Below are 72089 nucleotides of genomic sequence, written 5' to 3'. Positions count from 1 at the left end.
AATTAACCAATATTTGATAATTGATTATTTAGTAGGATGAATTGAGCATTCCATTTTTAATGTTTTTTTTGATTAAAAAAAATCTCCCTAGAACATGACACATTTTTTTTTTTTTATCATACTCTTAATGCTCTGCTAGCAATTACTCATTCTGATGGGAATATAATCACATAACAAAATATTCATTCTTTTTTTTCAGCCATGACCAAAGCATGCTATGATAGGCTCACTTTTTGCATACATGTTCAGAGAAAATTAACTAATAATATGCGATGGCTTCATTTTTGTATTATGTTTTTTCTGTCACAATTTGCTTTGAATAGCACGAACACAGAAAAGCTCATAAGGAACTTCAGTCAGGCCAGACTCTGCAGATGGGACTGAGGACACAAACCACTTAAATGACGGGGTACCCCACAAGAATCAATTCACTTGATTCACTTATCATCTGGCTTCATTATCTTGCATCAAATGATTAACCTCTGGATTTTAGGAGTTGGATCTATTAATGCCTAAAATGTATATTTAGACTAAAATTCTACATAAATATTAGATTTAGGAAAGGAAGCAATTAACTTATTCAAGGAAATGAAATGATGGCCAAGCTAGTCCAGTGCTACTTGGTAAAACCATTGTGTAACACATTCTGGGATCACAGATTTAGGGGAGAATGCATAATCCTTCATCAAAGAGTGGCAGCTTATCCACAAAGCTTCCTACTCCTGATGGGATATTCTTTTAAAAGTAATAACGAGGACTTAAAAACTATGTAACACTCTTCTACCAAAATTAGCCATTTATACCAATGCTTCTTAATCCTAAAAGAATCAGAACCTCACCCAGAAAGGCTTGAGAAACTTTCCTTTGGGGGAAAAAAATACATAATGTAGACTAATAATTGACCTCTATTCCCAAGTCAAATGTTTATGTTCTAGACTTAAAATTAAGTGATAATACCACAGAAGGTACATTTTTTTTGAAAAAAGGTAAAAGCAAGATAACAAAAAAATAAATAAATAAATGAAGCAGTCCCTCGAAGGCTTACACTGATAATTTCTAAGACTGAGAACTACTAGTAATTTGCCTTCAACATTTAAAAATTTTAATGTGAATTATAGTCTTTTCAAAGCTCAAATGGTAATTACACAACCAATTCATATACCTTGTATCACATTTAAATGAAATACGTGATACATTAATGATTTGTTTTAAGTAATTCAAAATTACCCTTTGCTGATAGCTTCATAAGAAATTCGCCAACTTGATATGTTAAAATCCCTATCTGAAGTATAATACAGTTTTAAAAGCTACTTTCATCAGATGATATGAGCAGAATTAACTGAGGGCATCTCTTAAAACAAGCACTCAGTCCTCTCCTTCAGATCTCTCCTTTGTCAAAATCTCAGAAACACCTGCACAGTGGGGATGAAGTATGTCATTGCAAAGTGCAGATTTTACATAAAACTTGAAGTAAAAGAGATTAGACTTTCGCCATGGCGATACTGACTGAGGGCTGACTCAACTTGCTAACATCATACTTACATGAAATGCAAGATACTATGGATTTTATTGAGATCACTTTAAACCAGAATACCAATAAATGATGTACCTTAAAATGTAACTTTCATTTTACAAATGCATTCCTGCTGTGTGACTTAAAGAAAATAATATCAATACATCATTCATCTTTCAGTTTTGTAATAAATAACTTTTTGGTGATCTGTGTGGATATTGCAAACATATATATTAATGAACAGTCTCCCAGTGTTTAGACAATGCAACATTGTCTAAATGTTCATTAAAGTGTTTCTATGATTTCTAGAACACCAGATTTACCTAATCATCTTAATTCCTATTGGGCTCTTTAAAAACTTATACTGGAAAAAAATTTATATTGGAGTTAGTGTATGTTTTGATTACCAATGTTTTTGGATTTCTTAATTGTGGACTATAGAGTACAATATCCATTTAAATAAAAATATGAAGTTCTGATTAGTGGAACCATGTAAAAGATAAAAGCGGTAACTACATAATTTAAATTACTGAGATCTAATTATTTACATCATCAGCAAAACAGTATTTGAATTTGAATATATAAAATGAAGATTTCCATTTGACACTGCATTTTTAACTATAATGCATTGTGCTTCAAATCCTATAGGAATAATTTTACATTTATTTTTTATATTATATCCTTATTACCCCACATTATTTTCCTTCAAAAGCATAACACTAAACATATACTATACCACCTAATATCATACAAATTAAAACATAAATTAAGAAATTATACCACGATCAAAACACAAGAGAGAAAACATTTAAAAAGTTTTCTTATCTGCCACACATGTAACATTTAAAATTAACAACAAAGAAAGAAATCTTTTTGGCAAATTAACTTAACATGCCAATATTGTTTGTAAAATTTTTTGTAATGCCAGGTTCTCATTCAGAGATTGTATACTCTAGGGCAAAAGTAACCGGGTAAGGGAGAATTTTGTTTCAGGTAATTTTCTAATCACAGGAAATGCAAAATAGGCTATCCTATTTCTCTTTGGCAAGAAGTTACAGGGCAGCATAAAAATTACTCTGAAAGTGAGGATTTAATCCTGGTTTGACAGCACAAATGAACTATGAGAAAGAACTTTAATTTTTGTTTAAATTGAAACTTATTTTAAATGTTAAATATGCTAGCAGCTTCATTAGAGAAAGACTGGTTGAAAATTAAGATCGAAATATCCACTTAGAAATATATTACAGATAGAAAAATCTGTTTCCTTTTAATTTGAATGATAACATTCTGGAAGAAGTTCTCCTCGACCTTCACCCCTTTCTGAACCCAAATCCATAGACAGCTTTGTAAGGCAACAAACATTTTTTGCTGGAACGTACGATTCTTTTCGAGAGCTTTCTAACTCTCTAGAAATGTTTCTTAAGAGCATGAAGAGGATTAATATTTTAGTTAATTTGATTGTGTCAAGTTATTCCCCAAACTAGTATTGAGGGTATCATAAAATCCAGCAATATTGCTATAGGAAGAAGGTCTCATTTTTGTGACAATCAAGAGACAAAATACGGTTGTTGTATGATAGCTCTTATTCCTTTTTGATATTATACTGAATCACTTTTCTATATTTATTTAAATTAGTTACGACTTGCAGTATTTTTGTCGACATTTGTTATCCTTATCACTACACAAAATTTAAGTGAAAAAGTTCACATTTTAAATATTTCATTTTTGGTTGTAAATATAGAAAAGGGTAATAACACTGTTTAAGATGCTTTTTTGTTGTTATTCTTCAGAGGAAAAAAGAAGTCAGATTTGCTCTTCAAGAACTATAGGTCTGACAGCTTTCTTTAGCTGGAAGTTATTATAAATTCTGAAAGAAATAAAATTTACAGCTGTCTTCTGGCTTTCATAATTATTTTAAAAGACAAGCCTGTGCCAGCTTTTTTTTTTTTTTTTGAAAAGAGCTATGCAAAAAAGGACCAGTCCCTTGCCAATTTTTTCCACCTACATGTTGACAAATTTCAAATTCTCTGATAAAGGTATTAGCATAGATGTCACATTTTAAAAGAGCATTTGGTAGACTGAGAATAAACAAGTACACTTCTCAGTAGGATCACTTTCATAATTACCGAAATAAACGTATCCCAATATTAATATATTTGCAAGTGCTTCACGCAAACTCGTTAATATACTTCATGCATGTCTCACTGTAAATTAGTTAATTCCGGTCCTGTCTCATCACTCTCTGCATAACATACCTTCCAACGTGCTGTCCCAGCATTTTAGCTCTCCTAAGGTACCTCTCTAGCACGGAAGCCAAATGCTGGCCACAACAGGGATGCTAGAGCTTCCTGGGGGACGGAAGGACCTCTCTTAGGAAACGCCCCTGTAATCAAAAAGACACCTCACTTCCTCACAATGATGGTGGGTCCACAATCCTAATCGTAAAATATTAGTTGAGCTTAACTGAACTTGAGATGAAATAATCCATTTTTATAAAACAATAGCTTTTCTTTTTTCCTTCTTTCTTTCTTTCTTTCCTTTTTTTTCCTGGAAATAGCAGGAACCATGAATTCATGTCATCCTACTATTCAGATGTGGTTCAGACTATGGCTGAAGGCAGATAGTCATTACCAAGCTGTTATTTCTTTCTAAATCATGGCAATGTGAAGAGGAATTATCACAAGACTCTGGCAAGTGTAACTAATAATCGAAGAAATGACAGAATGACTAAAATATATTGATTATGAGCTTTATCTTCAAAGATAAGTGACCTTGGGAGTCGCCTCATAAATGATCACTTAAAGTAATCGGAGTGTTTGTTTTTAAGTCTCTTTATAAATCTGAGAATTATAAAATTCTAATTTGGCGTTCAGTCCCATATGCAAAGAAAACATACTTATCAAATAAAACTGTTAACACATTTTCTTTTCTCTGTCAATATGAAGAACCATATAAAATATTTGGAATTTCTTGGATTAATTTTTAAAAAAACTAATGATGCTCATATTCTTGGATCTAAAACGCAAATACTTAAAAGTGAAAAAAATTCAGAAGTTAATTTTCTTCTGTACTTACCCAATTAACTTGCACTGACCAAATTTGCCCCTTATAGATCGCCTTTCCTGTCAAAAGCACTGCTACACACAGAAAATGCTCAAAGAACTATCACTCTTTATAAAGGATTTTCATATTCATATTCTCTCCTCTCCCTCTTCTTCACTTCTCCCTCTTCCCCTCTTTCTCTCTCTGTATCTCCCATTGGTTTTGAAGCAGAGACCCAGGAGACCCAGTTATAAAAGAGCCGCTTATTATTAAATAATATGACCCCGCCCCAGGGCAAACCAAATCACAGCAGCCCACTGCTCCCCAACTTCTGTAATTGAAGTAAGAAGTCTTCCACCACTTTCCACTGGAAATCACTTTGTCATCAAAGAGCATCTCACGGTAACTTTTATATAATTGACCATGAAAATACAAGTGTGGATATAGGCACTTGTTTTTCTCAAAACACTTCATTTTCAAAAGGGATAATCATTTTTTTTTTTTTTTTGGATGTGCCACAAGAAGCCAGAGAGGACTGCAGATGGGGGAAGACGATTTTTAAAACTGCCATCTCTCCATTAGTGATCATCCACTCCTTAACTCACAGGAAACACCACAGCCATAGTTTGGGGATGTGATGCACTACTCTACAGACGCTCCTGAAACATTAAAGCCATCTACTGATGTCTTGGAATTCAGTTAAGACTGCCACCTATCACAAACTTGTTTGAAAAGTCAAAGCCAGCTCTAGACTGCCAGGGTACCGGTGGAGTAGTAAAGACTCCTTTTTATTATTGCTATAATAATAATTGCTGTAATTATTATTATACGATATGGTTTCAATCATATATTCATATGGCTTGTGAGTACGTTCTAGGATACTGATGTTAATTTGCTCGGTGACTTATCGGAAATAGAAAGAAGCAGGTTTCAGTAGATTACTATCTTCTACAGGAATTCTACAGAGCTGTTCTAACTGCCCAGTCACCTGAGTTGTTTAATCGAAATCATAAAAACAAAACAAAACAAACCTACATTCCTTCCAGTGACGGAATCCTATTATGGTTTAGGTGTTTGAAACACCTATATATCTTTGAGCCTATTTCTGCATTTTGAAAGTTTATATTCTAACGGGTGGCTAAGATGATGCTTTGAAAATGGCATTTTTAAGTACATTATTTTGGCATTTCAAACTGTTTTAAATGAACGTTCTTAACTGGAACAGCACTAATTCGGTGTACATAATCTAACATTACAGTGAAGAAAATTAAAATATAATATATTTCCTACCAAGTCTTTCTCTCCCTGAAAGCAGAAAACAACGTCACTGTGGGAACTTCACATTCACTACAAAGCAGTTACATCTGTATTTAAAAATCCTATAGGCGGTGGCTATATTAGAAGACTTATCTATATTAATCTTATATTTTGTGCTTTTAATATTTTATTTTATTGAGACTATAAGCATACATCACAGTAAGCCATGCAATATGGGCCAAAGTCCAAGAAAATCTTCATGTGGTCTTTTGGAAGAGGACAAAATGATGATAAAGTTGAGACCAGACACAACTAAGGTACAAATGCAAACATCACCATAGGGATGATAATATTCACTATCTTTCCAGGTTTCCAAAGAGGATAAAGAATTACCTCCCTATGCATTACCTTTCATTGTCAAGATTATACCTACCACCTTCTAAAATAAAGTTATAACACATGCGTGAGATATAGATCTATAATTCTAAGAATTCCTTGAAAAACTCAACTAGAATATTGATATAAACAAAAAGGGAAATAACCTCGATGTATAATGTTTATCATTCATGACTCCAAAAGACCAGAAAGCCCTTTGATGAACAAGAAAATACACCTGAGGCATATTGTATTCGGAGGAAAAAAAGGCTATTGCGGTTGAATATGTATTAATGAATTGCTTCCTCGAGGTTTATAGAATTCTTAGAGAAAGTTCAAAATAAGTCCCCAAAAGGATGTTTTAATTATAAGAAACAATATTTTAAAACTCATACAAGCCATCACACTTGTTTGGAAACAAATGACTTCTCAAGATGTAGGAGTATTACTATCAATCACCAACAAGTTAATTCTACATAATAAGGCAGGTTAGGATGCAGACTGACCCACTGTGGAATGCTGTATCTAAAATTGATCACAACAGCACTCAAAATGAATGCAGCCCTCTAAACCACTTCTTTGCTCAGAAACATTAATCTCAATTAGAAGGAGAGCTTCATAATGGTAATGCTTCGTATAAAAAAGTATGAAATAAATCAGATTTTATAAGACACAACAATTAATCAGTTCTGAAACTTAGAAGTTTGGTTTTTTTTTTTAGTTAAAAATGTCCATCAGGATTCTTAAAACATCCAAATATAAGGGTTTGAATGTGTCCTAAAAGTAGCTTACATGACATAATTTTTAAGACTCAGTTATTAAAACTTTTAAATAGCATAACATTATTATGCTAGCTTCTCAGTACACTTCTTTATTTTGAATGGGTGTTAAATTCTTCTCCAGACTATCATTCCACTGTATAAAACAAATATGGACACTGGCTTTAACTGAAAATTCCAAAGAATATAAAATGAGAATGGATCAGAGTAAAAGTTTAATAGCAAATTACTGTATTCTTTACTCATATTCTCAATCGAAGTGATGAGAGTATGTTCTAAAGGTCAAAATAGACATTTGGCTATCAAATGAAACACTGGGTAGATAAACAATGTGTCAATGGACATGCCTAACAGGTTTCTACAACACATCTTCAGGAAAAGGGCAGACACTGGTGATTAACACCGTTGAATACATTGATTCACATAAGAATAATACCTTGATGACATTCCTCATTTGCCCAGAAATAAAATTTTAAAGGGATAAATAGAGCGTAATAAAAAGGAGGTAATGTGTTTATTAAAATGATCAATATTAATAAGCAAATACAACTGTCTTTATGGCACTTTTATATTAGACACTGACTATCTTCAGGACTGACTTCCCACTACCACTGTAGGAAGGACAAACTTGAGTATTTCCAAACATGCTTCCACAGCTATTGGAAAAACATCGTTTTTTGTACATTAAGCTCAAAGTTGATCAAGTATTCCTGATAGGTCATTCCACTCACAACGATAGCCATACACTTTTGCCTGGTTTCTTATTTGCTTGACTCTCTACAAAGGAAATAATTTTAACTCTTGGCTTTCAGAAGCAAAGCTAAGGAAGAGGAGCTTGAACTTGTAACTGGATTATTACTGTTTAGCTGGGCTTTCTTTGCGAATAAATTTAAAACTTTTCACTCTATTTAGGTGCTTTCTTCTATTCAATGATAAGCATCTTTATCTTTCTTTGTCTTCACCCTAATAAAGCAGGTTCTCTTTTCTAACCAAAAGACTCACGACACGCCTATAAGATCATAGTAAGAAAAGCCTCTATAATTTACCTAAAACATTTCTTTCTAGAAAATAAACTCAGCCATGCAAAATGACTCAATTTGGGAAAAAAATTAGTCAGAATTCTACTATAATTTTATCTGCTTTATTTTACATGATTAAGAAATCCTCATTAGGGTCGATATTCAATCAGTTGCTAACATTAATGCCGTTGGCACAGGATACTAATGTATTTTTCAAATATATAAGCAGTGGCATAGTTATTAGTACATAAATACATTTTCATGAAAATTGTGTAGTATATGTAAAAATATACCTGTTTTGCTTAAAGGAACTACTTTCTTTCATAATATATATTCTTTTTTAAATTGTCTAAAATAAAATATATTGACCACTAGCAAAAATGACATCTTTGAGTAAGAAGAATACTAAAATTCAAACAAGAAAAAAGGCAAATTGCTAAGGAAAATGCAACAGGAAGAGAGATACATTCAATCCTGAAATACACAATAGAATAACTTAAACTCATTACAAACCCTTATCTTTGAAGAATTTAGGAATAATTTGTGAATGCCATGACATTTTAAAGTGGGATTAGCAAGTCTTATTACTGAACTAACCTCTCACTCTTAGAGCAAGAATTAAATATTTGCTCTGCATTTGGAATCACAAATCGAAAGTTTCAAGGCTCTTACAAGAATTTCATATATTAAGAAATAAAAGCTAGAAGTTTTAGATCATGAAGAATGTATTAAGGAGTGCACAAAGCAAGACCGTTGGTGTATTTGCAAAATTTTTGTTTCAACTGAAATATTAAAATCTATAATGAGTTTTCAGTTATAGTCTCTTAATTCTAAACTCTTTTCCTAACATGCTAGATAGACCACAAATACTTTTCCAGGTAGGCACCCAGGTGGAGGAGGGTATGCACCGCATTCTAAACAAATTCACTAAAAGAATCAAACCACAAGTTCTGCTCAGTTGCTATACCACCTTTCCGGGTCCCCTTTCAGGCTTTCCAAAGATGCTAGCCCTGTCTTTTTGTTTTGTTTTGTTTTTGACAACAGAGAGGAAAGGTAATGCCTGAACATATTTCTATTTCTAGTGAAAAGACCACCCAGTGGATTCTGCCAGAGCCTACAGATGTTTGACAAATACATTGTCAGAAGATAAGAAATCAGAGTATTATGAAGACACAGTCCTGATCTCCGGAATCCCAGCTGTCTGGGCCTCTGTTTAAAAAAAAAAAAAAAAGTGCTTGGACTGCCCTCACCCTTTCACTTCCACAGCACTTACCCTAAAGTACCTGGAAACTTTTCTCTAGCTTTAGACGATCACGCCTTCAGAAAGCAAACGTATCTGCTGTCTTGCACGGCAGAATTACCTGTTACCCTTCCTCCTCAGTAAGAATTAGTAGCAGGTTCCCATTAGGACTCCTTTAGAGGTGAGGCGGTAAGAATGGAATCCAAACCGCATCCTAAGGTGTTCGGCAGAGATCAGACCCGGACCCCCTCAACCTAAAATACTGGAAGCTTCTTCCAATGGGTTGTAAAACACGACCCAGTCTGAGACTGAGTTGCAGGTTCCTAAATCCGTCATTTTTCAAACGCCCTGTTCAGGGTATTTGTTTGTTTCCAGCCCCATCCAGAGTTTCCAGATGAAGTTTCAGACGAGCTCTACCACTCCCCACGCCACCGCGGCACCTTTCCCGTCCTCCTTAACCCCCAACTCGGCTCCCCGGCAGTTGGAGAAGCCCCATTTTCACCTCCCCCGGAGAGTGGTGACATTTCAGGGCTTCCCGCTCGCTGGAAGCCCCGAAGGATCTTCGCAGTCACCTTCTCAGAGGAGGTGGCGCCCCGCCACCAAACTGGGGAGCCCCCCGACCCGAGCCGGGCTGGACTCCCTGCCCCCACTGAGCGCCCAGCCCCCGGGCTGCCTTTCTCGGGGAGCCCGCGAGCTCGGGGCTCCCCGGAACCGCGGCGCCGCGCCCGGCTCCTCGCGGGCCAAGTTCCCACCTGAGCCGGCAGCCCGAGGTGTCAGACGCGAGGGAGGGGCGGGGACCGAGAGGCCGGGAGCGGGGAGGCCAGACCCGGGAGACCGCGCGCCGACGAGACGGATGCTCCCGGGCCCCCCGGGCCGGCCAACCTGCTGCCGCCTCCCGCGCCGCCGTCCGCGCCGGCTCCCGCTCGCCCGCCCGCCCTCCCGCTCCCGGCGCCGCGCGGCCCGGGCACTAGGACCCCAGAAAGGAAGGAGGGCGCGCCGGCGGCGGCGCCGCACTTACCGCGCTCGGCTCGCCCGCGCCACCGCCTCGCTCCCCGGCCGCAGCCGCCGCGTCCACCCGAGCAGCGCGCACACACAGCACTTGGCCAAATTCAAAGGAGCCGGGCGCGGGGGAGGGGACCCCGCCGAGGGAGCGGAGCGTGGGAGCTGGGGGGGGGGGGGGGGGGGGGCCGGGAGGGGGCGAGAGCGGCAAGTGTTACAACTTCCTTCCCTGCCCACCGCCCGGCCGCGGCGGGCGAGGGACGCGGCGAGGGGAGGGCAGCGCGCGCCGGAGCGCCAATGAGTTCACTTTCTTTTTCTCCCCCGCGCTCTCCCCCTCTCCCTTCCCGCCGGCCCCTCTAAGCCTCCCGCTCGGCCCGAAAGGAGGCCGGGCCGGAGTTTTCGGTTCTCGGCGGGGGCGCCGGTGGCCGGCGGCGGTGAGGGAGGAGGGAGAGGAGGAGGAAAAGGTGAGGAGGCGAGCAGGGCGCCGTGCCAGGGAGCAGCATCCAGGACCTTAATTGTGTGACGGGGGGACGCGCTGGGCCGAGTGTGCCCGAGACACTGGCGCGTACACGTGTCCGTGTGTGTGTGTGTGTGTGTGCGCGCGCGAGTGTGTGCGGGAGGAGAGGAGCCTACCATGCGCTTCCCCCAGTGCAGATCGCGGGAGAGCCCAATCACAGGGCGAGCTGGACCGGGCTGTGATCATTTATAATCCTGGACTCCTCCGCTCCGCCACTTGTCAAGATGACAGGTACTTTATTTCTTCTTCTTCTTTATTCAAAAAAAGAGATTCCCGGTTTACTGCCTTTTTCTGTCAAATGGGATTTGCCGGACTGAACCACGTTCGCCGCCCCTCCCTTCTTCCCTCCTCCCGGCCGCGTCGGGGACGGGAAAGCTCCAAGGCTCCCATGCTGTGACCAATCAGCGCATCTACTACTCTTGCCGTGATTTAAGGGTCATCCGTGAATAACACTTCCCGCTGATGAATGGCTCTTGCCGGCTTTCGGCTCTGATGAGGGGTCTGCCCGCCGCTGATTGCAAACACTAATGAACTTACAGCGCCATTTGAAATTCACACGCACCTACAAAGTGCGGGGTTACGTGCTTGCTTGGGGGGGGGGGCTGCCCCTTTTTTCTCTGGGGGGGGGGGGGGGGGGGGGGGGGGGGGGGGATTGGGTGAGTGGGGAGGAACAGGAGGAGAGGGCGGGTAATTGCTTTTGACCAAAGTGGAAACACTTCTCTGTGTAATCAAACCTCTAACCTTCTTAGAAAACTACTTTTCTTGATCTTTCATAGGGTGGGCATTTCAGGTCAGCTGAGTCACCCGAAGAGGTAGGAGTGCAAGACACAGCCGGGAAGATGGATTCCGAGGCAGAAGGGTGTAATTAAGGATTTCCACTCTCGGTAGGCGGCCCGTCCTTTACAAGAGCCTCTGAAAATGACCTGCACCTTCCCTTCCAGAGTGTCCTCTCGTCCGAAACTGAAAAGCGCAAATGACCTTCGCACGCGGAAAGGGGCTCTGAACACCAAGATTCCTTGCAAGCCCCAGTTCGGGGCTGGCGGAGAACAAGTGTTCACCCTCCGGTTCAAGCACCGGGACCTCCCCAACAAGCGCGCACTGGCCGGACCGCGAGAAGGGGGCAGGGGTTCCGCAGTCCTCCACAGCCTCCACACCCCGCATTCTCGACCCCCCCAACCCCGTTCTCCCCTCGATTAGCAGCCAAACGCTCCCTCTGCCTCGACTTGGTTTGCTGTAGGAGGAAAATAAAAGTTTACTGCTCTCCACGAGACGCTGCCTACTTTGTACTCACTTAAGTTCCCCTCCACACCGTCCCTGTTCCCGACCCCCCAGACTCAGCTGGCCCCGCGTAAAGGAAGCCAGTCGAGGCAGTTTCAAGTTCCGTCTGCTCGGGAGGTTTGGAATGCCCAATCCGCGACCTTCGCGGAGCCGCTCTCCGGCTCTTCGCCCCTTTGGAACCTGTTTCGCATCCAGAGGCAGGAGGGCTGGGGCGTGCGCGCTCGGGAAGGACCAGTCCCCTGGGCTCCTCTCCGGGCGCCCTAGCGTACCGCACACCCCCACCCCGTAGCTCTGAATTAGTGCCCCAGGCCTTAACGGGCCGCTGGCAAACTTGACCTAGGAAGTGTGGCAGAGGAACTAGCGAGCCCCAGCCTTCTCACGCCATCTTCCACTTTTCAACTTCAGAGCAGAGGATTCCAGCGCCCTGCACCTAACGGGGACTCGGGCTGGGAGGAAACACACCTGTATTTGTTACTACGTGCAGAACAAGAAACAGACTAAGCACTTTGAAAACTAGAGCAATGCCCCGTAGGAAAGCCTGAGGCTACATGATAGAGTTTCTCCAAAGTTTTGGGGAGAACTGACAAGGAGAGTCTCTGAACTTGAATTAGTGTGCCCAGCCCCACCATCTGACTCCCCGAAGTTGTTAAATGACCAGACGCGGTCCACCTACTCGTTAAGAAATAACGGTAATTCATGACCACCACGACCCCACTCCCGGGGCGCCAGTGATGCTAAGAACTACAGGCACATTTATGAGGCAAGAATGTAGAGTCGCCCTGGGGTGATTAGTCTCTTTCCTGCTTTGCGTGTTTCACACTTGGAAAATAATAATAATAATAATAATAATAATAATAATAATAATAGGGCAGTGGAGGCAAACGAATGATTACTCCCCTCTCATTCCAGCCATCCTCATTGTCTTAAGAAAACTTCTGAATTGTGGGGGGTATACCTCAGATTTACATGACAGGCGCACCAACTACATAGAATTTGCATCCCTGACCAAAGGGAAACTTGAAGGATATTTTGTCAATTACGGCCGTGGCCCAGTTCCCAGAAAACATCTTAAGTGTTCGAAACTTTCCTAAGTGTCCATGTAACACCCCCCCCCTTGCTCTTTTGTACCTTACTATTTAGGAATACACACACACACAAAAGAGATAAGACACATCCTAAAGAGGCCAGAACAGAAGAACTAAATTGCTGGTAGAAGAGGCAGGAGGTGGGGTCGGGGTGGGGGTGGGGGGAGTGGCATGTTTCTTCTTTTCAGCTCTTTTCTCTTTTCAGCCCTCATTATAGCTAAAGCTGGTAATGAGCATAGGAAACAATAGAACTCATAAAATTTAGAAATGGTAATAAATCTTGAAGCTTGCCTGTAGCCCAGCTCCCTGTTACATGATATTCAAAGTTTTTCTGTGTGTGATGTTGAACATTCACGCTAATTGTATGCGATACAGACAGAAGACTCTAGAACTCCTTCAGACCGCCCCGTGCACCCTAAGCCAGGCATCACTGGGGGACAAAACGTGCTGGGTGTCCTCAACGACCGACCGCGCGCAGATGGCAGCCTGAAAGGCAGGCAGTTTATGTGTGTTAAGTTTGAGACTCCGCGGGTTTTTTCCCCCCTTCCCCTCACTAACAAAGAAGTTCCATCATTTGAGGTCCTTAGGAAAAGCTGATGTAGTACAGTGCCCAACTCTACCAGACACTTTCTCCTCCGAATGCATCCTTGGAAAGCAGAGAGGCAGCTTGCTACGTGACCATCAGGCTTTTTGCCTCGCTGAGCTGCTGTCGCGGGAGAGCGGGGAGGCGGGGGTTAGATCACACGGTGCCCTGGGTTGCGATGAAAACTCAAGCGGGAGAAGAAATGCAGGACGGGGCTGTCTGTTTTTGCAAACCTCTGGCCGCTCACAACAAACTCTGCCAGGCGCGGCTGGTGACTTTGCCGCGTTAAGGCAGCCGGTCGTGCCCAGGATCATGGGGCCCGAGCTGGCGGCATGGCCCTCCCGTGGGGCCCCCTTGTCACAGGGATACGCAGCTCTCCGGAAAAAAAAATGTTGCCGAGCTCCCCTTGCAGCCTCCGCCCCCACACCTGCAAATGCACGCCCAGGGGCCCTGGCAAACCTCTCCAGTTCGTTAGGGAGGAAGATAATGGACCAAGCCACTTTGGGATTAGGAAGAAACTGGTTGTGCCCTCGGGACTGAGGTGGGGTGGGAAAGGGACCTGCTGCGGACGCTGGGCCCACAGCCCCTGTTCTGCCGGGTTCCATCAATTCCCCTGTTACCAGGGTCACTTCCCACTTGCAGGCGATGCCCATCCATTTTCGTCAGCATCACGGAAGCCTTCCCAGGAGGCTGATGTTTGGGGGACTGTCAGTTTCCTCCTCCTGTCCTCAAGGTCCAGCCTGAAGCCGCCAAAGAGGCTGGGTGGCAGCTGTTCCGCCTCCCTCCCGTGGGGCACAGCCGGTCTCCACTGCTACTTCCTCCTTTGACAGGCGGGGCTTTCAGGCGTGCTGAAGGGGGGCACGGGGTCAGACAGGTAGGAGGCTCTCCAAGGAGGCCCGTGGGCATTCTTTGGACTTATATCAGCTCTAGCAAACTGAGGCCCGGATGGGCTCAAATCCAGCTCCAACCTCTCTGGACAAGGAAAGTGGCGGGGGGTGGGGTGGGGGATGGGGGGCAGTGGTGGCGAGAATGACAGAGGGAGCCACAGTGTGGACACTTAGACCTTCACGTTGACCCTTTGAAAAGATCAGGCAAGCCAATAGCCTATACTTCCAAAAAGAGGTTCTGTCTCAACTGAGAACAATAAGCAGTTTAAAACAGAGGCTGAAGGCTGGCAGTCGGGGGAAGAGGGTGAATCCTAGACGCTTGGAGCACCGCTGGTTCAACAAAGCACTTTGCATGTAGCAGACCCTTAACCTAGAGCAATTTCCAGCACTAGAACTTGACTTTGACACAGAAGTCTCTCCAGTAGCTCTAAAGTCATTATCAGGTGTTCCTTGTTTCTTCCTCTGGGAAAATAAGCAACTTATTTCCCTTGGCTGCTAGGTGGAGGGAACCGGTAAAACAAATAAATATTCTAACTTGACCGCTGATCAAGTCATAAAGTTAAATGACTACTGGTGGTGGGAAATAGGCTTCCACTACCTTCATTAGAACACGGTAGGCCTCTCTCAATGCACGTGCATTTGCGAGCTACCCAGTGAATGGGTGATCAGGCAAACTGAACTTGGAAACGGGACCATGTTTTCCCAGGACATTGGTTTGTCTTCCCCGCCTAAACAGAGCCTCCACGTGGCTCCCACCTTTGGTGAAAAGGCATCTGAGCAGCCCACACCAACTGCTTACTTGGTTTTGCTTCAGTCACGTAGAAAACCCAGTTCCTTCAAGGATTTTGAACACAGAAGCATCTTTTCACGGGGGGGTGGGGGGCACTTTCAATTTTGGTTTAAGTCCGCATATGTGTTTAGAATGTGCCACATTATTCCACACTGAATGATTAAAAAATCTTTATAGTTAATTATTAGCATGGAACGCCCTTTAAAACCTGTCATATTTTCTATGGACAGCTTTTTGATAAGCAGTATACATACCATGCTTACGGTATGCGATATAGACAGTGTTTGGTGTATTTAAGTTGGACACTAGCTACTGGCAAGGTTTATAAAAATTCAGGACAGAGGACAATTTTGTTTATAATAGGATGCCCTTTAAATGTTTCAGGATCCCATCTAGAAGTTCACTTGTAGACATAGATTAAACACTTGGCATCAAGGGACTACTTTGACTTGCAGACCCACAGAGCACCTTCTCATTTTCTGGAAGTTTCCTACTCTGTCCTCCCTCTGCCCACTCCTGAGTCTGGGATGTCCTGTACTCTCAGCCTCTGGAACACTTGTTTATTGGCGCACCCATTAATGGTACTTCCCTCCCTTGGAAGAGCATCCATAGTATTTTCTGCATGTAGTAAAGGATGGCACTGTTTTATTATATGGGCCTTTTGCTCTTTCAAACCACAGGGTCTGGCACAAAGGGTTGACACCCAGAAGATGTTCATTAAGTGGTTGTTGAATGAATGAGTGAATGCATGAATAAAATATTTTCACCCTATTCCGTCATTCTGACTTTCTTTTGAAATGATGTCATAAATAAAATTGACTTTGAAGATATACTTATTAAGTACACTTTCTCCTTTTCTGCCCATCCACTTTTTTAATGGCACATCATTGAAAAATTCTAGCCATGATATCCAGCTACCTCAGTTCACCCCTGAACTTGGTTGACTTTCCACACAGTTTGAAATAAAGGCAAAAATAATGGGGAAAAGCAAAGAGATCACATTTTGCGTTCTTCTTTTTCAGCAAGATGTAGCCATGTACGGAAATTTGGAAAAATTTGTAGTATGCACCTATCAAATGCAGATACTCTAAGTATTTTCTATTAAATATGGTACTATGACACCCTTATTGTTTACTGAATTCCTTTGGACTTTTAATGGTCAGAAGTGTAGAGCCTAAGATGACTGCTTTTCATTTCTTCAAGACAAGGGTTCAGCTGGTGTTGGGGAAACAATCTGTGTTTGTTCCTGTCTGCTCAGGAGGACTGTTTCTAATTGATCTGGCATGGAATTTAGTTGGTGATGTGTTCGTAGCAACCAAAGCGCAGAGCCTGTATGCTTTGTAAAGTGATAACCATATGGGCCTTATTTGAAACATTTGAGGATTTTAGACATTAACCTGGGTTAAATTGAGCTATAAATTCAACTCAAATGTATACGTCCTGACAAATTCATCATCACTTCGGATAGATCCAATCGTGCTCCCCTCAGATTAATAAAGACGATGTGACCGCTTATCGCAAATGTGGAGGTTCCTTGTGATAAACTACCCTAATGTTGTACTTTGCACTGTTTAAATGCAAATTGCCCATATTAAGCGGACATTTTCTACTGCTATCACTTTCAGTAGAATGGAAATGTTTAAAAATGATCTCTGGGTAAAGAAAAAGATATATAGTCAAACCGATTTCCTCTTACACAATTTTCAAGTGCACTTCGCCACCGTCATGAAGATTTAATTAAGCAAGCTCAGCTATGGTAAAAAGCAAAGCGGCTGGAAGTTACTACTTATGGAAACATATTCAGGACTTATCCAAAATAATTTATTTGCTATTCCTCATTTAGGGATCCGCACAATCACGGGAGGTTCAAAACACAATCGAATTCTAGAGCTTCCTTCTCCTGTTTTTGAATATCAAATTTCGAGCTCACACTTTGTTACAGATAATAGTACTGAGTTATGGATGTTGATGGTCCTTCCCTTGCAGCTTTACATTGCCTTGAAAAAGATACAGTTTCTTTAATTAAAAAAGCTGCACAGAACTAATCCCTCTAGCTGAAAAAAGAAAAGTTTTAAGCAATCTCTTTCTGCTCTGAGAGAGAAAGGCAGACAATACCATAACAGATCAGAAACATAAGCTATAGTGCGCAGCCCGGAGCACAGCAGGAAACTGAATACTGCTCCGACTGTGTCATTTTTTAATCCCCCATCCCAGTTTTCCCCGTCTGACCTCATGCTGAGATGAAGTTATCACAGAAGACAGCTTTACTCTCACCAATGAATCCAACCCTGGATCTGTATTATCCTTAGCAGATCAAAACACCGCTTTCATCAAATAGCATTATCTGCATAAAAGGCATGCAATTGCCCGATAATTTCACCCAAACTATGCTATTCATTTAAAGGACAAGAAGAGAAATGTAATTCATTCCTTTGTGGGGGGTGGCAGAGAAGAAGTGAGACCTGGGGGAGAGCAGAGGCTGGAGAAGCTCACTGGCCCCCTTCACTCATGGGAACTTTTCTGTTTTTGACACAAAATCCCAAGAAGGGGTCCGTTTAAAAGTCCCCCTTCTCCTGCGCCCGGAGATTAATTGTTGGAGCAATTTGGTGCAGTTTGAGTGACAAAAGTGTAAGTTGTGTAGAAAACTGGCAGTGAGAGATTACAAAGCTTGCTGATGTCATTAGCCATGCTTCCCTGAACCCCAATAAAAACATCATATCCAGTAAAATTGGAGAAGCATAAGAATTAGCTGAACAATTGGATGAGGTTTAACACAACATTGTGTGTAGAGGGGGGTTCTTACTGGAAGATCTTTCTATGCATTACAAGAAGTTTGAATCCTGAGATTGGGAAAACAAAGACGTATTCCACAATTTGGGGTTGATATTGTGAAGAATATTTTTAAAAATCTTAGGAGTAAAGACAAGCTTTTTTTTTTTTTTTTTGATTTAGAAAATACTTAGCCTCCTTCAGACTTTTCTCCCCATTTTTATGTTTAAACAGTGTTCTCATTTGCATTGTAGATTATATAAAATGTTATAATGGGCTTCTCTTTAATGGATCCTAACTCTTTATTGAATGACATCAGTTGTTTTGCTCAAGGTATCATGATAGGTTAGAGCAATCAGACAAAACCATTTATGTCAAGTAAATGGAATTACTAAGAAGTACTGAAACTCTGCTGTGGGTGTGGGTGACCTATTAGATGTACGTTAATATCCTTATACGATGCATTATTCACCATAATTTTAGTGATTTAGCTTGAAAATGTAAATCATCTGCTCAGTCCTTTCTGAATTTACTCTGTAAATTGACCCCATAAAAAACCCAGCTTAATCCCTACCTTCCATCACCCAGACACATCTACACACAAAAATGCGTAAGACAAACAATCAGAAGTGCTTGAAAAAAAAAAAAAAAAAGAACAACATTCAAATGCTTCAAATTGGAGGCGAGGAGGACTCTTGGGAATTCATCAGGCAGGTGAAGGGGCAAGAATTTTCCCTTGAAAGAAAGACACTGGCTCTGCAAGAAATTAACATGGCACTATTATTTGTCATCATTGGCATTTTAATTACATGTATGTATTCTCTAAAGTATTTAAGTATAATTAATAAATAGGTATTTTTTCTACACCACCTTCCTCCAACTACAACCCAATACAGAAGTGCTCCAAGGCTAAAAGTCTAGGTGGGTATATGGTCAGCTCAGTAGGAAAGTTCGCATTCATGTTTCCAAAATACAGCTTTGTGACATACAAATTATCTTAAATGTAATGTGATTAAGCATTAAACTATGGCATTTCCTTGAATTTAATGACAGTACTATTTTCATGTCAAACTTGATTACAAGAACCAGCTTTCAGAGGGAACTGTTTAAAATCCCAAATCATTAACAGATCATTTAGGGTTCAGGCTCACAAAACTTCTTGTCTGTGAAATATCAGCTAAAGACATGTAAGCAGAGAGGTAAGGCTCACATTTTTGCGTGTGTGTGTATGTGTGTGTGTGTTTGACTGATTTCAGAAGTCTCATTTCTGTCTGAAAACTCCAGGAAGGAAAACTGTTTACATCACTGATGCCGCAGCTACTCTCAATGGACCCACGTATGATGCCGTTCATGTTCAAGACCCTCTTTTCTCAAAATAGCAAGGCATATCATGGACGATTGTACCCACTGGAAACGGAGATCGTGAGACACATGGCTTGCTTAAGACTTCAGAAAATTTAAATACACACAGGATTTTGGTATTTTGTGTCGTCTTTATTTTCACTCCAAGTCTGTGTTTGACTCAGAACTGATTTCTCTAAGACTGCAACTGGATCATTCATAAACCCAGATTTCACAAGTAAATTAGATCAAATTCACATGAGTCTGTGTCTGGAAGCCTAAGCAATCATCTTCATGTGTAGTGAAATTGTTGATTTGTTGGTATGGTTGTTTTAAAGACGACACCCGAGATAACATTACTTCCAGAGCACCAGCTTCCCAAATGGGGCAAAGAAAGGTATTTGTAGCAACATTTTAGGTATTCTTCTGGCTGAAAGTTCAGTGTACTTGGCTTACACTACATTAAGACAGCAACCCCTGGTTTGCTCTGTGGTGTGATAAATCCCTAAGAGAGGAGAGCTGTAGATTAAGGCCATGAAATGTCTAAAGGACTCAGACTGGAATAAGCAAGTTTTGACAGGTCAGAGGATCTGAGTTTTCATCTCTCTGAAGGAGACATAGCTCTGGGTTTTGGTTTGGTTTAGGGAAAAATGTAAGGAGCCAGGCATTTTTCAAGCAGACTGGGAGAAGAGTCCAGGCTGGCCATCGGACCATCCAAATTTCTCTGTTTACCTAACACTTTTTTCCTAGCCCTTGCCTCCAAATCCACCAGTTTTAATCCACAAAATCTATGAAAGGCCTGGATGTACCTTCCCCTCTTTTATCCATGGATAAGATATCTAGGAGGGAAAAAAAAAGTAGGCCATGAGAAGATTATGAGCTAAGAGTCTCTAAAGAGGGAGGAAATTGGCAGAGAGAGAATATGAGTTAGGGGAGAAAGAAGGGAGAACCAGCTTAAACTGAAGATAAACCAGAAGGATGCTGAAAGGAAGAGAGGGTGTGTATGAGATTCATAGGTTAGAGTCCTGGTTTAATGATCCTGGTTTAATGGAGTTCTGCATTCACCTCTGGTCTATTTACACTGATGAGTGAGTCCTGGAAACTTGCCACAAGAGTTTATCGTGTTACTTAGAAGCTACATTTAAAGATTTCATTTATTTATTTGACAGGCAGAGATCACAAGTAGGTAGAGAGGCAGGCAGAGAGAGAGAGAGAGAGAGGTGGAAGCAGACTCCCTGCTGAGCAGAGAGCCCGATGCGGGGCTCGATCCCAGGACCCTGGGACCATGACCAGAGCCGAAGGCAGAGGCTTTAACCCACTGAGCCACCCAGGCGCCCCTAGAAGCTACATTTAAATCAGGCCATGGTATGAGTAATATTCTTTTTTTCAAAATTATTAGAAATCAAACTTTATTACAGTCTGAAGTAGATTTTGAAAGTAAAGAGGTTCTATACTAAACTGTGAAGATTATCTTGATAATAAACATGGTGACAAAAATCTATGGTAGCCCTAGATCAACAAGGTTCTAATTGCAACCTTTAGACCACCTGTATCAGAATCACCTGGGAGTTCTTAATAACATGCACATTCCCGGGTCCTACCTCAGCTCTATGGAATCAGAATGTCTAAGGATGCAATCATTAAATTAGCAATTTTAACAAGGCTTCCAGAGTATTCCTATTTGCAGGGAGGTTTGAGAAGTATTGCCCTGGGCTTAATATTTTGCATAAAGCAAATAGATATTTCAGTTTTTATCAGAAGCCTATTAAAGAGAGGTTGTTGCAAATAAATGTAGTTGAATTATTTTCAAAAGTGACACATTTCCATTAAAGGAAGAAACCAAAATTCACAATATTAAAGAAGGTGAGAATATCTGTCTGAAGAAATTCCAACTGAACATTCAGTGACACTTCAAAATTAGATCTTGAATCATTCTTTCTAAGAGTAGTAAAGTCAATAAGTTGTAAATTCAAATAGAATTTTCAATTCTCTTCTGTAGTTGGATTATTGAGTACAAATTTTTGCTGACTATATTGTTCAATAGTATATGTATGAGAGCAAACTTATATAGATTTTGAATGAAACTTTAGATATGTATTTGTTCTATTTATTACTGGAAATTAAACAATTCTTTGTGTGAGATGGCATAGGAACTGACTCAACATGTGTAGCTTTCAACTAATTTAAAATATAAATTTAAAATAGAAATATATACAATTAAAAAAAATTAAGAGCAAGGAGAAAAATGTCAGATGGCAACACGGGTTGTTCCTGATATCACTCCCTCACAAGAAGAACAACTAACAACTACTCTAGAACAACATATCCCTGAGTAAATTCTAGAACATGGAGGTAGGGGGTAAGGCTGAGCCCATCAAATAAACATGACCAGAGAATGCAGGAAACCGTGAAGCTCATTCTTCAGCCTCATTTGGGTAGGGAACTCACATGGCAGTCCTGTTCAACTCTCCTCAGCCAGTGGCACCCCCATAACTCCATCCTCAGAGCTTCCACAGTTCCTTGCCCCAAAATAGACCATAACTGCAGGCCCTACTGGCCCAAGGGTATTACCACTAAACACACCTAAATCCAAAATGAACTTACTGGTGAAGGACTGTTCCTGTCAGGGAAAACCTGTAAAGTCTGGAAGAGGAGCCCCATTACTCAAATGCATAGATAACCAATGTAAAGAATCTAATATCATTAAAAAATCAGATAAATAAGATACCAAAGGAAGCTAATAAAGCTCCAATAATTGACCTTAGAGTAATGGAGATCTACGAATTGTCAGACAAGGAATTCAGAATAATCTTCTCAAAGACATTTAGTGCGTTGCAAGAAAATACAGAGAGACAATTGAAAGAAATTAGGAACAGCACATAAAATGAGAAGTTCAACAAGGAAATAGCAACCATCCAGAACACACACACACACACACACACACACACACACACAGAAACACACACACACAGGAATCCTAAAGTTGAAAAGTATGATAACTGAGCTGAGAAATTCAACAGTGAGTTTTAAAGGTAGACTCAACATGCAGAGTGACCTGGAGGGTAAGGCATTAGAAATTCCCCAATTAGAGGAGCAAAATAAGGAAAGAATGAAAAAGAGTGAAGAAAGCGTATGGATTATGGGGCGCAATGAAAAGGAACAGTATTCACATGAAGGGAATTCCAGAGGAAGAAGAGAAAGGGATGGAGAGATATTTAAAATAATGGGGGACGCCTGGGTGGTTCAATCGTTAAGTGTCTGCCTTTGGCTAGGGTCATGATCCCAGGGTTCTGGGATCAAGCCCCACATCCAGTCCCTCATCAAGCCCTGCATCGGGCTCCCTGCTTGGCAGGAAGCCTGCTTCTCCCTCTCCCACTTCCCCTGCTTGTGTTCCCTCTCTAGCCATGTCTCCCTCTGTCAAATAAATAAATAAAATCTTTAAAAAAATAAATTAAAAAAAATAATGGCTGAGAATTTCTTGAACTTGGGGAGAGAAAGGGACATCCAGACCCATGAGACCCTAAAGACCCCAAGTAGATTGAACCCAAATAGGGCTACACTGAGACATGTTATAATTAAATTGTCAAAGGTCAAAAGCAAAGAAAGAATTTTAAGAGCAACAAAAGAAAAGAGAGAAGTTACATAGAAGGGAGCCCTCATAAGACTGCCAGTAGACTTCTAAGTAGAAACTTTTCAGTCCAGGAGAGAATGGGATGATATATTCAAAGTATTGAAAGAAAGTAACTGTCAACCAAGAATCCTATACCTGGCAAATCTGTCCTTCAGAACCAAAGGAGGGATAAAGACTTTCCCAAGCAAACAAAAGCTGACGGAGTTCCTTATCACCAGTCCTGCCTGACAAGAAATGCTAAGAAGAATTCTTTGGGTGGAAGCAAAAGAATGCTGTAATTAACATCATAGCACCCCAAAAAGGTAGTGTAAATCTTCCAGGTATTGATAAATATATCGTAATAGATTGTGGAATATAGTAATAGTGGTGCATAAATCTCTTACTACTCTAGTTTAAAAGGTAAAAAAAAAAAAAAAAGAATGTAATAAAATAATTATAATTACTATAACCTATTATTAGTTTCACAGTATAAAATAGTAATAACCTAAAATTGTAACAGTGATAACCTAAGATGTAAGGGGGAGAAGTAAAAGGGTGAAATTCATAATTTCTGTGGTCGTAAAGTTGTTATCAGTTAAAGTAGGGTGTTATAAGTTCAAGATATTTTATGTAAGTCTCATGGTAACCCCAAGGGAAAAATCTTACAGTTATTATACAAAAAATAAACAAACAAACAAAACCCTGACAAAAAAGTCAAAGCAGGATAAGAAATAGGGAACAACAAATCTACAAAACAACCAGAAAGCAATTAAGAAAATAACAATAGTAAGTAATTACTTTAACCACAAATGGATTAAATTCTATAATTAAGAGACACAGAGTAGCTTAACAGATTAAAAAAAATCCAACAATATGCTATATACAAGATATTTTGACCTTAAAGACATGCAGACTGACTGTGAAGAAGTGGGAAAATGTACCTCAAGCAAATGGGAACCAAAAAAAAGCCAGGGTAGCCATCCTTATATCTGACAAAATAGACTTTAAACTAAAGATGGTAAAAAGAGACAAAGAAGGTCATTAAAAAATGTTTAAAAAATGGTATCAAGGGGATATAAGAATTGTAAATATTTATGTGCCCAACATTGGAGGAAGGGTGTCAAAAAGTACAAACTTCCAGGTTTAAGGTAAATAAGTACTAGGGACCGGTTGTACAGCATAATGACTATAGCTAACACTGCAATGTGACATGTACGGGAAAGTGAAGAGAGTAATTCATCAGAGTTCTCATCACCAGGGAAAAAATTCCTTTTTTCCTTTTTTTTTTCTTTGTGTTGTATCTATATGAGAAGATGAGTGTTGGCTAAACATACTGTGTTAATCCTTTCAGAATACATGCAGATCAAATCAAACCATGCTGGGGGCGCCTGGGTGGCTCAGTGGGTTAAAGCCTCTGCCTTTGGCTCAGGTAATGATCCCAGAGTCCTGGGATCGAGCCCCGCATCGGGATCTCTGCTCAGCGGGGAGCCTGCTTCCTCCTCTCTCTCTCTCTGCCTGCCTCTCTGCCTACTTGTGATCTCTGTCAAATAAATAAATAAAATCTTTAAAAAAAAAATCAAACCATGCTGTATACCTTAACGTCACACATTGTTATATACATCGGTTACTTTTCAAGGAAACTGGGTGGAAAAATTAAGAGCGGCATTTGAAGGTTACCATCCCACACTATTTCTAGGATAATTTTCAGAAGTATTGCTCCCATCAAAAGTCTTTACGTTTTCATGTATATCATTATTTCTATCCTGCCAGCATCACTTCCTTCTCTGAAGAAGTGCTATTAATATTTGAAGGATGTGATGTTGTTCTCTCTTACATTGCAAATTTAAAGTCCTTATCGCAGATAGTGGGGAAAACATTAAAAATAAGTCTTTTTATGTTGTCTTCACTGTAATTATCTCTAGTATACCTGGTTCTCTCTCTCCTCTGCATCCTCCTGACCCACTGTGCCTGCAAACATTCAGACATTGTGCTGAGAGTGTAAGATAGATGATTTCACATAATCCCCATAGCAACTTCAAAACTAGTTCCTATTTTCCCCCCATTTTAAAGATGAGAACATTGAATAGTAAGCAATTTTTTCCAGTGTAAGTGGAAGAGCTGGGATTAATAAGCTTGATTCCAGATCCCAAACTCTTAATACCAACATATAATTCCTCTTTATCAGAAATAGAAATAGAATCACGGGGCACCTGGGTGGCTCATGGGTTAAAGCCTCTGCCTTTGGCTCAGGTCATGATCCAAGGGTCCTGGGATCGAGCCCCGCATCGGGCTCTCTGCTCAGCAGGGAGCCTGCTCCCCCCCCCCCCCCCGTCTGCCTGCCTCTCTGCCTACTTGTGATCTCTCTCTGTCAAATGAATAAATAAAACCTTAAAAAAAAAGAAATAGAAATAGAATCAGTTCTGATCATAAGTTAGTTTATCTTTCATTTTATTTTAAGTAGGCTCCTTGCCCATTGTGGGACTTGAACTCATGACCCTGAGATCAAGAGCCAGATGTTCAACCAACTTAGCCCCGAATTAGTTTACCTTTTATACACGTATATAAAATCATTTAATGACAGAAATAGAAACTTGAGCTTAATGAAAGAGAATTACCTCTTTCAAAAAAACACAACATGGCCCTAATGAGAATTTCACAAAGGTGACGTCTTTTTGTGGTTTGAGTCTGTTTTTGAGAAAAGTTACTTATTTCACAACGTGAAAAAATTCAACTTGACAAATCCTTAGGCCTTGTTCTACAGCAAGATTATTCATCCTTCCGTATTTTATGTGTTGTACAGATTTAAAATAAAATTGCCCAAATAGAACATTTTCCACAATTCCCCTACCTATTTCTCTAAGTAAAATTACTGCAACCATCAGCACATTATTTTAAAATGATGGTTTAAGGCTAAAGTGGCAAAAGGTTTCAGTTCCAGAAATGATGGTTCTCTCTTCAGTCATGTATGCAGGATAGAGTTAAGTCAGCTTTAAGGAGTGGATATAGTTTTGGGATGATAAACATTTGTGACTCTGATACAACATTTTCAGGAAGGCTGTTGCTGTTCCAGTGGCCTTTCGCTTGCAGAAGCTGATAATCCTCTCTAAAGGACAGGAAAGTTAAGCAGAGTGAATTGTAAGCCTGCTGCTCCTTGAAATCACAAATCATTGAAAAACTGTCCATGAGAACACCTTAGGGACTAAATGTGGATAATAATGGTTTATATGTGGTTGCAAAACAATAATGAACCTGTCTAATCAATTGTTCTGAATAGCAATAGATCACAGTGGAAAGAAAAAATACACATCCTTATTGACCCCTTGTGCATTCTGTTAGTTTTTATTCTTGTGACTTTCGAACAGTTTCCTTTTATATTTCATCATGCAGTAACAGATTAGCCCCCAAATTGTTCCCCATAGTACTTCCTAAAAGCAGAATTTAATGTAAACAACTAAAATTGGAGTAGAAAATAAACCCATGATCTTTGCTTCTTTATGGATATAATATCATTGGATGGGAGAGTTGTTTTAGAAAGAACTTAGTAAAAGAACAAACATTAATTGGAAGAGAAGTGAACCATGGCCCGTCTTACTCTTTAATTTTGATTATCTTCATAAAGGATGCATATTAGTACCAATAAACATATTTTGTTGTGATATGTAATTACCGATAAAGTATTATATGACTGTACTGGGCGCAGTAGCTTCACATGTGATGGACATGCCGTATGTCCAGAGTTAAACTGTAGAAAAATAACTCTCTGTGCTCTCACTCCCTCAACCCGCACCACCTTTAGATTTTATGTTTATGTTAACACATTCATGTAACAGAGAACTAGTGAAAGGGTTAGACTGGTTTATGAAGAGGATCGTGGCCAAAAAATCCACTGGACACACCAACAATCTCTATCATTACCGACACACTGAATGGTTTGTCAAATAACAATTTCCTTTCATCCTGAGTTAAACTGACCACACAGGAAGTTACAGCAAGTCCTCTCTCTCTCTGCTGATGTCATAAGGTTTTATGAGAATCCAATGAAATAGCAATTTTAAGTTTTATAGGGTTCAAGCTTATTATTAATATCTTTCATTTATTAAGCAATTCTTCTTTCATTCAACTCATGTAACAAAAACCAAAACAAAGTATTTTAGTCAGAGAGTTACTATAGTAATTTGTGTGAAGTGATGCTATTGTCTTTTAGCTTTGTCTTAAACATTTATTTAACACCATGTGCACAGATCTAAAGGTGCAAAACAAAGCATACGGGATTGATAAACTGGTCCTCTCTTCTTGTAATACATTATGTTATTATGTAATACATTATGAGCCCTTTGTGCTCATTCCACAACTCCTTTTAATTAGTGATAAAAATATGCCACCTGCGTGAGTTTAGTGTCTTGTAGAGAAGTACGCTTCTCAAAGAGTGGCCTACGTAGCATTTCATAGGATGCCTTAATTTATTACACTATTACTCAAACACCTGTATGGCATCTTGGTGACAGTTAACACTGTATGGTTGAGTATTAATCAGTTAGAAAAAGAAATGTGATTTGTATGTATGTGACTCCGATTCATTTCCTCTTACTGGTATTGCTCTGCTATGGGCTATCTTTTTTGGTGTTAAATTTTGGTAAGAATAGCAGTAAAGGAATTTTTTTCGTGTTTATTTAAACAACTGCTTTGCAGGGCCGCCTGGGTGGCTCAGTTGTTAGGTGTCTGCCTTTGGCTCAGATCATGATCCCGGGGTCCTGGGATGGAGCCCTGCATCGGGCTCCCTGCTCAGCCGGAACCCTAGTTCTCCCTCTCCCACTGCTTGTGTTCCCTCTCTCTGTGTGTCTCTCTGTCAAATAAATAAATAAAATCTTAAAAAAAAAAACTGCTTTGCAGTTTAGTATTTTAATTCAGCTAAATCTTCAGCTAGAAGTGCCATCATTTCTTTAATTTTGATAACTAACTTATCACCAAATATAAAAATCTGAATTCCAATTAAATTGTATTTATTAAAATTGTACTTATTAAAATTATTTTTATAAATATGATTTCTCATTCCTCTGTCTCTTTTTGAAGTATATTTAAGAAAGAAGTTTCTTTGCTTAAACTTAGAAAAACAATGCAATCTAATTGCAGTGGTGAACTATTCTGATTATGGTTTTATTTCCTTGAAATATTATGGCTAGATTAGAAATTTTACTGTAGGACCAATACTAGCTAAGTCAATATAAATTTGAATATTTGGAGATACCCACAAATATGCATAAAATATCCGTGTGTGTATCTATCTTTGTGTAAGGATAGATAGATAGATAGATAGATAATATGTTTATATGTACATTTCTAGAACAGTTTTATAGTTAACCTTTGTTTTTAAATACACTAAGCTAGCTCAGTCTCTTGGCAACATTTAATCTTTTGAGGAAGATGCTTTAAAAATGCTACAATTAAGAATCTTTGGGATTTCCCTAATACATATGTGCATGTATAAAAAATCAATGCAACATAGAAAATTGTCAATCTGATTTCTTTGTAGATCTCAATTGTTGAAAGACTTTTTTTTCAGCAAATATAAATTAAAATACTAACATTTATGTGAGATCCACTCATTGATTACCCTTTTCCAGTCGTCTGTTGTTTTATATCTACAGTTTTTAATTTCTGGGTTTTTCCTAATGGATGATATATTATGTTCTTTCAAACAAGGTGGTTCTGCTTACGTGTTTGATCGTTTCAGTTACTCCATTTTGGAATCTTTTGATCACACACAATATTGTACTTCTTCAACTTCGATTCTTTTTCATTCAAGAAGCAAGAATTCTGAAGTGAATTATGGTAAATATTTGACCATACAGATTTGTGGGGCCCTAAAAATACTTACGTCCTCGTGTACCTTTTCTTGGTATTACACATTATGGAATATAAGTAGATTTCCACATTTGTAATATAAATGTCCTAAGATCACATTATTTATGCTTAACAAAACATAGCCACTGCTTACTGCTTTGTTTGACTATTTACCTTAGCACATGGTATTTATTATGTGAATTCAAAATGACTGATGGTTATATACTTTGTGGAATGTTAGCTGTCTACCGCCTGGGACTATAACCCTTATTCTCATCTTTTCCACAATCTGTTGTCACAGATCTTTCTGGGTAATCTCAAATTAAAGCATTTTCCTACCACAGGACCTGTTGCAATTTTTTTGTAATGTGAATAATTGTGATGACAGAGTTAATTTGTGTTTGAAAATATGAGGGAAAAAGTGATTACACTTAATTCTAATTAATTGTTAATTTTGTGAACTGGATGGTAAGAGCTAATGAATTTTATAATCTCAAATCAAACCTAATTTCTCCAGCTGATCTTATCAGTTCTTGAAGGTTTAAAATAGTGTGAGAGATGAATTGAAAAGTAACAATTACCTGATGATAAATTTAGAAGAATAGTCAAATCAAGGCATATATATACTTTACATCAAGATTTCCAAAATTCTGAAATTTACTAAATAGATTCCTATTGTTATACCACAGAGTAATGTCTCATTCTGGATACACAGAAGGAGAAAAATAAGTTCATGTTGAATTGTTCTCATTAAATAAAACTTGAATCTCAACAGGCAGAAAGAAACAAATAAAGAGATATTTAAAGATGTTGGAAAAGATAAAAGTACATCAAAATGCAAATTTTATTAATGGCCCTCTGCTAATAGCATAACTATAGTTGGTAACTGAAAAATGTCTGCATAGAAGAAAAACAATAAATAAATAACAATCATTATAATAGGGAAAAGAATTATCATATAGAATAGGGCTTTTGAGAATTTTTCTACAATTTTCTTCAATGGCACTTTTGACCTGAATGAAAAAATAACTACAGGATTATTAATAATACCACTTGGTAATACAGACTGATGAACTATATTATAAAACATTACTGTAACACTAAGTAAACCTATAATTCTTCATATTATATATTAATGGTTTCAAGTCACCGTGATATATATATACATGGATATGTGTGTGTATATATATATATATATATATATGTGCTTAACTTTCTGCTTAAAGCTGCCTGAACTTTCTAAAAACAAATTAATTTTTTTCACCGAGGGCAAATATTCATTTAATAACTTATAGTTGATTTATTTATTATACATATCCTACCTACTTTGTATTCAATTTTCTTACTATTCAAATTTGGTCTCAGGAAGATATACTTTAGCAAAAGAAAACTAAGAAAAGCAAGAGTATTACAGTTTTTTTTCCCATCCCAAGTTAATATCCTTTTCTGAATATTCTAGTTCGCATGCTATATAGACTATGTAATATTTAAAACCAAATTTCAAAAGCCCTGCTTACTTGATGACTTCGTTTTTGAAAAAGAATATTTCAGTAAACTTTGTCCTGCTTCTGGAGAACAGAGCTCCTTTTTAAAATGCAGCGAATAGTTTCAGCATGATCTTTTCCTTTATGTTTTATTTAAAATGTTAATGGAGTAAATCCACAATTCACATAATTTATTTTGAAACACTTTTGTTCAGAATAATGCATTGTAAGAACAGTGATATACAGGCAAGTTCCCTTAAAGAACATGCATCAATTCAGCTCCCTTTTGAAGCCCTATTGCAAATGCCCTCTAACAGGGCACAGAACATTACATAAATCATCTTATATGAAAAATTAACATGACATCAAATATTTATAAATATTAATGTGTATGTTAATATAACCAAAGCTGTAACAAACAATCATAACCTTGCCAAGTTTCCTAGGACAGGCGCCGCTGATAATGATATCCATTATCTCTGGAGGAACGCACAATTATGAAAGTTATACACAGGATGCTATGTTCTTAGCTGCTTTTAAATTTATCCATTAAATGTCTACCTTATATATACTATTAACCCTTTGGGCACACACTCTTAAGAAACAGAAAGGCAGCTTATGTGGGTAAATATTTCTGAAATCATTTTTATTTAATCATGTACATGGGAAGTCCCTGATTTTTCACGATTTTATACATCAGTGCATTTTGGGTATCTTCAAATAAATTCCCTTGCATTGATTTCACTAATACATGTTCATTGCTACATACGCATTTAAATGTATGTAGGCTGTGCCTTGTTTGAGAAAGACACCCTTGGTGAAGAGGGATTGGTGATCTGTGGCTCTGAAATGTGGTATGCTAGCTGGACTCTGCCCAGGAGAGCTCTCTTTAGAAGCCTCCGTATGGAGAATGTGGTGGGAGTGTGAGTTCTCCGGCCTCCTTATGCCCCAGGGTGTCAAGTCTATAGGTAGAGTTTTTGATCAGATCTTAGGGGTCATGGGTATGGCCAGCCAGGCAAAGTTTTGTTGGGATTCTTTTTGCAGATTCAACTCTACGGTTAATTTTGTCCATGGACATTAAAACAAAGTGATTTCAGAGGAAAGAAAAAAAAAAAAGAAGCTGCCATTTTATCTATGTGCATAAAAGGTTCAGGCTCAGCCAAACGATTTTCATGGGCAAAGCAAGAAGATTAACTTTATTTTAGGATAAATACTTTCAGTTTGAATATGTTTTGCTTCCCTGAAAGAGAGTTCAGTAAGAAGGCTCCTGTATCCACTGGACTAAACCCGTGCCCAAGGTAGGACATTCTTTGTTTTAAAGCACCTGCCTTTGATTTCCAGTTTGATTCCTTCATAGGACAAATAGACATTTTGTGTGTGTGCGGTATTGGACTCTAGAGAGAACCCACTCAATGTTACTTAGGATGGGATGAGTTCAGCCCTGAGTGTGCTGCAGGAGTACAGACCCGTGTTTTCATTTTGAAGTTTTGTGTCTGGCTCCTGGGTCTGGGTTTGAGTTTGGGGTGGTTTTACTAGGGCAACAATGCTGACTCAACACATTTTACTTTCTGAAAAGCTAACTATGGAATGAGTAATGTCTCAATTGGTCAAAAATGCCACTCTAAATTATCTTACAATTAAAGGTGCATTTTATTGCAAATCTTTAAAAATGTAATTGACTTTAGATGGTATGTGAAGCCCCGTCCACATTCGGTACTCGTTACTTTAATCTGATAAGAGATCAATATTGAACAGGTATCATTCTTAAGTGGATCAGAATTTTGAATGGGATGCAAAGAAAAAGGGTGAATTTGCAGACTAGACCTTACTGTGTCACTTAGTAATCAAAAATTTCTTTAGACCTCGTCTTTCAAATCCCCCAAAATATGTTATCATATTTCACTATCGGCAATTTTACCCTTTCATCAACATTATCAAATCACATATTTTTGTTCATTATCCTAAAAACGTAGTTATTTCTTTCATCTTAAAAAAAATCGAAACCACAACAACAAAAGTCCTATCTTGATTCCCCCGCTAGCTGCTGCCTCTTTTTAATTAAATTAATTAATTAATTCATCAATAATCTCTGTAGGAAAAAACCCTTATGGGATTGCCCACTTGATGTGTCCAAATCTTCTACTTTATCTTCCTTAAATGCAATCAAGCTTTCATTCTTGCCATTTCAAGAAATCAATCTAGTCCAGGTGACCAAAGATATCCACCTGGTTGAATCCCAAGGTCAGTTCTCAGTCTTTGTTGAGCTGAGTCCACCTGCAGCATTTCAAACGGTACACCACTTCTCCTTCCTCGACAGATTTTTCTCTTTCAGGATACCGTCTTCTCATGATTTTTTCCTACTTCCCAGGCCAGTTCACTTCAGGATCCCTCACTGATTCTTATTCCCAACCTTTTAATCTTGGCGTGTGCCAGGGCCCAGTCCTCCTTTCTCTTTCTTTATCGCTCTAGACTCATATCCTGGGGAACTCTCCAGTCTCAAGGCTTTAGTACAACTGATATGCTGACCTGTCCCATGTGGATATTTCTAGTCCAGATCTTTCTCTCCCTCTCTCTCTCCCCTTCCTTCCCCTGCCTCCTTAAAATTCAGATTTATAGATGTAATTATCTACTCAACATTTTTAGTTGGTTGCCTAAATAGGTAATTTCAAATAAATATGTGTAAAGCAGAACTCCTGAACTATAAAATCTACTTCTGCAGTCTTTCCCAGCTCAGCCAATCGCACTTCCAACACTTTCAGTGACTCTAGCTAAACCTTTGGTAGTCATATTGGACTCCTCTCCCTCTCTCTTTCTCCTCCGCCTCTAGCCTATAAGGAAATAATCTGTAGTTATACCTTAAAAATAGATCCAGTTTTTGACCTACACTTCCCCTGTTACCCTGAGCTACAATAATCTGTTGCCTGTCATTATAATAGCCTCCTCACTGTTCTTTCGTATCTACACTTGCCGTTTACTGTCAGTTCTCAACCCAGCAGCCAGGGTGACTCTCCGAAAGCGTATGTCAGATAACATGTCTTTGTGCAAAGTCCTGTGGATGCTTCAACATGTTACTCAGCACAAAAGCCACATCCCAATAATGACCTTCAAGGACCTGCATGATCTGAACCCCTGTTACCACTCTGATTTCAACTTCTAGAACATTCCTTCTTTTCCATTCCACGGCGCACATCCTAGTCTTGCTGTTCCTTAAACTCACCAGGCATGCTTGGCACTCTTCACTTGTTCAGAACCCATTTGACTGACACCCTCACTTCTTTTTATCACTTCCTTGAAGTCTTTATTCAAATTTCGTTTTCTCAACTAGGCTTTGACCGCCCTGTTTAAAACTGCAAATCACTCTTCCCCTAACCACTGATACTTTTGATCTCACTTACTCTGCTCTGTTGTACATATTCTTTTCATCACCTTCTTACTTTATAATATTCCAGATAATTTGTCTATTTGTGAGATATATATATATATATATATATATATATGTATATGTATATACCACACATCATATGCATGTATTTATTTTTTTAGGCCACCTCCACAAGAAAATAAGGACAATGAAGATAGAGATCTTTGTTATCTTCACAAGAGTATCCTAAATATTGGGAATGGAGACTGGCACAGAGCAGGTACACAATACATATTTGTTGGGTGAATTGGTTATTAGCATAGATCTAATGATTCAACACAATCCCAATCAAAATCCCAGCAAGTGATTTGTGGATATTGACAAACTGATCATAAAGTTTATGTGGAAAGACAAAAGACCTGGAATAATCAACACAATATTTGAAGGAGAAGAAACACTTGGAGGACTGACCCTACCCAACTTCAAGATTTATTATAAAGCAGTAGTAATCAAGACAGTGTGGTCTTAAAATGGAGAAATAGATCAATGGGAACAGAATACAAAGTTCAGAAATCCATGTAAATATAATTATCTGGTCTTCAACAAAGGAACAAAAGCAGTAAAATGGAGCAAAGATAGTTTTTTCACCAAATGATGCTTGGATAACTAAACATCTGCATGCAAAAAGATGAATCTAGATACAGTCCTACATCGTTCACAAAAATTGACTCAAAATGGATATAGACCTAAATGTAAAACACAGAACTACAGAAGTTTGTACAGAAGTAAGTACAAGAGATAACATAGTAGAAACCCAAATGACCTTGCATATAAAAATGGTGACTTTTTAGATATAACACCAAAAACATGGTCCATAAATAAAATAATTAGTAAGCCAAACTTCATTAAAATGAGGGAAAAAAAAACTTGTGCTCTGTTGCGGGGGATGGGGTGGGGTGGGGGGGGGACCTGTACTCTGTACATCAAGTAAGTGAGGAGTCTAGCCACAGACTGGGAGAAAATATTTGCAAAAGACAAGTCTGATAAAAGACTGTTATCCAAAATATAGGAAGAACTCTTAAAACTCAACAATAAGAGAATAACCAAATTTAAAACTGGGCAAAAAACCTGAACAGACACCTCATTGAAAGAAGATGTACAGATGACAAGTAAACATATGAAACAATGTTCCACATCATTTATCTTTAGGCAAAAAACCTGAACAGATACTTCACGAAAGAAGATGTACAGATGACAAGTAAACATATGAAACAATGTTCCACATCATTTATCTTTAGAGAATTTCAGGGGCATCTGGGTGGCTCAGTAGGTTGAGTGACTAACCCTTGATTTAGACTTAGGTCATGATCTCCATGCTCAGTGGAGAGGCTGCTTATCCCTCTCCCTTTCCTTCCTTCTCTCCCCACTTGCTCACCCACACTGTTTCTCAAATAAATAAGTAAATCTTAAAAAAAAAAAGAAAGAAAAGAAAATCGCTCATTAAAACAATAGTGATATACCACTACTTACCTATGAGAATGGCTAAAATCCAAAACACTGACAATACCAAATGCTGGTGAGGATGTGGAGCAACAGGAGCTTTCATTTATTCTCATTCTCATTAAGGCTAATTTTACTTAATAAGAATGTATATTATTTATGCATCAATTATATACTTTTATTTATTTAGTTTTTATTTTATTATTTATTATCTATTTTTAAATTATTTATTTATTTATTTATTACATTTATTTAAAGGTGTATATTTCTTACCAAGAATCACTTATTTTATATATGCCTATATCACATAAGCAATCTTTAGTGTTGTCTTATTGCAATTTTCCCTTTCTCAATCCCACCCCAAATTTACACTGAATCTCATATATGGAATTCAATGGTACAGCAATTTGCACTACGATCAAGGGAAAAAGAAAGGAAAGAGTGGGGGAAGGGAGGAGAAGGAATTGTTTTAACTGGTTCAAAAGTTCCCAGGCTAAATTTTATGCATTCCACTCAGAAGAACTTTTAAAGTTCTTTCTCAGAAACTGCTTTAACTTTGTATATATTTTGAATAATCTTGGTTATATGGGTTTGAAAGCTGTAGTGGTTTAGATACAGAAAGTTAGAGTCTACTTATAGGCATTGAAAAGAAAAACACTGATCAAAAACAATATTAAAAGGAGACAGTTCTTCAAAAAAGCTGGTTGTCTGACTTTAGGTAACAGAAAAGGTAGCTATCTGGACATTCTTCAGTATCTCACAAGAGCACCATTGTGCGATAGTTATAATGATGGCACTGCATTCCCGGGAAAAGGGTACATTATGTATATATCTCAGTATATTCTGGTTAGGAAATTTGGAAACAGTTCATTTAGAGAAATCCCCATCAAAATAGTTCAAAGTAGCCAGAGTGAATCACTTCTTGATGTCTTCAGAGTGCAAAAATTTAACTTTCACTCATTCTCCCCTTTTCCTTCACCATCTCTCCCTCTATGTCTCTCTCCCCCTTTCCTCTTCTACACACGCATGTGTGTACACACACACACATTTTATTTTATTTGTAATATTTATTTGATGTTTGACTTGTCTCAGACTAATTTTGCCAACATGGTGGGCTTATATTTAAGAAAATACAAATTTAATAAGATTTTACTTCTTTGAAAGTAATCTAATATTCTTATTTATATATTAAAAGATGCCTCGGTGTATATTCATTATTCATTTAAGTCCAGTCAACTCTCAATTATCTCTGGTAATAGAGAGTAAGGACAGAATGAATAGATGGAGTATATTCCTAGTCCCAAAACATAACTTTCTTTTTTTTTTTTATAAAGATTTTATTTATTTATTTGACAGAGAGAGAGAGATCACAAGTATGCAGAGAGGCAGGCATAGAGAGAGAGAGGAGAAAGCAGGCTCCCAGCTGAGCAGAGAGCCCGATGCGGGCCTCGATCCCAGGACCCTGAGATCATGACCTGAGCCGAAGGCAGAGGCTTAACCCACTGAGCCACCCAGGCGCCCCCAAAACATAACTTTCAATCTCTTCTCTATGAGTTCTTTACAAGACAGCAATACTTCCCTTTCCCCTTCTTTGTAGACTCATTTTAATTGTAGAATGACCTTAAGAAAAACAACCCAAGAGAGAAGAAAGAAGCAAAGTACAAGATGATCTTAAATCCTTTCCTAAAATGAAGATAACAAATGAAATCTCTAATGATTTATCAAAGAAAACAAACTGGGATGAGTTTTCAAATACTCTCTCTGGAAGTATGGGTCACTTCTAGATAAAAGTTGACTGCTCTTTATTAAACTCTGCCAACTATTTTGCAAATCATAAAATCATCTTAAAAGCCAGCTTCTTATAAGATAAGCATAGATGTGCCTTAACCTTGAGCACAACAGTTAAATTTTAAAACGTGAATATCATTATATATTTTATGATCTGCAGATGGAGAAGACAAGCAATTCTCTATTTAATAACATTGTTAAAATAGAATTAACAAAGTCTTACAAACATGTCATCCAGACTGTAAGTATTAGAACAGGCTTTAAGCCCTTCCTTAACTAGCAATAATATTGGCCTATTTACTAAGTGTGAATAGCATTTATCCAACGAGGAATCGATATCGAGTTGAAACTCCAAGGTCTTAACAGCTAATCCTAAAAAACATCACTCAGTGGAGATTCTGGGATGGTGATTAACATAAAAGCAAAAACGAAAGGATTGTGTAAAACAGATATGCTCAAATTTGTATGCAGTTTTTATGTTTGATAATTACTGAACACTGAGGAAAATGGGAACCAGAACTAGCTTCCCCTCTCAAAAATTTTCTTTAAATAGAGAGTAAGATAAAATCCTTTCAGACACATAGAAAAGTACACTACTATTTAATACCTATTGTGCTGTGGGATGTCAATAGTCATTGATTATTTTCTTTGTGAAGATCCAATGAAATCCTATAAACTAGCATTAACTTTGATGCTACAAAGGGTCAGAATATTTTAAAGCACTGTTATGGATGGTGAATTTTTAAAAAATTATTATTCATCTGAAGAACCTAGTCAGATGAGTACTATGTGCAAAACTGTGTTTACCATCAGGTGATCAAGTTGGGGAAGGGGGGATAAGTCTGTGAATGTACTTTAAGAAACTCTCCCAAAGAGAATGCAAGGCAGCTCCCCTGCGTAGGGAATTCGAACTCTATCGGGGCTCATGTCAATAGAAAGTCAAATATTTAAAAGAAAGGAGAAAAATGTAGTCATTTTATTGATGTAAACTGGAAGAAAGAAAAAGAGGTATGGCATTGTATATCATGGATAGAATTTTCTAGCTTTATAGACAGAACTTTTAGAACTGAGAAACTATATTATTTTTTATTCAGCCTAAGGTCTATATGGTCTGGGAGACAAGATGAATTAAATGTTGATTCTATTTACACAGAGCGTTACTTGGTCTTTCCTCTATTACTATACCTTCTTGAAGCTTTCTGTTACACCAAAGTGAACTTGGATCTTCTGACCTATCTTGAGTTCTGCCAAGACATCTTCTATCAGGGACTCTCCCAAACTCATTCTATAAAGTCACCATTATCTTGATACCAGAGTCAGATAGGGACACTATAAGTAAAGAAAACCTTAGGCCCTGATGAATATAGATGCAAAAATTCTCAACAAATTGCTTCCAAATTCAACAACCCATTAAAAGAACCACACACCATGATCATACACCTGAGATACAAGGATGGTTCAACACACACAAATCAAAAAATACGATATGTCACATTAACAGGATGAAAGATGAAAACTATATGACCATCTCAATAAGTGCAGAGAAACATTGGACAAAATTCAACATTATTTCATGATTAAAAACTCTCAACAAATTGATAAAAACTCTCAAATGCACCTCAACATAACAGAAGCCATATATGACCAGCCCACAGCTAAATCACACTCAATGGTCCCCTAAGATTGGGGGGGAAAACAAAACTAAGCATGTTCACTCTTACCATTCCTATCCAACTCAACATAGCACTGGAAGTTGTAGTTAGTCAATAAAATCAGTGAACAAAAAGACATAAAGCATCCAGATTGGAAAGGAAGGAATATAGTAGTCTCTGTTTGCAGATGACCTGATTTTATACATAGGAAACCTTAAAGATGCCAAAAAAGTGTTAGAATTCATAAGCCAATTCAGTGAAGTTGCCTGATACAAAATTAATGTACAAAGATTAGTTGCACTTCTATGTACTAACAACATACTATCTGAAAAAAAAAATACATTCACAATAGCATCAAAAATAGTAAAATACTTGTGAATAAACTTAATCAAGAAGGCGAAATTTTGTACACTAAAAATGATGACATGGGTGAAAGAAATTGAAGAAGATGCAAATAAATGGAAATATATCCCATGTTCATGGGTTGGAAGAATTAATACTTTTAAAATATCCATGCTATTCAAAGCCACCTGTAGATTCAATGTAAGCCCTATCAAAATTCTGATGGCATTTCTTACAGAAATTAAAAAAAAAAATCTTAAAGTTTATATGGAACCACAAAAGACCCTGGATAGCCAAATCAGTCTTGAAAATGAAAAACAAAGTTAGAAGCATCACACACTTCCTGATTTCAAACTATAATGCAAAGTTGTAGTGAACAAAATAGTACAGTGCTGGCATAAAACAGACAAATAGGCCAATGAAACAGGGTCAGGAGCCCAGAAATAAACCCAAATGTATATGGTCAACTAATAATTTTTATTTATTTATTTGACAGAGAAAGAGAGAGATCACAAGTAGGCAGAGAGGCAGGCAGAGAGAGAGAGGGAGAAGGCTCCCTGCTGAGCAGAGAGCCCAATGGGGGTCTCGATCCCAGGAACCCAAGACCATGACCTGAGCCGAAGGCAGAGGCTTAACCCACTGAGTCACCCAGGCATCCAGTCAACCAATAATTGACAAGGAAGCCCAGAATACTCAGTGGGGAAAGACAGTTCTTCTTAAATGGTGTCTCAAGGCTGGAAATCCACATGGAGAAAAATGATAGGGGAAAAAAAACTTAGGGAAAAAAGTTCCTTGACATTGGTCTTGGCAAAGATTTTTAGATACAATATCAGAAGGGCAAGTAACAGAAACAAAAATAAGTAAGTGGAACTACATACATCCAACTGCAAACTTATCCACAGCTCAAGAAATAATCAACAATCACAACCACAACAGAGTAACCTACAGAATGGGAGGAGATATCTACATCCCCATGTTCACTGTAGCATTATTTACAGTAGCAAGATATGGAAGCAACCTTTGCCTGCTGATGGTTGAAAAGGTGAAGAAACTATAGTGTGTATATATATGAATATGATTATCATTTAGCCATAGAAAAGAAGGAAATCTTGCTATTTGCAAAAACAGGGATGGACTTTGTGGGCATTAGGCCAAGTGAATTAAGTCAGACAGAGAAATTCAAATCCCGTATCATCTCACTTAAATGTGAAATCTTAAAAAAACTAAACTCATAGAAACAGAGAGTAGATAAGTGGTTTCCAGGTGCAATGGTTGGGGGTCGAGGGGAAATGAATGACGATGATCTAAGGACACAAACGTCTAGTTACAAGTTGAGTAAGTTCTAGAGATACAATGTATATCATGGTAATTATAGTTTCGAATAGTACATACTTGAAAGTTGCTAAGCAAACAAAGTTCTCCCTGCACAAAAGAAGTATTGCTATGGGAGGTCATGGATGTGTCAATTAATCTCACTGTGGTCATCATTTTGTAATATTTATGTATATCAAATCACGCTATGCACCTTAAAATTACACAACGTTATACGTCAATTATATCTCAACGTTGAAAACAGACAGAAGACTTTCCATTAAGAAAAGAGAACAAATCCATTGCAGCCTCCTTGAAATAGGGAAACTGGCTTTAGGGAATGGTAGCAGAATCCCAAAGACACGTTAGGAAAAAGCTTCTTTGTCATATATCCATAGAAGCATAGCTATTTGGGGGGTCAACATTTGTCTCAAAACATATTCTCTTTCTATCACACAGGTGTCTGTAAACACTTTCTCTCTGTTCTTGAACATGAACATCCTTACTCAATGGAGTGGATGCCATTTAAAAAGATGTTCTGCTGTTGGCTTTCAAGATTCTGGCCATTCTAGACGAAAAGGCACCAGAGGAGTTCTTATGATTTATCATGTCTATGATCCATGAATTAAAAGGCCTTGGGGAGTGAGTCCATTATGGTTTATTGCTTCTGGGAGCTGAGCACTACAGAGTATACAAAGAGAAGCTGGCATTATGGCCTGAATGATAAAAATCCCTAAATGCTGATTTACCTGTCAGACTAAATTGGCTCTGGAAGAATGATAATTAAAAAAAGAAAGAAAGAAAGAAAGGAAGGAAGGAAGGGAGGAAGAAAGAAAGAAGAAAGAAAACTTGTAAATATAGGGTTCTTTTATTCCAAAAATTTCAATGAAAATCTATATAATTTTCCTATGAAACTATGAGGAAAATTGTACATAACCTTCTGCATTCCATTATTGGTTGACGTATGTTAGATCACAAGAAGTTGAGAATGCCTACAAAAAAATTATATAGAAGAATGCAATATGCTAACAATATCACTTTCATTTCTTAGTTGGTTAAAGAGCCCAGAAAGTGTAGGTTTTCACAAAAATCATAGTCTGAATTGCTTCCTCTAAATAAGTTAGAATGGTCTTAACGTTGCTCTAGTTTGGATCATCTGTTCGGTCCTTGGATTTGGCCCTGTCTCTTCAGGCAAGCCCAAATCTAAATTAGGCCAAATTGCTGGTGTCTGTCCAATCTTTTCACATCTTTAGCAAATTCCACTATTTTCGTTTGAAAGTACATCAGGCGTCATACTAACATCACATATGGGAAGATTTTTCTTATCACCATTAATCCCCCTGCCAAACTTGAAAGCCCCATTCCTTAATTCTGGATTAGGCTTTCTAGATCCTAGAAGAGCTGCTCCAATTACGTCTTCTTGAACAGAGATCAGCAAACTTTTTCTATAAAGGGCCAGATAGTAAATCACTTTTGTCTTTGCAGGCTATGGGATCTCTTCAGTGACTAGTCAACTCTGCCATCAGAAATTGAGAACCATCCTAGATAACATATAAATGAGGGAACATAGCTGTATTCCAACAAAATTATACTCATGGTTACCAAAAGTTGAATTTCAGGTAATTTTTACATGTCATAAAATATTCTTTATTTTCTTTTTCTTTCTTTCTTTCCTGTTTTTTTTTTTTTTTTTTAACCTCCACCATTCCAAAATGTAAAATCTTTTCTTCTCCCAGGGACTTTACAAGAACAGGTGGCACACTGGATTTGGTCCCTGGGTGATAGTTTGCCAACTCCTATTCTTGAAGATGCAGTTACAGTGAGTTCCAAGTCTCACCTACTTATGTTATTTGAGGGGAAAAGGTTATTAATTGTAATTTGGCTTCCTTTGTAAATCATCAACACATCGTATAGGGCACTTTCTGTAACAAGGTCTTGAGGACAAGGCAGGGGAGAGAAAATCCGACCTCAGTATCGTGTCCTGACTTTCCGTCACATAACCAAGCATCTGAGAGGAGCAGATGTGGACCTGTGCTAGGCTACATTACTGGAGACACACCAGGGAAGCAACAGTGTATCCCTTTTCACCTTGTCTATATGCTGAAATGCACTGATTTCCTTATCAGTTCTTTCCCCTAAAATTCTAATTAATTACAGTTGCTTTTATAGTGTGTAAGTTTAAGTTTAGTATTTTTTTTTTTGTTGTTACGTTAGTCACCATAAGGTACATCATTAGTTCTTGATGTCGTGTTCCAGGATTCATTGTTTGCATATAACACTGAGTGCTCCATGCAATCCGTGCCCTCCTTAATACCCATCACCGGGCTCACCCAACCCTCCACCCCTCTAAAACCCTCAGTTTGTTTCCCAGAGTCCATAGTCTCTCATGGTTCATCTCCCCCTCTAACTTCCCCCTCTTCTGTTTTCCCTTCCTCCTCCTAATGCCCTCCATGCTGTTTCTTAGTGAATTAGTGAAACCATATGATAGGTTTAATGTGTTTTTTTTCCTGTTGTGGTAAGAATGTATTAGTACTTATTTGTCTACATTGTCCAAACCTCACTGATGCCACATGAAAGAAGATGTACAGATGACAAGTAAACATATGAAACAATGTTCCACATCATTTATCTTTAGGCAAAAAACCTGAACAGATACTTCACGAAAGAAGATGTACAGATGACAAGTAAACATATGAAACAATGTTCCACATCATTTATCTTTAGAGAATTTCAGGGGCATCTGGGTGGCTCAGTAGGTTGAGTGACTAACCCTTGATTTAGACTTAGGTCATGATCTCCATGCTCAGTGGAGAGGCTGCTTATCCCTCTCCCTTTCCTTCCTTCTCTCCCCACTTGCTCACCCACACTGTTTCTCAAATAAATAAGTAAATCTTAAAAAAAAAAAGAAAGAAAAGAAAATCGCTCATTAAAACAATAGTGATATACCACTACTTACCTATGAGAATGGCTAAAATCCAAAACACTGACAATACCAAATGCTGGTGAGGATGTGGAGCAACAGGAGCTTTCATTTATTCTCATTCTCATTAAGGCTAATTTTACTTAATAAGAATGTATATTATTTATGCATCAATTATATACTTTTATTTATTTAGTTTTTATTTTATTATTTATTATCTATTTTTAAATTATTTATTTATTTATTTATTACATTTATTTAAAGGTGTATATTTCTTACCAAGAATCACTTATTTTATATATGCCTATATCACATAAGCAATCTTTAGTGTTGTCTTATTGCAATTTTCCCTTTCTCAATCCCACCCCAAATTTACACTGAATCTCATATATGGAATTCAATGGTACAGCAATTTGCACTACGATCAAGGGAAAAAGAAAGGAAAGAGTGGGGGAAGGGAGGAGAAGGAATTGTTTTAACTGGTTCAAAAGTTCCCAGGCTAAATTTTATGCATTCCACTCAGAAGAACTTTTAAAGTTCTTTCTCAGAAACTGCTTTAACTTTGTATATATTTTGAATAATCTTGGTTATATGGGTTTGAAAGCTGTAGTGGTTTAGATACAGAAAGTTAGAGTCTACTTATAGGCATTGAAAAGAAAAACACTGATCAAAAACAATATTAAAAGGAGACAGTTCTTCAAAAAAGCTGGTTGTCTGACTTTAGGTAACAGAAAAGGTAGCTATCTGGACATTCTTCAGTATCTCACAAGAGCACCATTGTGCGATAGTTATAATGATGGCACTGCATTCCCGGGAAAAGGGTACATTATGTATATATCTCAGTATATTCTGGTAAGGAAATTTGGAAACAGTTCATTTAGAGAAATCCCCATCAAAATAGTTCAAAGTAGCCAGAGTGAATCACTTCTTGATGTCTTCAGAGTGCAAAAATTTAACTTTCACTCATTCTCCCCTTTTCCTTCACCATCTCTCCCTCTATGTCTCTCTCCCCCTTTCCTCTTCTACACACGCATGTGTGTACACACACACACATTTTATTTTATTTGTAATATTTATTTGATGTTTGACTTGTCTCAGACTAATTTTGCCAACATGGTGGGCTTATATTTAAGAAAATACAAATTTAATAAGATTTTACTTCTTTGAAAGTAATCTAATATTCTTATTTATATATTAAAAGATGCCTCGGTGTATATTCATTATTCATTTAAGTCCAGTCAACTCTCAATTATCTCTGGTAATAGAGAGTAAGGACAGAATGAATAGATGGAGTATATTCCTAGTCCCAAAACATAACTTTCTTTTTTTTTTTTTATAAAGATTTTATTTATTTATTTGACAGAGAGAGAGAGATCACAAGTATGCAGAGAGGCAGGCATAGAGAGAGAGAGGAGAAAGCAGGCTCCCAGCTGAGCAGAGAGCCCGATGTGGGCCTCGATCCCAGGACCCTGAGATCATGACCTGAGCCGAAGGCAGAGGCTTAACCCACTGAGCCACCCAGGCGCCCCCAAAACATAACTTTCAATCTCTTCTCTATGAGTTCTTTACAAGACAGCAATACTTCCCTTTCCCCTTCTTTGTAGACTCATTTTAATTGTAGAATGACCTTAAGAAAAACAACCCAAGAGAGAAGAAAGAAGCAAAGTACAAGATGATCTTAAATCCTTTCCTAAAATGAAGATAACAAATGAAATCTCTAATGATTTATCAAAGAAAACAAACTGGGATGAGTTTTCAAATACTCTCTCTGGAAGTATGGGTCACTTCTAGATAAAAGTTGACTGCTCTTTATTAAACTCTGCCAACTATTTTGCAAATCATAAAATCATCTTAAAAGCCAGCTTCTTATAAGATAAGCATAGATGTGCCTTAACCTTGAGCACAACAGTTAAATTTTAAAACGTGAATATCATTATATATTTTATGATCTGCAGATGGAGAAGACAAGCAATTCTCTATTTAATAACATTGTTAAAATAGAATTAACAAAGTCTTACAAACATGTCATCCAGACTGTAAGTATTAGAACAGGCTTTAAGCCCTTCCTTAACTAGCAATAATATTGGCCTATTTACTAAGTGTGAATAGCATTTATCCAACGAGGAATCGATATCGAGTTGAAACTCCAAGGTCTTAACAGCTAATCCTAAAAAACATCACTCAGTGGAGATTCTGGGATGGTGATTAACATAAAAGCAAAAACGAAAGGATTGTGTAAAACAGATATGCTCAAATTTGTATGCAGTTTTTATGTTTGATAATTACTGAACACTGAGGAAAATGGGAACCAGAACTAGCTTCCCCTCTCAAAAATTTTCTTTAAATAGAGAGTAAGATAAAATCCTTTCAGACACATAGAAAAGTACACTACTATTTAATACCTATTGTGCTGTGGGATGTCAATAGTCATTGATTATTTTCTTTGTGAAGATCCAATGAAATCCTATAAACTAGCATTAACTTTGATGCTACAAAGGGTCAGAATATTTTAAAGCACTGTTATGGATGGTGAATTTTTAAAAAATTATTATTCATCTGAAGAACCTAGTCAGATGAGTACTATGTGCAAAACTGTGTTTACCATCAGGTGATCAAGTTGGGGAAGGGGGGATAAGTCTGTGAATGTACTTTAAGAAACTCTCCCAAAGAGAATGCAAGGCAGCTCCCCTGCGTAGGGAATTCGAACTCTATCGGGGCTCATGTCAATAGAAAGTCAAATATTTAAAAGAAAGGAGAAAAATGTAGTCATTTTATTGATGTAAACTGGAAGAAAGAAAAAGAGGTATGGCATTGTATATCATGGATAGAATTTTCTAGCTTTATAGACAGAACTTTTAGAACTGAGAAACTATATTATTTTTTATTCAGCCTAAGGTCTATATGGTCTGGGAGACAAGATGAATTAAATGTTGATTCTATTTACACAGAGCGTTACTTGGTCTTTCCTCTATTACTATACCTTCTTGAAGCTTTCTGTTACACCAAAGTGAACTTGGATCTTCTGACCTATCTTGAGTTCTGCCAAGACATCTTCTATCAGGGACTCTCCCAAACTCATTCTATAAAGTCACCATTATCTTGATACCAGAGTCAGATAGGGACACTATAAGTAAAGAAAACCTTAGGCCCTGATGAATATAGATGCAAAAATTCTCAACAAATTGCTTCCAAATTCAACAACCCATTAAAAGAACCACACACCATGATCATACACCTGAGATACAAGGATGGTTCAACACACACAAATCAAAAAATACGATATGTCACATTAACAGGATGAAAGATGAAAACTATATGACCATCTCAATAAGTGCAGAGAAACATTGGACAAAATTCAACATTATTTCATGATTAAAAACTCTCAACAAATTGATAAAAACTCTCAAATGCACCTCAACATAACAGAAGCCATATATGACCAGCCCACAGCTAAATCACACTCAATGGTCCCCTAAGATTGGGGGGGAAAACAAAACTAAGCATGTTCACTCTTACCATTCCTATCCAACTCAACATAGCACTGGAAGTTGTAGTTAGTCAATAAAATCAGTGAACAAAAAGACATAAAGCATCCAGATTGGAAAGGAAGGAATATAGTAGTCTCTGTTTGCAGATGACCTGATTTTATACATAGGAAACCTTAAAGATGCCAAAAAAGTGTTAGAATTCATAAGCCAATTCAGTGAAGTTGCCTGATACAAAATTAATGTACAAAGATTAGTTGCACTTCTATGTACTAACAACATACTATCTGAAAAAAAAAATACATTCACAATAGCATCAAAAATAGTAAAATACTTGTGAATAAACTTAATCAAGAAGGCGAAATTTTGTACACTAAAAATGATGACATGGGTGAAAGAAATTGAAGAAGATGCAAATAAATGGAAATATATCCCATGTTCATGGGTTGGAAGAATTAATACTTTTAAAATATCCATGCTATTCAAAGCCACCTGTAGATTCAATGTAAGCCCTATCAAAATTCTGATGGCATTTCTTACAGAAATTAAAAAAAAAAATCTTAAAGTTTATATGGAACCACAAAAGACCCTGGATAGCCAAATCAGTCTTGAAAATGAAAAACAAAGTTAGAAGCATCACACACTTCCTGATTTCAAACTATAATGCAAAGTTGTAGTGAACAAAATAGTACAGTGCTGGCATAAAACAGACAAATAGGCCAATGAAACAGGGTCAGGAGCCCAGAAATAAACCCAAATGTATATGGTCAACTAATAATTTTTATTTATTTATTTGACAGAGAAAGAGAGAGATCACAAGTAGGCAGAGAGGCAGGCAGAGAGAGAGAGGGAGAAGGCTCCCTGCTGAGCAGAGAGCCCAATGGGGGTCTCGATCCCAGGAACCCAAGACCATGACCTGAGCCGAAGGCAGAGGCTTAACCCACTGAGTCACCCAGGCATCCAGTCAACCAATAATTGACAAGGAAGCCCAGAATACTCAGTGGGGAAAGACAGTTCTTCTTAAATGGTGTCTCAAGGCTGGAAATCCACATGGAGAAAAATGATAGGGGAAAAAAAACTTAGGGAAAAAAGTTCCTTGACATTGGTCTTGGCAAAGATTTTTAGATACAATATCAGAAGGGCAAGTAACAGAAACAAAAATAAGTAAGTGGAACTACATACATCCAACTGCAAACTTATCCACAGCTCAAGAAATAATCAACAATCACAACCACAACAGAGTAACCTACAGAATGGGAGGAGATATCTACATCCCCATGTTCACTGTAGCATTATTTACAGTAGCAAGATATGGAAGCAACCTTTGCCTGCTGATGGTTGAAAAGGTGAAGAAACTATAGTGTGTATATATATGAATATGATTATCATTTAGCCATAGAAAAGAAGGAAATCTTGCTATTTGCAAAAACAGGGATGGACTTTGTGGGCATTAGGCCAAGTGAATTAAGTCAGACAGAGAAATTCAAATCCCGTATCATCTCACTTAAATGTGAAATCTTAAAAAAACTAAACTCATAGAAACAGAGAGTAGATAAGTGGTTTCCAGGTGCAATGGTTGGGGGTCGAGGGGAAATGAATGACGATGATCTAAGGACACAAACGTCTAGTTACAAGTTGAGTAAGTTCTAGAGATACAATGTATATCATGGTAATTATAGTTTCGAATAGTACATACTTGAAAGTTGCTAAGCAAACAAAGTTCTCCCTGCACAAAAGAAGTATTGCTATGGGAGGTCATGGATGTGTCAATTAATCTCACTGTGGTCATCATTTTGTAATATTTATGTATATCAAATCACGCTATGCACCTTAAAATTACACAACGTTATACGTCAATTATATCTCAACGTTGAAAACAGACAGAAGACTTTCCATTAAGAAAAGAGAACAAATCCATTGCAGCCTCCTTGAAATAGGGAAACTGGCTTTAGGGAATGGTAGCAGAATCCCAAAGACACGTTAGGAAAAAGCTTCTTTGTCATATATCCATAGAAGCATAGCTATTTGGGGGGTCAACATTTGTCTCAAAACATATTCTCTTTCTATCACACAGGTGTCTGTAAACACTTTCTCTCTGTTCTTGAACATGAACATCCTTACTCAATGGAGTGGATGCCATTTAAAAAGATGTTCTGCTGTTGGCTTTCAAGATTCTGGCCATTCTAGACGAAAAGGCACCAGAGGAGTTCTTATGATTTATCATGTCTATGATCCATGAATTAAAAGGCCTTGGGGAGTGAGTCCATTATGGTTTATTGCTTCTGGGAGCTGAGCACTACAGAGTATACAAAGAGAAGCTGGCATTATGGCCTGAATGATAAAAATCCCTAAATGCTGATTTACCTGTCAGACTAAATTGGCTCTGGAAGAATGATAATTAAAAAAAGAAAGAAAGAAAGAAAGGAAGGAAGGAAGGGAGGAAGAAAGAAAGAAGAAAGAAAACTTGTAAATATAGGGTTCTTTTATTCCAAAAATTTCAATGAAAATCTATATAATTTTCCTATGAAACTATGAGGAAAATTGTACATAACCTTCTGCATTCCATTATTGGTTGACGTATGTTAGATCACAAGAAGTTGAGAATGCCTACAAAAAAATTATATAGAAGAATGCAATATGCTAACAATATCACTTTCATTTCTTAGTTGGTTAAAGAGCCCAGAAAGTGTAGGTTTTCACAAAAATCATAGTCTGAATTGCTTCCTCTAAATAAGTTAGAATGGTCTTAACGTTGCTCTAGTTTGGATCATCTGTTCGGTCCTTGGATTTGGCCCTGTCTCTTCAGGCAAGCCCAAATCTAAATTAGGCCAAATTGCTGGTGTCTGTCCAATCTTTTCACATCTTTAGCAAATTCCACTATTTTCGTTTGAAAGTACATCAGGCGTCATACTAACATCACATATGGGAAGATTTTTCTTATCACCATTAATCCCCCTGCCAAACTTGAAAGCCCCATTCCTTAATTCTGGATTAGGCTTTCTAGATCCTAGAAGAGCTGCTCCAATTACGTCTTCTTGAACAGAGATCAGCAAACTTTTTCTATAAAGGGCCAGATAGTAAATCACTTTTGTCTTTGCAGGCTATGGGATCTCTTCAGTGACTAGTCAACTCTGCCATCAGAAATTGAGAACCATCCTAGATAACATATAAATGAGGGAACATAGCTGTATTCCAACAAAATTATACTCATGGTTACCAAAAGTTGAATTTCAGGTAATTTTTACATGTCATAAAATATTCTTTATTTTCTTTTTCTTTCTTTCTTTCCTGTTTTTTTTTTTTTTTTTTAACCTCCACCATTCCAAAATGTAAAATCTTTTCTTCTCCCAGGGACTTTACAAGAACAGGTGGCACACTGGATTTGGTCCCTGGGTGATAGTTTGCCAACTCCTATTCTTGAAGATGCAGTTACAGTGAGTTCCAAGTCTCACCTACTTATGTTATTTGAGGGGAAAAGGTTATTAATTGTAATTTGGCTTCCTTTGTAAATCATCAACACATCGTATAGGGCACTTTCTGTAACAAGGTCTTGAGGACAAGGCAGGGGAGAGAAAATCCGACCTCAGTATCGTGTCCTGACTTTCCGTCACATAACCAAGCATCTGAGAGGAGCAGATGTGGACCTGTGCTAGGCTACATTACTGGAGACACACCAGGGAAGCAACAGTGTATCCCTTTTCACCTTGTCTATATGCTGAAATGCACTGATTTCCTTATCAGTTCTTTCCCCTAAAATTCTAATTAATTACAGTTGCTTTTATAGTGTGTAAGTTTAAGTTTAGTATTTTTTTTTTTTGTTGTTACGTTAGTCACCATAAGGTACATCATTAGTTCTTGATGTCGTGTTCCAGGATTCATTGTTTGCATATAACACTGAGTGCTCCATGCAATCCGTGCCCTCCTTAATACCCATCACCGGGCTCACCCAACCCTCCACCCCTCTAAAACCCTCAGTTTGTTTCCCAGAGTCCATAGTCTCTCATGGTTCATCTCCCCCTCTAACTTCCCCCTCTTCTGTTTTCCCTTCCTCCTCCTAATGCCCTCCATGCTGTTTCTTAGTGAATTAGTGAAACCATATGATAGGTTTAATGTGTTTTTTTCCTGTTGTGGTAAGAATGTATTAGTACTTATTTGTCTACATTGTCCAAACCTCACTGATGCCACATAAATTATAGCATAAACACTATATTTGCAACAATCTGATATGAAATGCTTCCTTGTCAAAATATTGGTAAAATCATTCAATATTCCATTTACTAAATGGGTATTTTGTAGAACTGGGCCTAATAGGCTGGGGTCCAATATATTGGGGCCTAACGTATCAATTAACTTCAGATTCTAAAGCTACTAAGACAGGCATGTTAATGAAATATTACTATGAGAAATCTTAGTAGACAATAAATACTTTAAGTATAATAAGGTGAATTAAATATAATCATTAATATGCTTCTTTGGTGATAAATTCTCTATTTCATGATGTTAATATGAAAACAAAGTAAGAATATTCCTTAGTTAAAATGATTAATAACGATGTTCCTAGGTTGCTTAATAAAAAGCACATAAAGACTTCAGAGATTATATTTTGAGTCATACTAGTAGTTCTAATTTCCATACCACAACCTCTTAGTTTTCTCTTTAATCCCTTTTGAATAGCAATTGGCCAACATATTTGGAATTCTGGTCTCTGGTCTACCCATCCCTCTCTATATTAGCCTACAAGCTCTTGGGAGGGAGGGCATTGGTTTTCCCATTTCATACTCCCAGGACTGAGCAAAATGCCTACACTGGTGAAATGCTTAATGTGTTTTTGTAGAATGAGTGAATTGCATTACCTTGCAAGTACCCGTGTTTGGATGAATCACAAGACCAGCTTATATTTCTCGATTCTACCTTTTGATAGAGGAAACAGCGATCCCGATTCAGTTTCTCTGGCCTAAAAGCGTCCATGAAACAAAGGACAAATTCCCTCTATCTCCCGTTCCCTCATGAGAGTCTTACCATAAAAGCTTCATAAGACAGGTGTGTTAAAGATTCTAAATGTGAGTCGCCACAACCATAGACATCTTTGCAGCAGGTAAAAACTTTCCTGTAACTTCTGACCAGCCTGTGGGTTAGGAGTGAGAGATGGAAGGTGGAGGGGGCCCATGGCAGCTCTGCAGTGCTGAGACCAGAAGTCTTCCTCTCAGCTGCCCAGCCTCAAGAGAGTCAAGCGATTGGAGGGGTTAATGCACGGAGTCAGAAGCTAGGTCACTTGTTTTCCTCGTACAATACAGGAGGTGCTTCTCTGACGGTGATAAAGTACAGAAAATGTCAAAACAAATGCAAAGTGACTTCAATAACTTTGATTTATGCTCCTTGAAAATGCTAAGCATTTCCTTGCGATGCACTTACCTATCTAAAAAATGGGTAAAGTAACGATTGAATTATTCTAAGGGCTGCACAACTATTTGGAAACAAGTCCTTTAGTTATATACCGTGACTCTCCCTGAACCTGATCTTGAAATTAAGCATCATAAGGAGAATATCTAAGCCTACTCAGTAAATCAAGAAACTTCCTATCAGATTTTCTTCAACTCACTCAGAAAATGTCATTAACAGAAAAGAGAGAAAAAAAAAAAAGAAGAAAGAAAGAAAAGAAAAGAAAAGAAAAGAAAAGCTAAGGCTGTGATTTCACTGACTTCTCAGATGGACTTATCCTTCGTTGGAATAACAAGCTGTGTGACTCCAAAAGGACAATATTTCTATTTCTTGTTCAGTAAGGAAAGGTCCTTACAAGTAGAATGTATTTCAGATGACTACAAACTAGACGGAGAGGGTCAAAAGATTGGGGTGAGCTGAGAAGTGTGGTTTGAGTCCCTGCTCTGCACCAGCAAGCCTCAGCTTAACCCCTGTGGCTAGATTGTAGCAGGGTCCTTGGACGGACTCTGTCTTCATCCTGGGATGTTCCCTCACCCTTGCTGGCCCCATGATCTGGACGACGGTTCTGGATTTCTCCCTGCACACAGTAAGCCAACTCTGGCAGTTTCCCACAGCTGATACTATCAACAGCAAACTTTTACAAAGACCTTATTAAGTGCCAAGCATCAAACATGCGGAGATCTGGCTCTGATATTGGATATTTTTATTAACTAGTCCTGAAAACTCTAAAAAACCTATTTTAGGTCTTGGCTGGTGGGTTGGCACCACACAGAAGAAACAAAACCCTAGCAAACCTCTCAGTGACCTCAAGTGAAAGGTTCAACTACAGGAACTTTATTTTAGATAGCCAAAGAGTTTTTCCAAAGTCAAAAAAGTCTAACTCTGGGGGCGCCTGGGTGGCTCAGGAAGTTAAGCCTCTGCCTTCGGCTCAGGTCATGATCTCAGGGTCCTGGGATCGAGCCCCGCGTCGTGTTCTCTGCTCAGCGGGGAGCCTGCTTCCCCCTTCTCTGCCTGCCTCTCTGCCTACTTGTGATCTGTCAAATAAATAAATAAAATATTAAAAAAAAAAGTCTAACTCTGGAGGGAAGGTGGCAGTTACTGTTTGAGAGTGTTTTGCAAAGGAGGTGGGGGGTATGCAGGAAAGAGTATAGCCTTGTCCTAGAGGATGTCTGTCTTTTGGCTTGAAGGTGATCTTTGTTTGCCTGGGGACCTTGGGCTGGCAGATAGTAACAATCTGATTTAGCTGGGAGCTGACTACACCTTAGGGCAACCAGAAAGACCACCTAGGTGACTTAAGGTAAGAGTTTTGGGTCAGTATACTTGGAGACTGGGATCAACCATGCGGGGTAATCGATATTACCTACATAACCGATCTCCAATACAAACTTTGAGCAATGAGGCTTGGGTGACCTACCTTGGTTGGCAGGACCCATGTGAACTATCACATGTCAATCCTGGGGAATCCTGACTCTATGGAGAGGACCGTGAAAGCACCTTGCTTGGTACTTCCTCAGCCCCTGCTCTATGCACTCTTCCTTTGGCTGATTTTGATCTCACTATCCTTCCTCTGTAGCAAACCATAACTGGGTTTTTGCTACTGTTCAAGTATAAAAGTTTCCAGTGAGTTCTGTGAGTCCTTCTAGGGAATTATCAAAAGTGACAGTGGTTTTGGGAACCCCCTGAACAGATAATTGGTGTCAGAAGTGAGGGTAGTCTTGTGTTCAGTGTTCCTTTTAAACTTCCTCATTGATCAAAACTCTTCCCAGTGGGCCCAGATTCAACCCCCAGGATCAGAAGTCCCTGGGACGACTGTCTAAAATGCAGCTTCCCATTGCTACTTAAACCTCCGGAATCAGAAGGGGGTTGGTTGGGGACCTGCATTATTAGCAAATTTTCCAGGTCTCTCTGCAGCTGAGTGCCACTGTTCTAAAGAGTGAGGACCCAAACTTAGAAGAAATTAACCTGACCCATTCCAATGAAGATGCCAGAATATCCTGGGAAGAGGGACTCCCAGCATCTTCACCTGTTCAGTTTCCTGGGTCATGTCACTGCTTGTAAAAGAAATAATCCAACGTATAAAAGAAGAGCTAAAAGTGATGATCCTGGGTGATCCGGTAGAAAGGCTCCAGAAAGAGTTCATTCCTTTCTCTGCACTCTGGCTTTTCAAAGAAAAGGGGGACAGTCACTTTCTAGGTCCCAGGAAAGCAGTGACCTCCATGTAGTGGGGAGATACTCACTAAGCAAAAATAGAAGGAGCTGGACCCTGCTTCCAGGGATCAGACTGAATCATAAACACCTGGTTTCACTGGGGTTTCTGGTTTCCCACCGGAACACACCGGTTTGGGAAAGAATCAGGGTTCCAGCCAGGAACATGCAGGCACTGGCTCACAACCCATTTGGGAGCCCATTGTGCGTGTGTATCTTTTGCATATGGTGCGTATCTTTTCCCAATCTCCTGTTCAGTGACATCACATGGAAGGTTGACGGTGGTCATGGTGGGAATATTAACGCCATACAAATGGGCAAATTGTACACAGTCAGGCCCAACCCCACTGGTTATTACATATTTACCAGCACTTCACCAGTGCAAGCCTGGGCTGATGCCAAAGGGAGGCAGTGATATTTTCCCATCCTCCTACAGGCATCAGGTGAGACAGCCCTGATGTACTTTCAAAACCGGGAATCTGACTCCAGAAGAATGCAGAGTGCAGTGTCTGCAAACAGAAAGGACGCCTGCCTCCATAAAGGTCCTTTGCATATCTGTGTCACTCTGGGAAAGACAGGGCTCATCTTAATTTTATGAGTGACACTACAGAAAACTTGAAAGGGGTCATTTGGATATCAAGTATTATTTGTCACTCAGTATTCTTATAACCATTATTATAATGGGACAGCCATAATCATTTAAAAAGAGCCTTAACAGTCAGGCTTTGATTTCAAAGGGGGGAGCTTTTCTGAAGTTGATTGAGGGGATTCCTTTCTTTTGGCTTTGCTGTCAGCAGAAAAAAGGCCCTCCTGGAAGAATGTGATAAGTGATGGGTAGCCTTGGATGGCAGGTCTTTGAGAGTTGAGTTTTGTCTAACAGTGAAGATGTAAGTGAGCCCAGGGTTGTGTGTTCACTGGGTGTTCCATTCTATTTCATCTCTCATTGTAATTTATAAGGTTGAGTTAAGAAATTTCATTATCGGGGTGATTGAATTCAAAACTAATGCTGTCAGATAAATGTACAATTTTTTTATGCTTAATTATGATCTTACAGGTGAAATGTAAGAAAAATTGATTCTGCCTTTATTCTTACCAGATTTTAGTATCTAAAGTATTTATCCAATGCCTCGGGTAATATTAAATGTGTGTCTTACTTGGGTTTACATTTTAATTCTCTGGAATGAACTCACTAGGCAAATTTATATGACCAGGGACTTTTGAGATGGTGAGCCTACTTCTTACAAATTGTTCAGACTAATATATGTATTTATAAAAATTTTACAAATATCATCAGTCGAGTTTAATCCTATGTTAGCCTCTCATCTCTTGTGAAATATGTTTTTGAAGTATGTCAACTTTTAAACTTGTAAAAAGAGGTTTCTTTTGGAAATTCCTTATTTTTAACTGAAAAAAAAAACCCCAAAGTCATAATTTTTCATAAAACTAATATCACTTTAACACTTTCTCCTTAAATGGCCACTCCTAATATGGTTTTTCTGGTGTAAAAGATATTGTCCCTGAGAGGATAGGGAACATTTATTGAGCACTTACTGAGTGGGAGATGTTCTCCGAAGGACTTGATGTAGCTTATCTCAGTTAATCCTCCCACTAACCCTCGGAGATAAGCACAGTTCTGATCGCAGTTTTCAGATAACGGGACTTGCAGTTTACAGAGGCTAAGAAACTGGCCAAGGTCAAACAAATTCTGAGAGGCCGAGGCAGGCCCAACCTAGACAGTCTGATACCTAAGCCTGTGCTCTTAACTCTCTTCCTACTTGGTCTCAGACTCCAGACAGTACGGCACAAGGGAGGATCCCAGAATTGATTCACCACATACATGTGATTCTGACACAATTTTAGCTCCTCTGAGGAATTTCTAGGAAGGATCTCCCCTGTATCATTTGCTAAAATGAGATGAAATTCCTAAAAAGGCATTGTGAGTCTTGGCCGTGATGTTAGACGAGTCATTCCAAACACTCAGATAGCAATTTTTGTCTCCTAATCGTTGGTGGTGATTGACTGTTGGACGGATCAATCAAACAAGTCTAGCAAATCAATTGCATCGTTCTCATGGAGTTTCCGATCTCACGAGGACACACAGGAGAACCACTCCCAATACAAGTGGTCTTATTGCCACAGTCAAAACTGGTTTCACCTCTCCAGACCACCAACAGGCTATGACTCTTCTATTTTAAAATTTATTCATTAAATACTATTATGACTATTATGAATAGTATTATTTATGACTTTTATTTTAATGAACTTCTAGAGCCCCTATGCTCTCTAGCTGAAAGTTCAAGGTTTCCTTCCGTAGCCCACTCCCTAGATCTTCTTAAACTCTTGGGCACCTGCACCACTATGTCCCACTGACGGTTATAGTCACTTAGTTCATACCCACCTGTTGAGTGTCAGATATTGTTCCTGAGTGTATGGTGCTGTACTAGGGTGCCTGGACATCAAGGCACTTTTAGCCTCTGCTCAGACTCTGTGAGAACTAGCTCCCCAACCCAGGAATGCTTGGGCCTTAGAGCTGAGCTCTGGATATACCTGCCAAGTTGCTTCTACTTTTGAGTTTTCCTTTGGGTCACAGTGTATAAGGGTACATCTGTGAACCCAACCCCAACTGCCAGATTCTACCCATGGCAGTCTTAACTATTCTGGTTGATGTATGGCTCCCATAACAAAGGTCCAGAGGGTTGGGTTAAGGTCAGATGGTGGGAGGGCAGCATTCTATGGAAAAGGGCCTCGACTTTGGGCTTCACTCTATAAGCAGTGGATATAGTCATCGATGATTTGGAGTAGGGGAGCTGATTGAAGAAATGCATGTTTGGATAATTTAAACTGAAGTTGTAAGATCTTGGTTGGGAGCACTGGAACAGAAAGGAAGAGATGGTATACGCTCCCTAATTTCAGAGAACTGGTGAACATTTTACCAACCTCTGCAATCACGCGCTCAAATCAAACATTACTATTGGTGGTCATAGTGGAAGAGTCAGGGCAATCCAGTCTCAGAGAAGAGAACTAAAGCCAAGTTATATGTTAGACTTTTCCATGTTACCAGAAACAGAGCTGTTCTTAACTTATCCCCAGTTGACTTGGAGTTTATTACATGGAAAGAGAAATAAGACAAAAGACTAACTGTCTGCCCTAGTTAACTACTGTACAGCCACTGTAGAGTAACTCTTATGGGACAAGGGTAAGAAGTGTTGTGTGCTCCTCTACAATTATGGAACCTCAGCTTCTCTTGCTTTCTCTTCCACTGTTCCTCCTTCTGGCAGGCCATCCTGCCTCTGCTCTGCTCTTTAAGTCAGAGCTTCTGTTCGCTCAAGGATGCCACTGCCTTCCTGCTTCTGGATTTTTCTTTAAATTCACCTGTCTATCCTCTAGGCCAGGAGCCACTAAACTTTTTTGCTAAAAGGTATAGATTTTAAACTTGGTGGGCCACATGGTTTCTATTGCAACCATTCAACTGTCACGGTGGCACAAAAGCAGCCACAGATGATATGTCAACAGATGGGCAAGGCTGTGTATACCGATAAAACTTTACTTATATAGAGACGTGAATTTCATGCATGTGAGTTTAACATATCACAAAATATTATCCTTCATATATATTTTTTAATCATTTAACTATATAGAAACCATTCTTAACTTGTGGCCCAAATACAAACTAATGGTGTGGCTCGATACAGCCGGAGGGCTGTCCTTTGTCTATTCTTGCTCTGTATCCTTCTCGAATCCACATTCCTATTTAATACACTGGTTTAACTAGTGATCATGTTTAGGGTCTTGGGCTCTGATGTTGAATTGCTTGAGTTTTAATTCCAGATTCTAGCACTTATTTAGCTCTACAATCTAAAGCAAGTTATTTAAATTTTCTGGGCTTCGTTTTTTTCTTATGTAAAATGAGGATCCTGTTAACACTAATTCTGTGGGCTGGTGTCACAGAGTAAAGACCCAGGAGGTATTAGGTGTGGTGGTAGTGACTCTCAGGGCTCTCCTACAGGTGCGACCTATGAACTTATGTAATGTAGGCCCAGGAGAGAAAGACCTTGGTCTATGTTTTTCACTGCTCTATTGCATGGTATTAGGAACTTGGGAAATGTAAGCTGAACTTCTAGCAACTGTGAGTTACTTCTAGCAACTGTGAGCAGGGCAGCAGAGACCCATGAAACAAAGCAAAGTGACCTACATATAAATCATTCCAGGTTAGAGCTCTCTGAGAAGGGGTATGTGGGCAGACAAGTACTAAAGCCATCATGCTGTGGTCTATGAGCACGACTAATATTCATTGATCATCTAATATAATAAGGAAGGGGCAAAAACACTTCAGAAAATGGAGCATATGGAGGTATGGAAGGGGTAGAGTTGTTGACGTTGACTTAAAATTGTGTTAGCAAGAGAAGTAACAGCGAAACAGAGAGCTGCTCTGAGGCCTTTTTAAGTTTTAAATTTTTTCATTATGAAAGGAAACAGAGACACAGAAAACACACAAATCAAATGCATAACTCAATAAATCATTTGAAGGTGAACACCACCAACGTCAAGAAATGGAACACTAACAGCCCCCTAGAAGACCCTTCCATGAGAACCTTCCCAATCATAGTACGCTCTCTTCCACCATAAGTCACTATTACCCTGACTTTAATACTAATCTCTCCCTGGAGCTTTCTTTTCATAGTTTTATCTTGCTCATGTGCATTCCTAGAAATTGTAGCTTAGAATTCCCCATTAAAGAAAATGATATGTCTTTTAAATCACTTTTAATCTATAGGTTTCTCCTAGCTCCCTTTCATTTTCTTACACTTTATTGAAAAACGTGGGCTGTTTAACCTGTAGAGTTTTCCATCGTCTGCATTTTGCTGATTTGATACTCTTGGTGGCGTTCAACATGTTCCTCTGTTTTTTGAATTTCCTACAATTTGGCACCTGAATGCAGAGACTGGATCAGACCCAGGTTCGATCCCTCTGGCAAGACTAAAGGTGTCTTTATATACTCTAGTGTTCCTTCTAGTTTAGTCATCATTTCCATAATGATTTTTGGCAAGACCGTACGAGGCACACAATGTCTGGTTCTCTCACTTTTTGTGATCGTAGCAGCCAATGATACAAAATGCCCATATATACTCATTCATTCACGAAGGCTGCAAAAATAGCGCTAGCCTATCATTTTGTTTCATTTATTAGTTAGAATACTTATGTAAATAGATACGTCTCTTCATCTGCTGTTTAGCTACCCAGTGGATTCTTTCATATATTATTTTTCAAGATAAATGAGTTAATTCCTTATCTTCTGAAGAAAGCCATTTTTTTTAAAAAAGATCACAAACTCATAAATTTAAACAAATCATATTAGTTTAAATCTATCACAACGATTATCATTATTGAAGTTCAATTTGTCCAGTCTTTGGCTGGTGGGGTCTCTTTGCTGGCCCTTGAATCCTTTTGACAGGACCATAGTAGTCTTTGATAGCTTCTGGTTGTCTCCTATTATAAGATATTCCAGGTTTATCTTGTACATTTCTTCTCCCTAGCCATTGGTCCCAGAAATTCTAGATTCTTTTAGTGAGAAGAGATATTCAAAGCCACAAGGTGTTTATTGCTATTGAGTTGGTCCCTGTTTCTAGTCCTTTTTCGTGCACAAAACTAGGAAACATATATAGACATTTGAAGATAAAATATTTTATGAATTCCTATTTATACCTTAATTCATATTTGAGATTACAGAGCTTGTGCTTCCTTATTATATCAGTATCTCTTCTTTTCTTTTGTAGGTGTCTGTTGATGATATCTTATTTCCCTTTTTAAAGACCTTGAATTTTAATTCTTAAGGACAGAAGAAATGATAAAATTAGAAAATCCCATAATCAAGCACCTGTTTTTATCTCATCACATACACAACAGTCCCAAAATAACAACACATATATCACCTCTAATGGGATTACTGAAAATTTAAAAAAAACATTTTTTTGCATATGTTCTCCCGATAATCCCCCCACTTTTTAATAGTCGTGTCTACATTGTCAGAGCACATAACCATTATACAATATGCTCTCTGCCTTTTAACCCTCATTTCCTCTTACTTTTCCAGGTAAATATATATTTAATGCTTACCACTAACCCTTAAGTTAATGTCTCTCTAGGCATAAGCTCATTCTCTCCACTTGATTCTTCAGGAAGGGCTCATGGGAACAATATTCCTTGAGTTCTTGCAAGTTGATAACAGGTTAACCATGCCCTTCATACTTGAAAGGCAGTTTTGGTAGATATCAAATCCTTGGGTCACACTTTCTTTCCTTGAATATTTTAAATATGCTACTCTAATTTCTTCTGGTATAAAGCATTGCTGTTGAAAGTCTGATGATAACCTAATTTTCTTTTCCTTATAAGTTAGGATTTTTTTTTTCCCTAAGATGCCCAAAGGATTTTTCTCTTTATATTTACAGTTCAGTAATTTTGCTAAACTTTGTGGTGATATTGGTCATTCTGGATTCTCACGAATGCAGTAGAAATTGTCAAGATGCAGTTCTAAATTATTATTTCAGGAATCTGCTCTTGGTTAGTGTTTTCTGTATTATTCTTTTTTCTTGTTAGCTTCTTCAGAAACTTCCTCTTGACCATTTGCTTGATCTCCTTTTCTTCTTTTCAGTATCGATCATCTTCTCCTGAATCCCTTTTTGCCTATCTTTTCATTTCTTTTTGGTGTTTCAAAATTCCTCCTTTTCCCTTTTGTTTTATCCTGAAATACAATCTATTGTGTTGATACACTCTTGTGTTCCTTTTGGTTGAGTCTTCATTTGTTATGATTTTCACTTTAATTTAGCATTCTTGCCTGAAGTCTGTCAACTCTTTTCGGAGATTTTCTGGTTCTGAGTCGTGTTCCTTCACATACTGCAGCCTTTCCTTAATGTCTCTTAGCTTATTTTGAAAGAGCAGGTTGCTGTTGGGATCGTTTTCGAGGACACATCCTTCCAGTGTGCCTTTGTCTGTTGGGATGTTATTCTGCTGCTCGTTCTCTTCTCTCTCTCATTATAACACTGTGTGGGATTTAACCTTGATACGTTTCTGTCGTGTATTTCTATCTGAAATTAGTTTTCTTGAACTTCAAGAAGGAGGCTGCATTCAAGGCAGCTTTTCTAATTTCACAGAGCTCCCTCTTCTGTTGCTTTTCTGTAAAAGTATGGTGGCTGGCTTTCTAAGAGGTCCTGGCTCTCTTCTCACCTTGCCCCGGGGTCTGGACATTTCCTTGACTTCATCCCTTCTGTCCCTTTCCTGCTCCCCTTGGATCCTACCCTAGGTGTTTCTACTCTGAAGGGGGCCGCCAGGGCTGCATTGTGCCTTCTGTGAGCCCTAGGCCTTGGTGGGTCCCTTCCTCCACTAAAAATGTCGAAAATTATATTTTACAGCTGTGTTGATATGAAGATAAATATCTTAAGACATTTTCTTTGACCTAAAAGCACATTTTTTTTTCCTTCTCATCTTAAAGAAATACAAACATTCCATGGGTCCCTAAAAGGACAGTGGGCCCTTGGCACAACACCTACTGGCTGGCTGGATGACTTGGCCCTGGAGGGGCCTTGTCCTGGAAGAGGGCCCCAGTGGGTCATTGGTGAGCCTTCCTAGTGTCTAGATAGCTCAACCCCTTGCAGTCTATGGGAGCCCCTCCCTGTCACCTGGTGTCAGATCATGCTAAAATCTCCCAGTTTTAGCTGTTCCTTTCACAGTGGTCCGCCATGCTTTCCAGTGAGTACAAGTTGACACATTGGCTATCATGGAGTTCCCATGTTCTCAGGTTCCCCGGATGCTGCCCTGTCAGGGCACTCTGCTGCGTTCTCTGCAGACTAGGACACTGTAGGTCTTTGGCTGTCAGGGGCTTGTCCCCACTGGCTTGTACCGCGGTGTGCATGGGATAACTCATCAGCCAGCTCGGCGGTAAATGCCCGGGGATTTTTAGTTTTGCTATCTAGTTATTCTACCTGCTTTTACGTGTGGATTTAAACAGACTGAAAAACTGTACCGCTACTGCCATCCTTCTCTCAGAGCTTTTAATAAACTTCCAAACTCAATAATTGAGAAGAACCTCCTCACTAGCCAATAAATCCAGAGGAAGGCTCTATGGCTCTCCAATACGCCCTCCTTTCTAAAATTCTGACAATATGGATTGATTCAGAGTTAACCAGCAGACTTCAAGACACAAGGATCTTTGAAATGGTTACGGGAGAGCAATCAGTTAATTCCTCACGTGCAGTGAATTGTTTTCGGAGAACTTGTCTCTCCTATCTGCAGAGTGGCATTAAGAGTTGAGGGCGAGGGGGAGACGAGAGATAATTCTGAAGTTGGGCCATCTGGCAGAGATCCAGCCTCTGGGTACACAGTGGACAAGGGATGGGGATTTCGGGATAGGCATGGATTAACTAGACGGACTTTATGTACTTTGAATTTTGCCTATCACCCGCCAGACTTCGGAGTGCCCCACATACTTGAAAAGCCTTTATGCAGACCCAGAGGGCTTCCATCTTAACCTTGACTTGCAGTGAATTATATTACTAAATATTTTGTACTGACTGAAGATTGCATTTCTACCCCTGGGAGTTGGAACGGTCGTTGCCTAAATCACCCAGCGGGCAGAAAAACTCTCACAATGCACAGATGCTAGCTTATTCTTGATGTTTTGTGCCTGTTCAAAAAATGCAGTAATCTATTTAATTCGCCCACTGCCAGGCCAGATGACTGATGTGGAACTGTAAACCTGCCACGACCTGTCTTTTAAAGAACAAAATCAAGACTGGGCAGCTTGCTTCCAACACAAATGCATGCTGGGTATTTACCGGCGGGGTATTTGTCTCCGGGCCTCCAGTGCCTTTCGCATTTTTGTTTTGTGGCTCAGAGTGTGGGAGTCTACAAACTACAATTCCCACAATGCCTTGCACTTGGCTTCCTGTAGGGTTTCACAAATGGTGGACAACTGGAAGGCAGGAGAAAGGAGAAAAAACAAAACAAAACAAAACAAAACAAAACAAAACAAAACACCAGCCTCTGATTCCAGATCCTGTTAGCACCAACCCAGTAGAAGAAGAAAACTGAGGCTCCAGCCCCCAGCTTCTTTGGCCCTGTCAGATCAGCCATGCCAAGCCCTTCAGAGGTATCATTGCCAGAGCCATTTGCTCTTTGCTGGTGGAACCACCACTCTACTCTTTTACCTCAGGGGTGTGACCATCACCTGTGCAGAGCCCCTCCTTTCAGCTGCTAGGTTGCAGAAATGTCACTGCTTCCCTTCGGTCCCCTAGCTTAGGGCTGTAAATTTCTTTGAGCAATTACTGTCGCCCAGAGGAACCCAGCCCTAGGGACTATGGTTGTTTCTAGTGGTTGCTGTTGTTCAGGTTATCTCCCAGTATTCCCTTCTTCGCTTTTCATCCTTCCCCTAATTCCTAGTATGGCATTTCTTCCGTTCTAAATACCCAGTGTACTCTTTGTTCTCTTGACCGGTTATTTGAACTTGTTTTGCAAGAGCTACTGGTTTTCCAGCTGCTTTTCTCAAACTGGTCCTTCACACTTTCCATGCCTTGCCTTTCACTGACTAGGATTTATGCACTTCATTTTTCCCTACTCTGATACTTGGGCAACCGACGTGTGTTTAGTGAGAGCTTTTATAGAGGGTATCTGAATACTAAAATCTGTTCTTACAAAGGGAGATTATAATTTTATAACTCAGTACTCTTAAATCATCTTAACATACTCAAACCATTATGCTAAGACAATTAGATTTAGGATAACAATGCTATTTTAAAGAAGTTGATAAAATCAGCTAATAGAAATCAGCTAAATCAGATAAAATCAGCTAATTAGAATTAATAGGGGATCTGATTCCCACAATGAAGGCACACACACATAAAATATAAATGCACACATATGTATATATATTATTTGTGTGTGTATGTATGTGTGTGTATGTGTATACAAACATATATATTTCTCGTCTGCCTGGAATGAGTTATTGGAGTCCTGCCAAGGGCACGGTATGACCTGCCAACCTCTGTATGGCTTTCTCAGGTTTTAGGACTGTACTTCCAAGAATTTATGATCTCCTCAGCTTTATTCACTCTTGGCTCTTGTTTTGTTGGTGAAAGGCATACCCAGGGATCTTTATTCAGTTGGAGGGGCTGCTAATTGATTTAAAAAAATGCATTTTGTCCCTGGTCACTAATTGACTGATGGAACAGCTGTTGGTCTGACAAAAAGCAGGCTGGAAAGCAGTTCCCACTATGGGGTGGTCTGTTGCTAAACATTATTGCTTTTGCTGTCCATTGCGAAAGCACACCCTTACATATTCCCAGGGATGGGAGGTAGTGTTTTATTTAAAAGTATTTTTTTACTGTCTTTAAAATAGAGACCAGTCACCTTGAGCAATCATTAGGTAAAAGGGAATTAACCTTAGATATTCTATAAAGAATTTAAAGTTTGTTATCACTGAGCATTTCTTAGTTTAAAAGCATGAGCTCAATCATCAAATAAATAATTCTTCAGATCCTGAAAATCTTAAACTAATTAGATCTCAGTTGGTTAATAATGAAAATGATCTTTTTTTGTTGTAACCCAGTATCAGACAGACTGAGTCAAAATTGCCTTTATAAATACAATAACATATTAAAAGTATTAAATTGTACTCTGAAGTAATCAGCTGCTTTTTTTTCTCAAAGGTACTTATAGCTAATATTATATGTGGCTTTAAAATGTACTACATAGGGGCGCCTGGGTGGCTCAGTGGGTTAAGCCTCTGCCTTCGGCTCAGGTCATGATCCCAGGGTCCTGGGATCGAGTCCCACATTGGGCTCTCTGCTCAGCGGGGAGCCTGCTTCCCTTCCTCTCTCTGCCTGCCTCTCTGCCTACCTGTGATCCCTGTCTGTCAAATAAATAAATAAAATGTTTTAAAAAAAAGTACTATATATGGTTTCTATTTGGTAGCTTTGGCTAAAAACTCTTAGTAAGTAGTGTGACACCAGATAAATAAATGTTTCATATTGACTTATGAAAATAAAACTTCATATATAAGTAGTATCAAATTGAAGGGTATAATTATAAATTAAGCAAAATTCTGTATTTTGGAGACCATGGAATAAAGTAAAACCAATATCCTAACATCCTGAAGTAACAGAGTGATTGTATATGTATATTTTAGTAGCTATTAGGTTAAGAAGCAGGAAAATTTTGTGTTTTGCAGTATGAGAGCATCATAGGTTTCAAATAGTCAATGAAATCTCCCTAGGCATTAGCCTCTTGCACTGTTGTGATTAGCAGGGAATGTGGGTCAATGTGAGTGTCTTAGTTGATTGTCAGTTGATTTTTTTAAAATTTTATTTATTTATTTGACAGACAGAGATCACAAGTAGGCAGAGAGGCAGGCAGAGAGAGAGGGAGAAGCAGGCTCCCCGCTGAGCAGAGAGCCCGATGTGGGACTGGATGCCAGGACCCCGAGATCATGACCTGAGCAGAAGGCAGAGGCTTAACCCACCGAGCCACTCAGGCGCCCCTGTCAGTTGATTTTTAGTTCCTTTTTAGTTCCTGTGGTCATAGCTGTAGAGACTCATGTTGGGTAACTGAGGCTAATCTGTGAATCTCTATTTTTCTCTTGCCTGTTTTTTTGTTTTGTTTTGTTTTGGTTTGGTTTGTTTGTTATGTTTTATTTTTATTTATTTATTTATTTATTTATTTATTTTTGATTCCTAAGTAAGCTATGACTGGACCAGGAGCCAAAAGACTTGATTTCTGGTAATGAGTCATATACTCCATAGCTACGTGATATGACCTTGACAAAGCCATCTAAAGTCTCTGCGCTTATGCTTAATTGTTTGTGAGAGGTGTTCTGTCTCCTCCTCCCTCTCTTTATAGTAAAGGTTTTAATATTTTTAAAGCAGTGAATGTTGACATTCAAATGCACTCTTACAGAAAAGCCCAGTGCTTTACTATAACAAATGCAAGGAAGTGAACTTTCTCTGTTGAAGCGGTAGACAGAGCCTGAGTGTGCCTTAAATGCTGCCCGTGTCCCTTTATCTGCCTTCTTGCCTCTTGGTGGTCCTTGAGGTACTTGATAAGTCAGACAATCTACATGTTCCCTTCCAACGATAAGCTAGAGTTTTAGCTTAAATCTGATCCAGAAAACCCTATGGTCATTTTCATATTTATAACAAAAGTCATTTGTAAATATCAGGTTTAAAGTATTCAGCATCAACCCATTATAGAAAAATACACTATATATATTTTGTCCTGATTTGCTGGTGTAAAATTATTTTTAGGAGAGTGTATATACACATATATCTTCAGGTATGTGTCTATAACTACAGGGGGATGGAAAGAAGATAATAAGATCGTATGAAATGGTTCAGAATCTGACAATGCAATTCCATTCGGTGAGCATTTATGGAGCACCTACTGTGCAAAAGCTACTGTGCAAAACTGTATATAAGGCTCCTGAGGGTTACAGAGATGAATGGCAGACTCCTTCCTCAATTTATTTTTGAAACATTCCCTTTCAGAGATTTTAACTTTTTAATACATTTTTAAGCATAAGAAGTGCGAGGTACCTAGGGAAACATTGGCTTAAAGGACATAGAATAAATAAATCAATAAATAAATGACATTGAAGACGTCAAACATCTTGTGGCCATGGATGGGCAATGTAGACCAAGGGTCAAGTAAAATTGTCCCTGAATGGAGAGCTATTTTGTCCTTCTTGTTTATTAATGGCGATCCATCTATACTAATGGATTTAGCATGAAAGGAAGTAAGGTGGGGGTCGGGAAGGGAGAGTCACTAAATCTCAGACTTCCATCCTTCATTAATATTAATGCTTTTCTTCAACCAGTGCATGTTGGCACAACATAGCCTAAAAGCTTAATACAAGAAAAATAGTTCTGAAGCTTCCATATCATATATTCATTGGCACCAAGCACCAAATGGTCACATATTGTATCATGGCCTTCATTTTTATCCAATGAAGAGGAATTTCCTTTCACTTAAGAGTAGGTGACAGTCACCGTTTGTATGTTTCCCCCAAAGGGTATTTATTTAAAATCTTAAATGATTTCCTCATGTACTGATCCACAATATCCTTAAATGAAAACAGACTTAGTTTACAGAACTGATTTCGTAAATCAGCATAAATAAGCATTTTTAAAAATCCGTACAGTTTCATTGTATTCTTTGAATTCAATCATGGGAGCTATAATCCTATAGCCCAGGAGCATGAACGTCCTGTAGACATGGGGAAATTTGGAATGTGTTTGAGTGACTGAGAGGATTCATGACTCTGTCTACGACAGGTTAACAATTCTGCCCTGAATTTCTTGTGAAACACAAGCTAAAGAGAAAGAGTTGTGTTATATTTCTTCCTTGGGCCAAATGCACTTTGGTAGAACTCAAAATATTAGAATACTCTTAGAAATAAAGAACCAAGGCTCACAGAGGTTGTATGACTTGTTCACAAATACTCAGGGATTAAGTGGCCAAGCTGGTAAATTCCAAGACCTTCTGCCTTTCAGGGCAGTAGTCTTTGTATTTAGAAGACGTTTCTTAAATTCCCCAGAGCTGTAATTTGTGATTTAGAGGCCCATTTTATCTCTGAGAGTGCTCAGACCCAAAACAAAGGAAGAGAGTAAGAAGGTTTTCACAACTATAACCTAATCCTACTGCGGTTTGTTGCTGAAACCTTACCTGTAAACCACCACTCAATCTTCCTGATTCAACAGTACACTCAAACCTAGCTGATGCTAGAAAAAAACGAACGAACAAACCAACTAACCAACCAAGATAAAACAAAAACCCAACAACCGAAACTAAGACAAAACGCCATCCTATAAAAAGCACATGAAATGAATTTGAAAGACAACTACTGATCTTTCCAGTTTTCTTCCTCAGCCAGAGCTGCTTTGTGGTTGTCCCGTGCAGTATTAAAGGACTGCCTGTGGCCGCAGGTAGACTCGTGCACCAGGAAGAAGAGACATGAAAGGTAGAAAATTTTTCTCTCCCCTTCTTCTTTTCTTTTTAAATTTAAGAGATTTTTTAGAATTTGCAAATGTTAGTCCTTGCATAATGGCATCTTCCTTAGTGTCCTGCAGGGTTGGGACCCTGAGGAGGGGTGTGCGTGAGTGTGTGAGTGTGTGTGTGTGCAAGTGGTGTCTGGGAGATGTCCTGTCTGGGTGTGTCACAGTCTGTATGTGACTCCAGAACAGGCTTCTCTGGGAGGCCTGAGTCAGAGTCAGACAAAAGACAATTCTTGCTCAATGTCTCATTTTAATAGTTAAATACTTACATCTATATTGTTTCTCCCCAAATGCACAAACCCCCCAACCACCTTAGCTTTTTTTTTTTTTTTTTTTTTTTTAAAGGTAGGCTCTACACCCAGTTTGGGGTTTGAACTCAGGACCCAGAGATGAAGTCACATGATCTACTGACTGAGCCAGCCAGGCTCCCCTCAACCACCTTAGCCTTTAATGCCAACCCATTTCGAAGGAGGAACAACTATTTAGAAGCCGCTATGCTATTCAAACTTATAAGCTATTATTTGGATCACATGTTTCAATTTAGAGTAATTCCTCGAAGTTCAAGAGAAAAGTTTGCCAAATGTGATAGAGGTTAGAAAGGGTTGGGGGATGATTTTTCAAGGTTCATATTTCTTTTTACTTTTAGGGGATAAAAGCACACAAAGCATAAAAAGAGAAATGGTTTTTAATACTAAGTAGAAAAAGGCAATATATATGTGCGAAATGGATGCTTCATCTGAATTAGTATTTACATGTTTTGTAAGCTCAAATAATATATGTTTTTCATTATTTTAGTAAAATTAAAGAATGGGCATTCAGCTATCTTTAAATTTTCATATTGCTCACGCTAGTTTAGGCATGCCAGATCATTTTGGTATAATAAATTCCTACGTGGTTATTGCACGGATACTAAAAGACATTGCAATCTTTTTCTCTTAAACGTAAATTGAGGAAAAAATATTAATAGATAGTTACATTTCTATGTTAGCCATTATTAGAATTTACTAATGAGCAATCTGACATGCTATTTCCTATTGCCTTAATATGTTATATATTATAAAATGTTTTTCTACATTATAGGCGTTAATTGCATAATGTGAAAAAAATTCTTTGCAGTTCTGCGTGATTTATGGGCCTGCCACTGGTGACTAGGTGTGGGAGAACTTTGGCTTTTGTGGGCTTGTGGGGGAACGGATGTGTGAAAAGTTGAGGGAAGCCCAATTAGAGAAAGGCAGTGAGAAAAATTTTACAAAATCCATCCTGCTGAGAGGCAGGCATTTTTTCTGGATGACAAATGTCTGGAGTTCTCAGTTTTACAAAAAAGGAGTGCTCACCCCTGGCCTCCTCTCCTTTTGTCATGTAGGTAACCTAAGCTGGGGGAAAAGACCATCTGGAAGGAATGCTGCGGTTTCACAGAGCCTACGGTTCTCTACTCCTTCCTCTTCCTCCCTCGTTGTGGACAGCAGTGTTCAGATGACAGATTTTGGAAAACTGTCTTAGGAGATAAATCCTCAGGCAGTTACCGTGTATTGGTATTTTGGATGCTTCTGTGCATTTCTGTCCTGACGGGAAAGGGGCTGATGGGCTCTTTGTGAACCACTGAGCTTCGAGAAGGCTTTTATCTTCCACTCAGTTTTAATTGAGGAATTTATGGGATTTTGCCACCTTGAGAGGTAAGTTAGACATAAATGCCATGTGATTTATATGTGAACGATTTTTCATTGTGTATTGACATAAATCTTATTAGTATCCTACACGTTGCAGATAACATGGTCAACTGAAGAAATTCCTCACCAGTTTTCCTTGTGAGAAATACAGTGCATTCTTCATGTCATTAATGCTACTCAATACTTAAACTTGATCATAGGGTGATCACCTTGAGTGGCATTCTTCCAGTTGTTCCAGGTGAAAAAAGCAAGGCTAAATAAGGAGAGAGACAGACATTTTGCAGCTTTTATTGTCCTAAAAGAGGTACAATATTCGTAGCCCGTTAATGAGTGCGGAACAGCAATCCTAAAAAATAAATTTATGACCGAACGCTACTTTTAAAAGGCATCTTCTTGACAAAAACCAAATGAATCTGATCTCTAAAAATCTAATCTGAAGGCAAAACAGATTTGTTAGTGTGATTATTAAAACAATTGCCACCTTCTGGTGTAAAGTGATGTCAACAGTGAGCAATCAAATAATGCCCTTTGCTTTGGTACAGTCAAGCTCTCAAAGCTACCGTGAAATAGGATTGGACGGGACCTTTCATTTCATATGAGAATTAATTCTCTAAATGCAGTGGAGAGGAGGCAGCTTATTTTTTTTCCCCAGCAAGCAGCTAGAAACAAGTCGGCGGGAGACCATATTTTTTCTTACTCATCTCTTAGTGTGTGCATGTATATGTTACCAAGTATTATGGCAATTAATTTATTCTTTACCTAGAGTTGCATCAGAAAAGAAAAAAAAAATATGGCAGAATTTCCCCAAAGGTTTTCTGACTCAAAAAAAAAAAATTATGGTTCTCCATCGAAATTGTTTATGAAAGATGAATTAAAGGTCACGTTTCTTCAATTACACACAAGCTTCCCTGCTGCCTTGGCATTCCGGGTTTACTGCAAGTCTCCTCAGAGAAAGCCAGACACATGTAATTTGTGGTAAACCTCAGTAATGAAGGCTTTCTCCTCTTCTCAACAAAGTTAAGTTAGTAGCCATGTAAGAAAGAAATGCCACATCTCTTCTCTTATTGAATATCCTGTACTGGGTATGAGAAGTATCTTGAAAGTTACAATTGTACAGCATAGTACCTTGGATTTAAGAATCATAACAGTGTTGGATGGTGACAGATGGCGACTATACTTGTGATGTGCCTAGCAAAACATATAGAGTTGTTGAATCATTATGTCCTACACCTGAAACATATGTCAACTGTACTCCAAAAAATATTTCTAAAAACAACAACAAAAGAATTTACCAGCCTAAAATGAATTCAAAGTTGAGGATCAAATATTAATGATGTGATTTTCTAGGTAAAGTTCTGTCTTTGGCATCCCACCAAATTATCATTGGTTTAAAATCTGTTAACTATGTCTTTAATTTTCAAATTGCACACATTCACCACTTCTTGAACTTCTATAGTTAATAAAGCAAATACGAGACTTAAAAAAAAAATAAAAGATTGGGTAATCAATAACATAGTTCTTCGCTATCAGATTATATTTTTTCATGTACGAAATTCTTGATTTTTCAATTATTCAAAATGTCAGAATGATAGATATAAGAGAGTAACCCACTAACTAGGGAAATCTCTGCCTAATAATATTCAATATAAAGATTCAGAATGATGTTTCATGATGGATTAAACTTTCTCCTGTTCTGCCTCATTAGGGTTCTCCCAATTTGACCCAATCCAAACTTATTACTTAATATATATCTAACAGTAAAATTGCATAAATGTTCACTAGTACAATAGATGCTAAATGAGCAGTTTCAGATAATTTAATTAAGTTGTAGGTCTTCTAATATAATTCCGTAAGTATGTGAACTTTTAACTTGTGTTAACTCAATTTCCTTATGCTTTCATTTACCATTTGTTGGGGACATTACAGTGATTAGCCAAAGTCCTTCCAGCTCCTAATGTTCTCCATAAATTTTGA

The sequence above is a fragment of the Enhydra lutris genome, unplaced genomic scaffold (assembly GCF_002288905.1).
Source record: "Enhydra lutris kenyoni isolate GAN:26980312 unplaced genomic scaffold, ASM228890v2 scaffoldscaffold11, whole genome shotgun sequence".
Lineage (NCBI taxonomy): Eukaryota > Metazoa > Chordata > Mammalia > Carnivora > Mustelidae > Enhydra > Enhydra lutris.
This window is presented reverse-complemented; position numbering follows the sequence as displayed.